The sequence below is a fragment of the Ornithodoros turicata genome, chromosome 1 (genome assembly GCF_037126465.1).
Source record: "Ornithodoros turicata isolate Travis chromosome 1, ASM3712646v1, whole genome shotgun sequence".
Classification (NCBI taxonomy): Eukaryota; Metazoa; Arthropoda; class Arachnida; order Ixodida; family Argasidae; genus Ornithodoros; species Ornithodoros turicata.
Genome location: NC_088201.1, coordinates 128,409,691 through 128,470,638, shown reverse-complemented (window position 1 = coordinate 128,470,638; position 60,948 = coordinate 128,409,691). Strand labels below are relative to the sequence as shown.

At 44.6% G+C, this 60,948-nt stretch overlaps 1 protein-coding gene across 1 annotated transcript; it reads right to left on the bottom strand.

Annotated features, from left to right (window-relative positions):
• Positions 1–476: 476 nt before the first annotated feature.
• LOC135378591 (uncharacterized) lies at positions 477–24,193 on the bottom strand. Its single transcript, XM_064611652.1, has 4 exons — positions 24,082–24,193; positions 7,607–7,689; positions 7,387–7,488; positions 477–773 (listed from the first exon to the last, which is right to left on the bottom strand). The coding sequence occupies exons 1-4, from the start codon at positions 24,113–24,115 to the stop codon at positions 552–554; spliced, it is 441 nt and encodes a 146-aa protein (XP_064467722.1). The 5' UTR covers positions 24,116–24,193; the 3' UTR covers positions 477–551.
• Positions 24,194–60,948: the final 36,755 nt, after the last annotated feature.

Here is a 60,948-nt window from a genome sequence, read left to right as displayed (position 1 = left end):
TCTCTAGCCTGGTCGAAACACATAAGTACCATAATTAGTAATGCCAGCCTTATGTTAGATTTCCGCCGTCGCAACTTCTCAAACGCCTCCCGTTTCTCTAAAACAAACACTGTATAAGACACTAGTAGGCAGTAAGCTCGAGTACGGCGCGTCAATATGGGACCCCTGCTCCATTTTTCTTATTAACTCAATCGGGTTCATCCAATAATAATAATCCTCAAATAATGCAGCGCATTTCATCCACCTCTCTCTTGCGTACTCTCGTCTCTTGCGTACGCTTGCATGCGAAATACTGAAACTCTTTATTGATCACCAGAGTAGACGCTGCAGCCTTATATACAGTACGATCCTCCTTCCGCAGTTGGTCGCTTTCGGTTTGTGAATAAATCGCATAAGTAGCTTACACGTGGACTTTTTTAAATTCAGATTATTTGAATTACAGGAAATCTTTGCAATTCACTAATTATGCAGAAACATTCGAGCATAGCGACAGCTTTATTCTCCAAGCGCGTGTTTAGTTCTCCGCGAGGTATTTATTGAATATTTGCTGGTTACTGCTTTCGCTGTTTTTTCCCCTTTTGGGGTTTCCTCGTCTTCTTCGTCTTGTTCGACTTCTTCGATCCTGGTTGTTTAGTTGACGGTAGTGCTCGTTCTGTTGTAGAAGGTAAGGCTTGAGGCGGTTCTTCAAGATCTTGAGGTTTCACTTGTTTTCCTCCGGGATAGTTGTAACAATGACCACGGTAGCAATAGCCCTGTTTACTGGTCTCCAAGACCTGAAACAAAGCTATATTCAGATGATGTAAACGGTACTGAAACAAATTGACGGGACGCGTAAAAGTTTGGACAGAGCTGCGTAAGAAATCCATAAATATTACGAGAACATGACAGGCGCGAATCGACTAGCGCTGCTTGATATGAGTTTCATTTCCATTTCTCGCGATGCCTCTTTGGTAAAATGCGCTAAGCCTATCACAGTTTCTGTTTTTCTTTTTAATTAGTACCGAGAATCCTGTCGGACCGTAACAATAGAGGGTGAGAGACACACATGCAATACAAGTAATACTTCTCATGTCACGTTTTCTACCACTTTCTTCAAAACAGCAAAATCACAAAGATGTGAAGTTACTTGCAGGCACGTAACTCAGCAAAAAACGAAAACAGGCACCGATGGGCAGATGACAACGTCCGCTCGGAGCGATCAGATCAGTTTCGTTTTTCCTTTACTTTTCTCCACAGAACATCGTCTTGCGCCACGCAATACCCTGCTGGTATCATTGTCGCAGGAGGAAATGAACGTCAACGTTTGTTCTCCTCTGTCTCAGCTTTGCTACGCTTCCTAGCAGTGAAAGAAGAACCACAATATTTTGCTTTGCACAATTTTTAACCCATGCTTGAAATAGTCTAGCTCTTGTTGCGCCTTGCCTCGCTCTTTACATGTAAAATGGATGCCACTATGGCACGGGAGCTCGTCATTCAAGGAAATTCCCGTAACTCTACGCTGGTAGTGGACCGTTCGGTCTTCCGGATGTAGTGCACAATATCAGACGATCATCTTGTATGCATTTTGAGAGTCTTAAACAGAAACGTTGTAATTGAAAGGAATTGCTACTCTCTATAACTTACCATCAAACGGCCGAGCGAAATGGACACTGCGAAATACGAAACGGTTCGATGATAATTATGTTGACTCGTGTTTCTTTCTTCTTTTTTTTTTGCGCAGACGAAACGGTTCGCCAAGGTGTGCTCTGAATGTAATTGCGATGGGACATGGAATTTACTAGAATGGAATTTAATCAGTTGGCACCCTCGATGTACTTGTACATGACGATGTAGATTTTACTCTGACCTTATCGTAAGTCCCGATGATATCAGCGGATGAAGACACAAACGCATGCGTCAGTCAACGCTGCAAGATCCTAAAGAAACGGGAACACTGACGCAAACAAATGACACGGCAGTTCTAGATCCGTCAAAATGCCGATATTCCGAAGATAGAAGTTGTCTGCGATATGACAGGTGGAAAAAAGTGATTTTGTATCGACTGTAAAGCTCAATGGACATTACTGGTCACCGGCTCCAGTGTAGGTATAGCGGGGAAACTGCGTTCCTAGGGAACATCTTTTCAGATAATGAGGCTTGTGCAGTGACGGCACGTGTGGTCACGTGACACTGCAAAACATATTGGCACACCGCAGTCAGAGTAGGGGGGGGGGGGCATGCCGCGAGTTGTTGCGGCTATGCGTTGAATTACGAGAGGGAATTCTAAAAACACACGCTGCCTCATTCGGGCCGCGGCGCAGTAAGTTTACTGTGTCTCGTCCTGATGTTTTCTCATGCCACATGGCTCCAAGGCGCTCAAAGGCTGAGCGTGACGTCATTTGGACAAACCTTATTCTGGTGAGAAGTTTGTTTCAGTCTGGGCATAGGCGCCAGTCTCCTCATCTCCGAATTATGTGGAGTTATCTGTAAGACGCAACCAACTGTCTTGGCTGGGTGGTTAAAACAACCGCCGTGAACACGGAGTCTGGTAGGTAATTCGTCCAGTGAGAATATGTGCGCACAGCTACCCATGAAGTCAGCCCAAGAAACACGATCTCCCGTTCAACACAAGCCAATTGCAGACAGAGTCCTCGGCAAATGAAGGTCACAAACCGTAAGGCGCTTCAGCATAGGCATGACAAAAAGACCAGCAGATACGGGAGAGGGATGCAGTGAGAAGGCGATAAAGAGATTGTCTAATAGCGTATTGGACAGGCCGATCCGAAGCGAGCACACCAGTCCAGTACCAAGCTAAGAAATCCGACACGGAGAGACCCAATTCAAATACAACAGCGAAAAAAAAAAAAAAGACAGAAAGAAAAACACGCTCCGATCTAGACGGAGAGGGTCGTCGCCCACATCCGGCGGACTCTGCGACTCGGCCTAACGCTCGCTCTTGCTCGGCCTTGCAAAGTCCGGAAGTGACTTGTTGAACGTCTGGCTGCATCCGAGCTTTCTCGGCACAGCATGTTAGAACGCACCGTCGCGGAGTCAGTTGATCTCAATCGCTTGCACGCGTTACGAGCTAACGAGGGGCGGGGCAATTGTCGAGAAGGGCACATGATAAAAGACGAGCACGGCGCTCTTCGTGCGATACGTGAAGACCGTGGTATACGTCACGCGCAACTTGTCACGTGCCCATCTTTTTGAATTTCCCGCCACTCGTTAGCTCGCAATGACCGTAACGACGATGAAGCGATTAAGCCCCTGAGCGACCATTAGACCGTCCATATCCACCACAGGGGTGACACATACCGGGTGTTTCACGAAAATCCCCTGGCGGAAGAATTCCTGAACAGGTGGCGCCATCGAAGAAATTTCTTCTTGGTAAAGATCCTTGCGACATCGGCTATGGACTGAGTAGTGAGCGGCTCATTTGCATACGCTCACTAATTAAATAAACATCCGAACTTTTAAATTTTACTTCGCACGATTACGGAACCTCTCTTTTACGCGTCCGGACCTTCAGCGAAAATATTGCAAGAAAAAAACCGCGTCGACCCTTCGTGATTTTGCCGAGTAATTAATCGGTTTCGGTTTACATATTTCTTGCGCGGAGCAGTGCACCAATGCGCTCTTTGGATCAGCTATCCGGCTGTGAATGTCGTGTTCATCCGCATGATTCACACATGGGGGCGGCGGGAGATTACGAACGGCCGCAAGAGATGCTTTAGTATTCGTTATCAAAGCGACTGGTAAACAGCGCTGGCGGTTCTGTCGTTCCGTAGGTGAGATAGCGTGCTCTTATCATGGATGATGACGAATGCACCGCGAGCGCTGTCAACTAGTGGGGTACACTACACCACATAGCACGTTCCTAGCCAACCATCATCCCGAATGGCAACGTTCTCGCTCAATTTGTTGAAAACGGGAGGCGGTGCCTGTAGAGAAGGAGAAGCAACGTACACCAAAGCGTCTCCTGCGGTCTTGCGGCTGTCCTTATCTCCCGTCACCCCGTTATGTCAAACCAGGCGGATGAACACGAAATTGACAGCAGGATAGCTGATCCAAAGAGCGCATTGGTGCACAGCTCCGCGCAAAAAAATATGTCAACCGAAACCAATTAATTACTCGAAAAAATCGCTAACTGTCGACGCGTTTTTTGTTCTTGCAATATTTTTCGCTGAAGGTCCGGACGCGTAAAACAGAGGTTCCGTAAGCGTGCGAAGTAAAATTTAGAAGTTAGGACGTTTATTTAATTAGTGAGCGTATGCAAATGAGCCACTCACTACTCAGTTCATAGCCATGACCCAAGAATCTTTACCAAAAAGAAATTTCTTCGATGGCGCCACCACTTCACGAATTATTCAGCCGGGGGACTTTCGCGAAACACCCTGTATACCCGCAGTTTTTGTAACTACCCTCAAGCGGGTGCTTTTCGCAAAATCGCCATCTTGTCCTCGTCACACGTCATAAAAAAACGATGTCACGTGACTTTGTTTCCTTATCGTTTAAGCGCTTGCCAACATGAGCCAAGAGATGAAGTATTTTGCCAGAGTAAACTATACGGTGCTTCTTCCGCGACATGGTAGTCCATTTCTCCTCAGTTTCAGTACATCGCATTGGCTTAGTGCGTCTGAACGCGGGGTCATCATATTATTGGAAGAGGTCAACACTACAAGTCCTCATGAACAAAACTGCTCAATTACAACGAAATTATCGAATAAAAATAATAACCGTGGTCGAAATGCGTCGAAAACCGCGCACGAAACAGCAGACGCGTCGTTTACAAGCGGTTTGGCATCCTTAAAGTGGGACTCCGCAACAAAATCATGACAAGGTTGTAGTACGAGGGGTGTTCAAGCCAGACCCGGTCTTTCTGTCTTCTAAGTGTACAAATGGCTCGCGCTACTTCTTTTTCGTCATTTTCACACGCGACAGGCCTCCGCGCTCATCACGTGGTGCTCCAAAGTTTGTGCAAAACAGAAGACACGTGCTGGACAAGATGGCCGACAACGAGGTGAGCGCGCACATCGAGCAGCGAATTGTCATGAAGTTTCTCGTGAATGAAGGCGTAAAGTCATCTGAAATTCATAGAAAACTTCAGGCTCAGTATGGCCACAATACACTTAGCCGCAGCAAAGCGTTTGAGTGGTGCAAACGGTTCCTTTTTTTTTTTTTTTGATTGGGTGTTAGCGCCGCGAAGCAACTGTGGCTATGAGCGACGTACAGATGTGGACAGACGGAGAGAGGATAGCAGGAAGGAGTGGGGGACAGTGGGGTTAGTATGCGTCCTGGGCCGACTTCAGGGGGAACTGTGCCGACATTCGTCTGGAAAGTCTTCGGAAAACCCAGGGAAAACCTCAGACAGCACAGCCGGCGGTAGGATTCGAACGCACTACCTCCCAGTCTTCAGCACGACCTTGGTTACCACCAACGAGCGGACGCCTTAGCCCACTCGGCCATGCCGCTGGTGCAAAACGGTTCCGAGACGGCCGTACATCAGTGCAGGACGATCCCGGCCGGGGCGACTCAGAGCCCAGTGTCCGAGTTCCTGAGAACATCCAACTTGCGGAGCGCCTAATCCTCAAGGACAGACGGAGAACATGTCTCGAACTGGCTCGAAAGACGAACCTTTCTGTGGGAACGTTGAACACTATTATTCATGAAACACCTCCAGTTTCGGAAAGTTAGTGCCCGTTGGGTCCTGAGGCAGCTCACCGTGTTTGACCGGCAGAGAAGACTGGAAATCGTCGTAGCCTGCAACGCACGTACGACGGCGTCGTAAGCGCGATTCACAAAACTATCGTAGTTGAGAGGGTACCCCCTTTGCCGAGGAAGAGGAAGTTGCTCGCTTCCTGTCACGTGCACCTCAGAGTGAAACAGCCAAAGGGTGCGAGACTAGGTTTTGGCTATGGTAACGATGACGAAAATTTGTAATCGCACCAATAAGAATCGTCCCGTTAGAAGAAGACGAAGTTGTTCGTCCCTTAATGTTTTGTTACTGCATCACGTGCTCTCGGTTTTTCGGTAGCCATAACGGATGCCATGCAATCGCAGGCGAAACGTGTCCGATGACACAGCAAATATATTCCCAGTATGTTCGTTTCGGGGAGGGGGTGGGTGAGGGTGTTTTGTAAGCGGTGTGTGGCACCCTGTTTTGCAGCTTTTATGGCTTCTTTTGCCTTTCTTGCAGACAGTTTGGAGGGGTGTTGGGGGTGTCTTAGCAGGGTGTAGGGGATGCTTGACCCGATTTTATGGAGTACAAAGTTGAAGCATTTGTTGAAGGTGACCAAGCAAAAAAGTGCCTCAATGTCACTTCGGGGATGGTCTCGAAGGTTCTGTGGCAAAGTGCAATGCGTTGGCGCGTATTACGGAGTCTTTGTTTGCCGTCTCCAAATCCACCGCTGCCAAATAACGCCGCCATCTTTCTTCTTAAAACTGCTCGGGAGCTCTCGCAGGATTCCGCCGTAAGCTGCGAAGATTTTGCGACGCGCACCCTTCGTGAATGTACACTTCGTCGTAACTTTCCCGTACGACGGAGATACGACAGATTCCGTCGCACGAGCTCTTTGTGAATTAGACCCCAGCTCCAGATCAAACGTTACAATTCGCCATAAAGCTCTGCGTACATCTCCTACTTGGCCGCTCTCGGTGGCTGAGTCGGTATCCTGTCCCCCTGCTGATCCCAACACCGGCCGAGGATGGAGGCAACTTTTTGGAATGGTACAAGTTGCTCAGACACGCCGTCTTCCGCGAGCGACGTTAAATGTGGTGTGCCATGTGTCGAGTCCAGATTTCGGCGCACGTTAAAGAACCATCAGGTGGGCCAAATTATTCCAGTGACCCGACTACTGTGGCGTCGCTCATGATCGCAATTGTCTCGTGACGTAAAACCCCGAATTAGTAGCAATAACCTGCTTCGTACGTTATAAGAATCGCATACGATTACTTGTGCTGCTCTATTTTTGTTTCTCGTAAAGCATATCATAACAACAGCTCCCGTGGCATAGTGGTTTGGATGATCGCTTTCCACGCAGGGACTGGGAGGTGACACGGGTTCGAGTCCTGTCACCGGCTGTTCTGTCTTAGGTTTTCCCTGAGGTTTCCGATGACTTTCCGTACGTATGTCGGCATAGTTCCCCCTGAAGCCGGCCCATGACGCAAAGTAACACCCCCCTCTCCCTCACTCCTTCCTGCTGTCTTCTCACCATCTGTCCGCGTCTGAACTGTGGCTGTCTCACAGCCACAGTTGCTTCGCAGGGCTAACACAAATTAAAAAAATGCATGTTGTAACTGTAAATCGTAACTATGTTCTTTCTTAACAGTGGCAGTCCGTTCCCGCGTGTTTACGAAGAACTCCTAAGAAGACACAGCGGTTATGCCTTTGTCAGAACCTTTACATACCGTACATAATGTGTTATCTTTGAAGTAGCCGTAAATCCATACGTCGTCCGGATCTTGCCTGCAGTAAAACCTGCAGGTTGTCATTGAAACGTTTTCATGCTTCTGAAAAGAGAATCCCGGAGAATCTATGGTTAGGAAGATCCTGCGGATAGAATGCGCTTTGCATTTCCCTTTCTTTACGGCATTCTGCACCTTAGTCCGGCGTGAGAGAGTGTCTTACCACGGGGTCCCTGCCCGACTCTTCACATCCATGCATTTGTCGATAGTCGTCTTCCGGGAACTCACAGTATGTGCCACCAAGCACTACGAGCGACAAATGAAACATTAATGCCTAAATAATACATAAATAATAATGCATAATACATAGCTATTACTTAAATTAATACCTTTCAGAGATATCGAAAAACTGGGCGTTTCGGGACTTCATACTCTAAAATGGCTAAAAAGCCCAGTGCCGAGGAACTATATTTTAGATGGAGAAATCTCCAAAATCTAGAGAGCTCTAAAAATACAGATCGTCAACACGTAAATGGTAGCTGATATGACTTGGTGCGTTTAATGTAAGGTTGTGAGAACATCAATATGTTCTCACAATTCTGTGAATAGGGGGTATGGTACGCTGGAAGAGAGTTTGAGAATTTGTCAAGAGTGCTATGCCCCACTTGAGGAAACAAAAATTTCTTGCTAAAGGAAATAAGATTCGTACTCTATTGCACCATGAAGAGATGCCAAATAAAGAAGGCGGGGAAGAAATGCGCGAATATGTGATCAATACAGTTATTTGACCGGATGGAAGAGTTTCTAGAAGTTAAGGGAAAAAGCGGTGCTACTGATAAGAAGGAAAACAACACCACGTAGTGCACGGAAGACGCCTTTCACATCCAACCTCCTCCACAGCTGCGGAACTCTATGCCATCCTTTTCTTCCTACAACACATCGCTGATCTTACATCCCGGGAATGGGCAGTCTTTACAGACTCCAAATCTGCCCTTGAAGCAATTGAAAATTCCAGCATACGAGGCCCATCCGCACCCCTAGTCAAAAATGTGCTAATGTCTTACCACACTATCTACGCCACAGGCTAGTTCTCCAGTGGGTTCCAGCCCATTGTGGTGTCGTGGGGAACGAGCAGGCCGACAGCGCCGCAGAAGCAGCACTCTCGTATCGGAAACGGACCCGTATTGTTCTGCTGAGAGGAGACCGCCGTTCAATTCTGCGACGCCTAGTGCCACCCCTGGCTTCCCGCCAACGGACAACCGACATTCTTCCCCCCTCTATGTTGAGCAGAGTTGATCCAATGCTCGCTTTCCGCATGCCACGAACCAACTCTCGTCAAGATGCTGCATTAATCCACCGAATGCGCCTCGATGTGGCCTTTACAGCCCAGTGGCGTTTCCGCTTGAGACAAGTTGACTCTCCCACCTGCTGCCACTGTGGTGCTCTTGAGGATCTGGAGCATATCCTTCTTCATTGCCCTCACTACCAACCTTCCCGAACCACACTCTCCGAGTCTCTTCGTCAGCTGGACTGTCGCCCTTTCTCCCTATCGAAATTGCTTGGTCTCTGGCCCAATCCAGCCCAGCAACGCTCTGCGCTCAAAGCTCTTCTGACATTTCTGGACACCATCGGACTTCGATCGTTATTGTGAAGGGGCTCGCTATTTTATTCCCCCCATTCCCACCAGCAATGGGGTAGAGTATCGCCTGTGGCGATGAAACTCCCCACTCTCCAAGGTCAAAAATAAAGTTGTTGTTGTTGGAAAACAATAGGGAGGATACAAGGGAAATGGAGAAAGGGAAAGGGCAACTTTGAGAAATCGGCTTCACATGAACGCATTATTTATTTTGCATTATGCGGAACTTCGTGTGTGATAAAGTTTTTGGTTGGTCAGTCAGTGTCGTATGTTGTGTCGTCTTTTTAGCTCCCCGGCACTGGGGTTTTTAGTGATTTTACGCTTTGAGATATGCCTCTCAATATGTTTCGTTTTTAAACAATATGTGGAAGTATCCGAAACAGACTGGGATTGAGAAAACTAACTTAAAAAGAGGAGAGAAAGGGAATCTCTGTGTATGCCACAGTTGCCTCCTAAATACCTAACAACTCCCGGAGGGGAGGGAGAGGGATAAAGGATGGCCTATTTACACTGTTCCCACGTTGCGTTATCGCCATCGTCTCTTTCAAAAGTGGTTCGAAAGTGCAACCGTGGTTGTGTCTAGGGAAAGGGATAAGTGGAAAATACTTTTGGAAAGAGACGATGGCGATAACGCAACCTGGGAACAGTGTAAATAGGCCATCCTTTATCCCTCTCCCTCCCCTCCGGGAGTTGTTAGGTATTTAGGAGGCTTGGTGTTATTAAATCATTACTGTGTCTGAGAACTCTTGTGCTTGTCTTCGTGTCCCGTGTCTCTCGGTTATTCGTTCCTTCATCATCATGCACCAGTTAGTCTGCGCCCTATCTCTTTTATGGAAGAACAACATAGCCTAAAACGAACAAGCTGTGCTGGTGTTGTTCGTGTTGGTATTGACCGCATTTGTCCAAACATCGGAGACACCGTCAACTAAAGCCTCCAGCCCACAGGGGTGGCATCCAATGTATTGTATCCAATGTATGTGGGTGCCAATGTATTGCTCCATAGACGAAAGCCTGCTTGGCGCATGCAATTCATTCTGCACAGGTCCTGGTCGCACGTCTTAACAAACGTTAACGCACACGTGACCTCAAAGATGGCCGCGCCCGTGATGGGCCGCAAAATAGTTTGTAAATAAAGCGTTTACTGTTTCTGTGCACCGTTTCGGGTGTCTTTGGACCCCTGTAATTATTTTCATCCGATAATATCGTATTAAACGCGCAGTTTTGTACATGAGGCCTTATACTGTTGACGACTCCCAAAGATGCGATGAAGACCCGGCATTATGACACACTGAGCCGACGTGATTTATTTAAACCGAGGAGAAGCACCGTATAGTTTTCGCTGGCAAAATACTTTTATCGCTTGGCTTTAAGCCGTCTGGAATATCTCGGCAAGCGCTAGAACGACATGTAAACAAAGTCACATGACCTGAAAATGACGTTTCCTATGACATGTGCCCAGGACAAGATGGCAGTTTTGCAAAAAAAGCACCTGCTTCAGGGTAGTTACAAAGATGGCGGGTTTATGTCACCCTATATTCCAGCCAGCGGCGTTTGGAATTATCCAGTGTAACGGGCTATGGCAACATGTGATTCTCTCTCCTGCCCCTGGCCAAAAACATACGCCTTCTGCTCAGATTTGTCCTGTGTACTGGCGACGGCTGGCCGAGGTGGCGATGGGGGGAGTCAGATGGCAGAGGGGGAGAGAAGAGGACGGCGTGAAGGCGGTGGCTGAGCGGTGAAAGGGGGTTGAAACGCTCAAACTGGGTAGGGTCTTCAAGATTACCTGAATTTTATAAAGAGACTGTGCGTGCATGACTGGGTGAGATGGGTGACTCCCATTAGCTATAGGTTTCCCACACGTGAAATAACTACCATATTAATCCTTTCTTTATATGATCTTTCACAATATTAACAGCAGCAGAACCACGCAAAAGCAACCTTGGTAAATCGCAGTTGAGTGGCCTGCGCGGCAGATTCACGTTGTTTGAGCCTGAGGAGAATTTGTGCAAAAGCAACGTTGTATATTCCGAGCCTGTCCTTCTGTGCATTTCCATCGTAGTAATCGACGAGGTTTTCACGTATACCAATCTGCTAACAGGGGGGATGCCAGGGGGAATGCCACTGGAGGGATGCAGGGGTGTGCGGCGACGGAGGTGGATGTCACGCAGCACCTGTACCTCTCGTTCTCTGCGACGACATCAGGAGCCATCTGCGAACACGTGATTTGTGTTTTTATTTTTTTTGCTGACTGTGGTATGATATTGTTATGTATCGCGTACCGTCCACTATAGAAAAGGGTTCACTATTGGGTGAGGGTGAGACAAAGATATCCAGCACCTGGTGACGCGTACGGCGTAGCAAAGTGACGCCTATGAGTGTCAAATTGTGTGCGACAAATCCAAGTTATATTCACACAAACAATTGGCATGCTGAAAGGACTACGTAAAATCAGTGCGGAACCAATATTCGCATTCTGCATTCTACATTGTGTAGCAATATTCAAAGTTAATTTTGCATTCTACCAATAATGTGTGTTGACTGGGTTCTAGTAAAAATAGAAATAACGAGCAGAGCGTGTTGGTTGAATGTTGCACATTCATGTATGCATGTTGCGAACCAGAATCCCTGCATGGTGTTTTCTGATGCTGCATTGTTCAACATTATGATGTCTGATGCATTCGAACACATGATACGCTTGCGCACCCTCAGCACCCTCGCGAGGCACTAAAAGCTGTTCATACGAGTAGTTGAGGACGCCTAGAGAAAAACAAAAAGGACAGCAGGTGTTCGTGCTGTGGTTGTGCGGTGCCTGTAGTCTCACTTGCGTTTTTTTTTTTTTTCCCTCTTATGTTCTCAACGCTGCTCAGCGTTTAGTGCCTCGTGAGGGTGCCGCAAGCGCAGCACGGGTTCCAAAGTGGTGGAGCATCAGAAAACACCAGGAATCCTGGTGTGCAACACCAGAGCACACACATCACGGATCTTCGTGTGGTACATCAGAAGAAAAAACAAACATTAGAAACATCAGGGAATTGTGATGTTAACATCAGAGAAGAAAGCACCAGAAATGTGCAAAATCACAGCCACTAGAAACACCAGAATCATGCTGGTGTTTTTCGCCTTATGTTATTTCAATAGGGTAGTATAAAACTTGCAGTGTGTGTGTAAGAAATGATTGTTACTTACTTTGATGCTATTCCTCTATGAAATATTCCCCTATTCGTCCGCTTGTTTTGATTCTGTTTCTCTGAACATCTGATTTTGTGATACTACTGGTTTGGGTTCTGTTCCTCGGACATCAACATAGTGTCAAATGTGGTGAATGTCACGAATTCATATGATATGTCACATAGAATAGACAGAATAATGCACAGAATAATTTACCGACGGTAAGCACGCACGTAATGTAACATTGAGCATAACGGCTGCAAAACGCAAACTTCAAGCGTGCGTCATGTGTGCAAGCAGCGATTTTCACCCGCAGCTGAAAATAAAGAAAAAGTGTTAAAATCCTAAAATCAAGACGTGAAAAATTGGTGTTTAATATCTTCCATGCATTCATATGTAGGAGAAGTACGCAGCATTACCGTCGCTGTGCCAATACCTGGCATTGTAGTCCTGAAGGGAATAGTCAGCCTTTCACAACAGCGCAAACAGCCACCCATATTACTCCAGAAGCGACTGGGAAACCAATTTTAAACACACAGCCATCAAAAAGCACCTTGCCTATCGGTACCTGTGAAGCGCTTGACACGAAAGCGAGGTCACTGACATCATTTCCGATGACCGGTGACAAATTACCGGTGACACAGTCTACACCAAAACCGGAATTGTCGTATACCAAATAGACAGGAAGCAACCAGCGGGTATTATGTCGGAAGGGGAGCCATAGCAACAGTGACGTCGCAAAGAGTTTTGCCGACATTGATGACTGATGAAACATCCCCATCCTCCATCAAGGAGCATGGTTTTTGACATATGAAGTACCATTCAGTTACCATTGTATCACATTGATGTCATAATGTTATAAGCGTGTTTTTCGATCGAAAGTGTCGTGCCCCACTTTGCTCTGTTGCGGTGTGTTGTGCAGAGCACCACTGTAAATGCCACATCAGTTCTGTTATTGCCATTTGTGGTCAATGACCTTATGTTCGTTACGTTTTACGGTATTCCCTTCCCCTCTCACTTATTATATGTTTGTTTTCGTTATATTGTTTTCGGAACTTGAAGATGTGCGCCTTCCGCACCAAGGCTACTAGCAGACTGCTATGGGTCCGCACGTGTTCGGTATTCATACCAGTGTTGATCATCGAAATAAACAAGCATTAAAAAAGGTCTGGTTCTATTAAATTCGTGATGTCTCGAGGTGTGCAATTTCTTTGTATTTCATACTCCTTAGAAGCTGTGCTGCGCTGCATTCTAATGATTTGTTCGCTTCTCGTCCGAGACTGTCAGTAACGTCAACTAGTTGATACGGTACGTGTCAGTATCAATCACGTCACTGTGTGAGTCACATCCGTTAATCTGCTGCCGTAAATGGGGTACAATGAAGACCACAGTAAGAGCCTTTCCAATCTACTATAATCCTCCATTGACAAAGTAATTGTTGTGCGAATTGCGAGCCGCAGAGTGCTACGTTTTGAAGAACAGCAATTATTATTGCCTGTTATAATTAAGTTTCCTTTTCCAGTTTATATATTCGGAAATTTAGGAGGCCCCCTTGTGGCAATAAATGTGCAACCGGTGGTTTTCAGCGAATCCTTTTGTGTGAAAATGACTGAGAAACAGAAGTACACATCGATGTAATTGTGAACGGGGGGAGGGTTATGACAATTTGTTAAAGAGAAGGAATTTGTCAATAGGTTTCTCCACCGCAATATACGAGGAAGAATGCTAGCCCAGGTACGATTCGATAAGTCGGAAAACGGATTCGCACATCAGACCGAGGAAATGTGTTAATACCCGAGAAAACAATGAATAATTATGGCATGAGCAACGATTTGGAGAGTACTGTCAAATGTCGGACATTAGTTCGGAGCATGAAATATTGCGTCCGTCGGCTTCCATTGTAGTTGTGATTGAATATGATCCAGCAGCTAAATTACTATATTGTCTTTCTTGTGTATCTCCTCACATACAGCAGTATGAGAGTGACATTTTGTTACGATTGCGTTCGATACAAGCAGTTCGATTACCGGTTTAAAGGCTTTAGAAATGGCAAGAGTAACTAAATCAGTTGAACGTTTAATATGACATAATGCGACCTACAAGCGCTGAAGGTCGCTTCTCGGCAGCTAATATCTCGGTGTAATAGTTCCAGGCGCCCACAGCTCCCCATAGAGCCCATAGTTTGAGATAATTCAGGCAACACTGGACATACGACCAATGAAAATGCGTCGTGATGGCTAGCAGCCAACCTCTCAGTTTGGCTCGGCTTTCGGCCGGCCCTGGCTGCCATTGACTTCTACTGGTTTTCATACCTGGCGCCTGTTATTCCAAAATAACTAAGACAGTTTTGACAGGCGAAATACATATTTATTGATGCAACGTATAAACTCAAATGCTTGACTCATATATTCACCGTGCGTACAGGACGTTTCGTTCCTCGAATAGACAGCAACCAAACGAAGTTCGAACTTGCAAAGCACACATACAGTCTACTTCTGGAGGCGAGCGAACTCCACGAGTGCGTGCGTTTCACAGATGAGCTTCTTCTTCTCATTTTGGCGATGCACCGTAGGTCACACAGTCACGGGAAATAATTTTGTCGTTACGAACACTCTCTTCTTAGTCACTGTATTTGAAAATGCGACAGCGCTCGAAAGTGTTCCTCAGGCGTCAGCTCACCAACCATTCCAGTTCCGACCCGGCAAGAATGTCCGTAGGTTGACACTTTATCGGAGATCAGTACATGGCCAGAGTCACTATAGCTCACGAACAAACCCGCGCGTACACTTCCTCTTTGGTCGTTGTGGTCAACCGACATCGGCGAGACGCGGAGACGCAGCGACCTTGCTTGGAGCTGCCCGCCTGGCCGACTGCCCAGACTGCCCGCGAAAAGTGAGCTGTCAGAGATTTCAAACTTTATCAACCAATCCCGGAGCGCGCATCCTCCTTTGGCCAATGGGCATCCGTCATGATGCCTCACGATGTAATACCACGTGACTGTGACGTGATTTTATTTTTCTCTGACGCAAATGCGGGGAGCTGTGGAGGCCTGATAGTTCTTCGTACGCTTGAGAGATCTGGAATCGTTGTGAGCGCGTTGCTGCGCTCGCCTCCTGTCACGTGGTACACTTTCGGGTTTCGAGCGCCTTCTTTCTTACAAGGGAAAAAAATCTCCACGCAAGGCGTACAATGTAGGAAACTAGGATGTAGGCTACGGGTGTTTCTCGACACGCTCTGCAGCTTTCATTACAATTACATCTTGGCTTTAAGACGAATAATTAAAAAGTTATCTGATTCATTGCGCTTAATTAGTTAATCCGCCACTATGAAAAAAATACAGGAAATTAGAACACGCGAGTCCTCACATTATTCTGCAATTTACACTCGCTTATGACGCACCGTGTTTTTTAAAAGCCCGGTGCACGTTAGCTTGGACACTGTTTACTGTATCTGTACTTTGCATATACAGTGTGTTTAACCTAATGTTACTAAGTGCTGTAAAAAATATACTTGTCCGATAGAGCTGCGATCCAAGGTACTTCTATCCTGAGAACTTTTGCCACGACATGAGTTGGTTTTATTTTTTTCGCGGGAAGTTTAAGTTTAAATTTTGCCAAGTGAAAGCAACGTGCTTTTCTTTTCTTTTTTGCGAGAAATAGGCAGCCCATGTAGAAAGTACCCCAACCCATTTAAAGCTACGTTGCCCGTTGAGTTTCGCCATTATTTGATCTTTCGCCGCAAAGAGATGGGAGTGTTCGCCCTGACGTCAGACTCCACATCTCTCCTCCCACTTGACCGGAATGAAAGGCCAGCCGCGGCGGTGCGGGGAGATTTCAAGGCCGTACCGGCCGTACCACCGCTCCAAAATGGCGGAGTGGAAGGCACGGGAAAATTTCAAGGCGGTTAATGCGCTTCAAAATGGCAGCACTAACATTGGTGCCACCAATCGGGTGACGCCAAGTGACGTGCTCTAAAAGAGGCTCCTCCCAATGTTTAAACCGCTGTGTGATCCATGGTTCCTCGGCTCATGGTTCCTCCAGGTAACCGAAAGCGTCCTATAAAAACGTCGCCGTGGCGTTCTGCGCCAGTTACAGAGCAGAGACTTACAGAGCTGCAGACCTACAGAGCACACACACCTACGTAATGTCCAGGGACATTGCTGAGACTTAAGGCTAGTTTCTACTTCAGGTCCGTCGCCCCCGCGCGTGAACCAGATGGATGAATACGTAATTGGCACCAGCTAGCTGACAGAAAGAGCGCATTGGTACGCTCCTCCTCATAACGAAAATGTAAGCCGTAACCCATCAACTACCGTAAAAATCACTAATGTCGATGCAGGCTTTCGCTTAAACATTTTTCGCTGAAGGTTCCGATTGGTAAAACACCAGTTGCGAAAGCGTCCGAAGCAAGATTTAAAAGTACGCAGGTTTATTTAATTAATATAAGCTCATGTAAATGAGCCTTTCATTGCTGGGTTCTTTGCCATCTTTGGGATACTCACTGAAAAGAAAGCTTTTCGATAGCGCCATCTGTTTACGAATTATTCAGCCGGGGGACGTTCGTGAAAAATCCGGTATACCTGTATATATATAGTACAGCACGAAGTGGGCTGGGTGGTACATCTTGGGCCAATTTACGAAGGTAGTAGCTTGTTTCAAGGTAGTAATACTTGCATATAACATTTTAAAGGAATGCACTTTGAACATATTTTTTATACCGCGTGTCATGAACATACTACATTCGGGAACAGACACGCAAACAGGGTTTATTCTAATGACGTCATCCGCATGAGAGTTCCACTGTTGTTAGCAGATTTGCCGCCATTGTAGGTCCTCAGGTGTTGTTTGTCCAAGCCTTTACCCACATCGCACCCACCGTACGTTTGGCTGTTTCGAAGTTACAGTACCATGCGAATATTTGTACCGCAATCCAAGTAATTTCCATGTTTTCGGCGTTAACAGTCCTCTAAATAGCACATGGCAGCGAACGAAAACCGAAACCATACTTAGGGGCACCTAAGTCGTGGTCGCGATTTCGCCTTTTCGGAGCTAGTGCCCTCTGAAAGTGTCACGTCAGTGAATAAACTCTATATTCGCTTTGGAAATGGCGAATTCCCCTGAGATAATTAGTTTACAAGGATGCGCGCAGCGGCGGCGATCTCGCCCATGCTCCTACTCGCGTGCGGTGACATCAAGTCCGCTAGCACTTTTTATTGGCTGCCGAGAGGCGTCTGCTAGGGGGAAGCGACAAGACCACGCGGTGCTAATGCGTCTGCTCGCCGTGGTCAGCCACGCTCAGGCGGGCAACGTCGCTACGCGCAAGCGGGATAGTGCTGGGGGAATAGTCCCGGGCCAACGTCAGTTTGAACTGCGCCGACATTTGTCTTAAAGCCTCTGAGGAAAACCCAGGGAAACAACCCAGATAGCGCACCCGGCGCCCGGATTCCAACCCGGGTCACATCCCAGGCTCTACGTGGAATGCCGTCATTGTAACCACTAGGCCACGAGCGCTGATGGGAAGACGCGCGCCTCACTATTGGCTTGAGCCACTTGTAGAGAGAGTTTGGCCATTAGGAGAAGCCTAACCTGAAGCTCGTCATGCGACGTCGCGGCTGAACGACCTCCCTCGCCTTGCCAACACCACCTAGATGGAGAAAGCCTGCTCACTCGTCGACAAGACGTAAAACCACAGGCAGTAGCCAATCACGAACGAGATTTCACCGGTCGTAGCAATGGAGGCGAACTACCGTCGTCTACGAGTCAGTGATTGAACGTCCTCGCGTACTAAATGGGAAATCTTCAAAATAAAGCGTAAAACGGTCCCATATCTTTCTCAGGACTGATTTTCTGGAAAGCGTGTCGGACTTTTTGTCTACAGAGCCAGGTCTGCAGATTTCAATTTAGCTGCAATCATTTGTGAATTCTTTCATTCGCACAACGGCGACACGCAGTGGCAGACGAATTCTGATCATATATGTCCACGTAGCCAAGGAGGGAGAGCAGGCAATAAGCTGGCATTCTGCATCTAAGTGGCGTTGGCCGTGCCCTATTGTTGTCCTGTGGCCGACGCTCAGCGCTGTTCATGATGATAGAAGACACGTCCGTGCTTTGTTCTCAGAAAGCCCTTTGTCCTTGAATTCTTTCAGTTTGGTAACAAAGCTCCCCACATCACATGCGACTGTGGGTGTCTCATAAGCCAACCCAAAATTCGCGGTCACCCCCTGTCGGCGCGCTCCGCTACTCTGCTCAGCCGCTGTGCGGGAAGCGGCCTTAGAGGATGTGAATACAATGGGAGACATGGTTTATGCCAATTAACAGCAAAGCAGAATAAAAATTTTAAGATGTCATCATCTGATAGAGAAGAACACCATGTAAAGAAGCCCTGGAGACATGAAAGGCGCTAGCAGAATATAAACCTAGTGCACCCTGGCCAAATGAATTTTAATGCATTGCGCCTGTGGGGATTCCGTCGATTTTTGCACAGCGCCCATGTTTAGACTACGATTTCTCAACAAAGACAGTCAAATTCTGGAAATGCCATCGCCTATTTTTATTCAGTACGTCCTCCAGGCCACGTACCAACCACGGCACGATGTGTGAGTGTTAATCCTGATGCACTAAGGGCCTTCAAAGTTGCGACTCAGGCAAGGTTCTCCTCCAAGGCGCTCGACGGACTAAGTCGCAGTATTAAATTGTAATATGCCTGCGCTGAGACTGTACGGACGGTCTGAAGGAGTTCGCAAGGCGGACGGTCAACTCCAAAGTGCTGACAGAATACACAACTTTGCGTTGAGTGAGTAATGATACCGTTTTGTATTTTATATAGCTTTTATAATAAACTATACAACTTGATGAAATTGTCCATTTCGAGTGCCGTTTTGGAAGTGATTTGTCAAACGCGTCCTTTCTGGGTGCAACAGGGGAACGACATACGGAGTTCAAACCCCGCGTTCTTACTTGCACATATACATATTACAAAACCACCTTAGCACGTCTTTTAATATTATTGTTGCATCAAATGATATCAAGCCCCGGAGTTTCTGAAATTGGCCGTTTGCCCATTTTGAGTGACGTTTTGGTAGCGATTTTTCCAAATGCGACCTTTCAGGGTGCAACACAGGACCAATGTACGGGGTACAAACCCCGTGATCGTACTTTCACATATACATATTAGAAAATCAGCTTGGGACATCTTTAATATTATTTTAATATCAAACGATATTAAGCCCCAAAGTTTATGAAATTGGCCATTTGGCCATTTCGAGTGCCGTCTTGGAGGCGATTTTGTCAAACGCGACCTCGCAGGGTGCAATAGGAGAACAAGGTAGGGGGTTCAAACCCCGTGATCTTAATCTCGCATGTACATACTACAAAATCAGCTAATGGCATCTGTAATATTATTGTTATATCAAATGATATTAAGCCCCGAATTTTATTAAGTTGGCCATTTAGCCATTTTGAGTTCCGTTTTGGAAGCGATTTTGTCAAACGCGACCTTTCAGGGTGCCACAGGGGAACAAGGTACGGGGTTCAAACCCCGTGATCTTAGTTTCACATATACATATTAGAAAATCAGCTTAGGACATCTTTAATATTATTTTTATATTAAATGATATTAAGCCGCAAAATTGATGAAATTGGCTATTTGGCCATTTCGAGTGCCGTCTCGGAGGAGATTTTGTCAAACGCGACGTCGCAAGCAGGTCCAATAGGAGAACAAGGTACGGGGTTCAAACTCCGTGATCTCACTTTCACATATACATATTACAAAATCAGCTTAGGATGTCTTTAATGTTATTGTTATATCAAATGATATTAAGCCTCGAATTTTATGAAGTTGGCGATTTGGTCATTTTGAGTGCCGTTTTGGAAGGGATTTTGTCAAACGCGACCTGTCAGGGTGCGACAGAGGAACAAGTTACGGGGTTCAAACCCCGTGATCTTACTTTCATATATACATATTACAAAATTAGCTTAGGAATTCTTTAATATAATTGTTATATCAAATGATATTAAGCCCCGAAGTTGATGAAATTGACCATTTGGCCATTTCAAGTATCGTTTTGGAAGCGATTTTGTCAAGCCCGACCTCTGAGGGTGCAAAAGGGGAAAATGGTACTGGGCTCAAACTCTGAAATCTGGATTTTATGTATAGATTCTGTAAAGCCAGCTTAAGACATTTTTTAATATTATTTTTATATCTGATCATATTAAGCCCCAAATGTGATAGCATTTTATCTTTTTATTTTTTGTCTTCGCGAGTGTCATTTTGGTAGCAGTTTTCTCAAACGCGACCTCTCCATGTACAAGGTAAACAGGTACGCCCTGGCACTACGATTAAAGGGGCTTCGCACGTTTTAAAAGGCTCGATCTGCTGCCGAACGTTGCGGTATCCTCTGTTACAATCCCAGTACAAGCCGTTCATAGTATATCTTTTTGGCACCATGATACAAGTCATTGGAGTCATTGTAAAGGGCCCTGATGCCACCTTTTCCAAATTTTGCGGTAGTCTCTGATACAATCACAGGAGAGGGGCACAGCATATGTGCTTTGCATGTGTGTAATTTGTCGTTGCCACCATGATTAAAGGAGTTTTTTGCCCGTTTTAAAGGACTCTCCTGCAGCCTTTTATGGAGTTTGCGGTCGTGTCGGTTATAGAATTCCAGTAGAAGGGCAATAACATAAGCCGTTCGGAATACGTATATGTCTTTGGAACTATGATACAAGGGGTATCGAATTTTGTGATATCGATATTTTCGATATCCGCATTTTGCGGTAGCCTCTGTTACAATCTCAGTAGAAGGGCAGAGCACTAGCCATTGATGACATGTCATTGGCAGCATGATACAAGGGGTCTCGCCCGTTTAGAAAGGCTATGCTGCATCCTCATATTTGCGGTCGCCTGTGTTATGATCTTGGTAGAATGGTATACCATAAGTTGTTGATAATAAGTCTTTGGCAGCATGACACAAGGGGTTTTGCTCGTCTAAGAGGGCTCTGCTGCCACGTTTTCCGAATTTGGCGATCGCCCGTGTTATAACCCCAGCATAATAGCATTGAACAAGCCACTGATAACTTTTTTTCGTTCGCTTCATGATACAGGGAATGTCGCCCGTTTTAAAAGCCCTTGCTGCCGCCGTGTCCGAATTTTGCGGTCCCCTCTTGCGCAATCTGAGTGGAAACGCATAGCATAAGCCGTCATGAATATGTCTTTGCTACCATGACACAAGGGGTTTCGTATATTTTAAAGGACTCTGCTGCTGCATTATCCACATTTTTTGGTCGTTTCGGTTGGAATCCCAGTAGAAATATCAGTTTGGAACCGTGCTTACAGAGGTTTCGCCCGTTCTAAAGGGCTCTCTGCAGTCTTTTACGGATTTGGCGTCGCCTCCGTTACAATCCCTTTGAAAGGCAATAGCATAGGCCGTCATGCATATGCCTTTGGCATCCATGATGTCTTTTCCTCAGACTTTAGCACCAGTGCTCGCAGGAGTCTGCTGCCGTGTAAATGTTCGGACTGACGGCGATTTGCCGTGCAAGTTCACTTTTGTACCTCGTATCTTGGCAAGTTTTTTTCCTTGCGATATCGTCGCGGATCTCTCATGCTGAATTCAAACGGCATGTATCAGCTTTTAGTCCGTTGCGCAGCTCGTATCATCACCGAAGAGCAACGACAATTTCTTCTTTGTCATTGTTGTTGCGGCTGGCATTATCATCAATACGCATAGAAGCCAAGATGCGGAACCCGGCGTGATAAGACGTGTGCGTGATTTCGAGTGGAGCGAAGCATAGGGGGGTATATGAACATATCTAGGGGTATATGTATTGGTGTCCAAGCTGTATTAGGCAATCTCAGGAATATCGTGGGGGGGGGGGGGTGTTGAAAAAATTTAGGGGGAGTGTACATCCCCCTAGGGGGGGGAATGAAACCCCTGGAAAGGACCGCAATTATAGCGAAGTACCTTAGCGTAAGAAATATAGAAAAGAAACAGCTGCGCCGTATAGTGATTAGGCATTCGCCATATACAATTCATCAATGAAAACCTTCACTTGTCACACCAACAGAAACGAATGAGCTGCCTTCCCAAATGAGACACTGAAAATTTGAAGGGCGTTTCAAGTTCTTCGTACATAGTTCTTCACTAACGATTATCCCAACGTTCAGGAGCACTGAAATTGATGGTTTACACACTGTATTGTTCATTGTGCTTACATTTTCAAAATGAAAAAGAAAACAATCAGAGAGAGAAACAATTAAAAGTTTTCACACAATGACCCTCGTACAGTGCTGGACAAAAGTTTACGGAACACAGTCCGGCGCATTCCTCTCTCACAGTGACACGCTAGCAGCGACTGGTAACGTACGGACTTCTAAATAGGTGGCTGGGTTACCTAGGCACATGCCTGTAAGTCTGTACGATCCCATTCGCTGCTAGCGTGTCACTTTTAGGAAGGAATGCGACGGAGCGTGGTCCGTAAACACTTGTGCAGTACTGTACATAACTGCACCATCCCTATTTTTTCCATTTTTTTTTTCTGCGCCTCTGTGCTCCGTATAGTTTTTCGCGCATGATATCTGGAGAGGCCGCTGTGCTGCAAGCCCTTGAACTTAGTGTAATGATGCAGTTGTCTTCACTATTACGTCTGAATTAACATATTACCTACAGTGTAGTCTGTCAAAATGCACGTTCAGACCAGGCCGCTGTAACTACTTGTTGAGGTTGATGAGTCGCAAGAATTGCCCGAATGTGTATGTACTTCCTAACATAGACGGGAGCAGCACTACATCGAGCAAACGTAAAAACAATTCTTGAAAACCTGGTTTCATTCCGAATTCTTTATTATTGGGGGGGGGGGGGGAGCAACTTTATTCTACTTAGTGGTCACAGAGCCCTCCGGGCACAGAATAGCTGACTGCGAGCCATGCACATGCGGCCCGAGTGTGTGAGGCCCCTGTACTCTGATCTAAGCATTGCTTCATCTTCATCGAGCAATAGATAATGTACTCAAGGGCGCGTAGCACTTGTTTAGCGTTATCTCCAAATGTACTCAAGAACAACTTTATTTTTGACGTTGGGTGTCTAATCGCCACCGGCGATATTCTGCCCTGTTCGATAGTCTCTACTATACCCTATACTCAATCCGATGCCAGTCTTCTTAGCATGGATCTATACAAATGGTTATTGGAAATCTACAATAAACACTGGAGATCAAGTTGAAAGGCATAGGCTGGGATTGAAGGAAGTGGTCGCACTATCAAACCGCATTGTTGTTGTTTCGTTTCAAGCTTATCTAAACTCGCTGATTGTTATGCAATTTTGTTTTGGAGCACCTTACATTTTCCACGCATAACTATATATTTGTAGTTGTAGTTGTTGGAGAATAATCCTCAGTTGCTCAAGCAGCCGTGATCTACGTCCCCATGAATAATTTGCGGCTCCTGATACCAACCCATCCGACACGTAACTGACGTTTCACGGTTTTAGACCGAGTGTTACGCATATGCAATGTAACTTTACAGCCATAGTTGGAGAACAATGCGAAGTTGGTGGCAGCTTCAGCACAGTGTTGCCCGTAATTTTCAGCTCTAATTTTCTAAAAGGCTGTGAGTGCGATTTGAACAAGACTTGTAATGTAAGAGCACTAACAGGCCAGGCTAGGCTGTCGAATAGATAAATTTCCGGAGGTTGTACGTCTGCTGCTTTACAGCTGCCTTTAAAATTCACATTCACAGTGACGTACCTCAACGTCCGCTACTAATGAGGGCTGTGTATTATGCTACGTCGATGGTACACCACTTGTGCAATGTTTCTGCCCAAGACAGCTCTGATAAATGTGGCAGATACTGCCTAAAATGCGCCTGACGAACGGGAACATAAACACTATCGTATTACTTACGAGTGAGGACAAGAATAGCTGGGAGTAAGATCATCTTCAGTCCGTCCGGAGTTTCGATGAAACGCTTCTGCAACTCAATCGTATACTGCGTGATCGTATTGAGGGTATTATGCCACTTTATAGACAGCGTTGCCACAAAAACAACGGCTAACTGACCTTACATGTCAGTCTCCTGCTAATTGTTACACAACGCATCTCAATTACCTAGCTCCGGAAAAGAGAGACGGAAGCAGTGTGAGAAACATGTGTAAATGCCAGAGACAACAATCAGTAATTACGGCGTGAGTAAGGAATTGGCAGCTACTGCCAAATGTGTTACATTATTTCGGAACATCAAATATTGTGTGGAAGGGGTTCCATTGTATTTTGTGACTCATGCCATCCATCAGCTAAATAACAACTTTGTCTTTCCTCGGTATCTTTTGACTTGCTGCACTATAAGAATGGCAATCAATTCCTGTTACGTTGAATACGGAATACAATTGGATAGCAACTGGCAAATCTCTCGAAATGGTAAGTTAAGCAGGGCAGTTAAATGTCGCTTACGACATCATAAAGTTGTTCTAGCTGTGCGCGAACCGAGCCCCCCACTCGCAAGCTCAACATCATCAAGCCAGAGTGGCGCCACTGGATGGAAGCCACGGGGATAGATACCAGAGAAGAAAAAATATATAGGAATAATATACAAACAAGCAAGAGAGATTCCAGGGCGGGAGAAAAAATCTGAGGCCAGGCGAAGTAAGCGACATTGGGAGCTCACTATAGTGTTGTCAGTCGAGCAAAATAATTTGAAACCATAGTCCGGTACACAGATACCACATAAAAGATTATTAAAAACAAGCCTATCAAGGGAATGCGTAGTGTCAGTGCCGTAGAACATGTTGCTACATGTTATGAAAGGTACTGTGCGCAGTGGAACCACGTTGTTTGAAAGTTGGAGGTCCATCCTCGTTGGAGAAGAAGGCACATAGGGAGGTCGATATAAACTTCTCCAATATGATGGTATGATGGCAAGTAACGTTTCTGTGGCTGAAGCACACAACTGAGGAACGCAACACAAGCCTCAAGGTGCCTAAGAACATGAACAAGTCCAGTGTGTCGAACTTGTTCCCCATTCTCCCTAACATAAATGGCGGAAACAATAGCTCACGTACCAGCGGCATGGCCGAGCGCGTTAAGGCGTCCCTTAACCCGACGCTCGCTGGTGGTACCCAAAGTCGTGCTAAGGACTGGGAGGAGGTGGGTTCGAATCCTACCACCGCGGCTGTGCTGTCTGAAGTATTCCCTGGGTTTTCCGAACGCCTTGCAGACGAACTACGGCACAGTTCACTCTGAAGTCAGCAAAGGACGCATACTAACCCCGTTGTTCCCCACTCTTTCCATCTGGCCCCACATCTGTACGCCGCTCATAGCCACCGTTGCTTTGCGGCGCTAACACGGAACATAAAAAAGCAATAGTTCATAGCCGGGAACAGCAATGACAGCATACATGTGTTCGTAAAGCAGCAGTCAATAGTAAGATAAAGCGCCTGCATATCCTTCTGTCTTTTCGTTATATTTCTCAGCATCTCTTTACAGCAACGCTTCCACGGTGATTTGGTGATTTCCATGTTGTGGATTAAGCTGTTCGGAAAAGGAAGGTGGGAGGAGGATCAAGGGAGCGTGGATTGGGGAACGTTTTGCACGTTTTGTAAGGAAAGAAGTAAAGGTTGCTAGTAGACATGGAGGAAGCAAAGAGAGGGGGAACCCTATTGCTCTCAGAAGTGAAGCTGAGATTAGGGGCCACTCCAGTGACATCACAGCTCGCCTTCCGGTTTCGGTTACATACATATCTATGGGAGCCCCCAACGCATAGTTTCGGAATACTTGGAGAGGTGTGGTGGTAGCGCGCCGAAATGGCCCCCAAAATGGCGTGTGCAAAGCCACCTCATTGGGCTATTCAGGTAACGTGACCCCCGGGTGGCTCCAAAGAAGCTAGAGCTCATCTCCTATCCTCACGTGACTTGCCGCACGCTTCCCTCTTCTGTCGAAGAGCCGTTGCGGCGCCTCCGTGTTAGTAGAACACGGGTTGAGCTGGTGCAGCCTCCTTCCGTTCTTAACACTTCCCATTTTTTTCTTCTATCCATCACCATCACCATCACGATTTGGTGATGAATGGTGGAAAAGCCGCAGTAGCTATGATACTCCATACGTGGGTCAGGAGCAAAACTGTACTCGAAGAAAACAAAGGAGCTACAGTCACACTCGTACAGGGTGTTCCTATTCATTTTTTTCTTTATTATTTTATAACAAGCTATGAGAGCAGCATAGATGCCGTATTTGAAGGTGTGTTATACGGGCAGGCGGACATTCCATCGAAATGAGTAGTTAATTACTGCATGACTAATTACCTAGAGTTCATTAATGCACTCTGTGGAAAACTTTAAGCTGGATTCACACATGCGTTTTTTGAACGCGTTTCGCGTTCGCGGCGCCACGAAACGCGAGCCACGGAGCGTTTCCAGCCGCTTTTCGAGAACCGCTCCGTGCTGCAGCTTCGGAGGGCAGAAACGCGAACGCTTTTCATCCAGCCAATCGGAGCGCTCGGAGGGGTGGAGGTGGCTTCCTTTTGGCGCCGGCGGGCAATGGCGAGCCTCCCGATACCGCGCTGGGATCTTTTGTCATTTGTGCGTGTGTATGTGTTTGGTCCATAAAAGAGATAGGGCGCAGACTAACTGGTGCATGATGATGAAGGAACGAATAAACCGAGGGACACGGGACACGAAGACAAGCACAAGAGTTCTCAGACACAGTAATAATTTAATAACACCAAACCTCCTAAATACCTAACAACTCCCGGAGGGGAGGGAGAGGGATAAAGGATGGCCTATTTACACTGTTCCTACGTTGCGTTATCGCCACCGTCTCTCTCAAAAGTCTTTTCCACTTATCCCTTTCCCTAGACACAACCACGGTTTCGCTGAAAATGGGCTCACAGTTTCCGCATTGCCGAAGATGCTCAACTAGCTCGCTGGAGATATGGCTCTTTTTTAAGTTGAGCTGGTGTTCTCGAAGGCGGTCATTTAAACAACGTCCAGTTCCTTCATCATTATGTGTTTGGTGCTGCCGCGTGAGTAAATTCCTTGTCACCAATAGCTGTTTAGTGTCTGAGCTGTCAACGATGAGCTGGGAATTTGCGCAAACAACGGAATCGTAGAAAATAAATACGACTTGTGTGTGACCGTGTTTTGGTCGTCAGTAGGTAAAGATGTGTCTCGCTTTTTCTGCCGTTCTTTCTCTGCTATTGTGTCGCGTTTGTCGTTCCAACGATTGATGATTCCAGCAGAAATGCTTTACGATAATTTTAAAATGGAGAACATGCTTCACAATGTAAATTTTGAGGAAGAGAGCTGGAAGTGTCGGTACGATCTTGACGTAGCAACAAGAACGAAGCGCGTTTTCAGGATGGCGGCTCGGCTATGTGTGACAGGCCCCTCTCGGCGGCGCCGCGAACGCTGAGGCGGCGCCGCTTTTTGAAACGCATGTGTGAATGAGCCTTTAGTTTTGTTTTGTAACAAGAGATAGCGCTAGATGCGCTAATCTCTCGAAGAGATGTGTATTAGCCGCAGATAAGGACATCTACAAAAGCGCGGCGACTCACGGGGAAAGGGGTGGGTGTACGGTTAGGAACCCGGCTGGCAGGAGCTCTTTTCGCAAGCGAGGTATGGAATAAATCTTTGTTTGTCGTTCACACTTTTCGCTTGCTGTGTCTTCCTCGGCGACGAAGCGGACGGACTGACGCCCGGAGGTTGTGGGAACACGGGTTTCCACAATTCCATTCCATTCCGGGTTTCCATTGGGGGCTTACGGGCAAAAGTGAGATAGCAGAGTGAGGGGCAATCTGTTTGGAAGCATCTCCAATTTTAAATATCCCGAAACGAGCACGTGCGTTGAAATATCGTTTGACAAATTCTGCTGTGCAAATGAGCTGAAACCGGGCATCCGGAAACGCGGGCATCAGAAGCGAAGGACGGACTGCGCTCATTTCACGTCTCAGAGCCGCGTGCTTTGGAGCGATGCAGATGATTGGACCATGCGCTGATCTAAAGGTAAGGTAAGGTAAGGTAAGGTAATTGGAAGCGCCATCTGCTGGCCAGATCAATAACTTCACAGCTAGTTACCTTAATATTACCGCTATGGTGGCCCAGATAAGCAGACGACGATGAAGGTCATGCTCTCCTCAGGCGCGTTGCTTTGGTTTTGGTTTCGGCCCATTTGAATGGCAATGTTCGGCGATGGATATTTTATCGCACGTGCTCGTTTCAGGATTGCTATATAATAGAGTGGTTTCAACGAATACTGTCTCCCATTGTGCTGTCCCGTTTTTGCTCGAAAACCCTTAATTAAAGAGGTAATTAATTAAGCTCAGGTAAATTCTATAGTAGTTAGTTCTATAGTACCTTCAAGAGGATGTCCGCCAGGCCGTATAACCAAGCTGCAGAAAGGGCGTTTATGCTGTTCCCCAAGCTCCTTTATGAAAAATTTGGTCGAAGTCATCATTTCGGTGTCCTTGAGGTACTCGAAGAGTGCCTTGGTAACATCCCGTTGCCCAGGGCGCGGGACAGGCCAACAACAGGCAAACAACAAAGGCAGGAGTGTAGCGAGCGAGAGCGGGTGGTGGCCCAAGGCTTGGAGGCCTCGGGCGAGGGCGGCACGGGGCGCCGAGAGCGTCGGGCACGTTCACAGGAGGTCTACGTCAGCGATGACGCCACAGGCATCGCAGTTTGCGTTGCCGCGTCTGCCCATCTTGTGCAGGAGTGACGGAGTATAGGCGACGTTAAGGCGAAGTCCATGAGGGAGGGTTTCCTCGGCCCTGGTAAGGTGTTGGGTGGGGTAAAGTTGCATCGCGGGGTCGATGCCTCGAAGAAAGGTGTTGCATCGTATAGCGTCTGCAATGAAGTGGCGGCTTTCAGAGGCAGATCATCGACGAATTTGAAGGAGGCAAGCTGATGCCAAATATTCACAGGTTTGCTTTAAAAGCATGCAAAGTGCTCTAAGTGCGGCGCGCGAATTATGCTGTGAATCGGAGACGTCGTTCTGCAGGCTAATCTCTAAGCTTCTGGGCGGAACTCATATGTACATCCCGAGTAGACCCCAAGCACATATATTACTTTGATGATTAACGGAGCACTGAGGTGACTCCTTTTTTTTTTTTTCGTTTTTGACTGGGGCGTCTTCTGCAACGAATACAATGAGCCCCTGCGAGAGAACGATGAGCACACATGACCTAGGGAGCGAGCGCGAGGCCCGTCTTCCGCACATCTTTGAAAAAGCCTCACCTCGTGAAAAGAGCGCGTCGCGCACCGAGCTGACGTCGTGGCGTAATGTGATCACCCATCACATGATCCGTGACGTACAGCGGCACACCTCAATGCATGCATCAGCGGCACGCGAGCTGAGAAGAAACAAACAAACAAATAGAAACAATTCGGGGATTTGACCCTGTCACTCGACGATCGTGCCAACCGTCCGCGGCTGCTTTCTCGGACTATTTTTGTAAATTCGATTGCGCGCCTATGATACTCCGCAGAGCGGAAATATGTTATATGGTGACGCCTGGTGGACAGCTTCACAGACGAGGCAGGGTTTCATGGTCCTTTAAGGGTAAATGTAATTATTACTGAATACCGAAGTGAAGGAAAGCGATGTTCATTTTCGGGTAATACATATCACACCGGGTGTAACATGACTGGTGACTGTCGGGGGAGGAGGACCCGAACAGATGGCGAATTCCACTGGTACAGCTGGGTTAAAATTTTACTCAAACAGGTTGCAAAAATGGTTCGACTGCCAGCGCCCGGTAAGATGGAGATTGTTGCTTTGGGGGAACGGAGACAAAACCTTTACTCCAAGGAGCAGTACTTTTTCACCCGCAAATTCAGAGTCGTGTGACACAGCTGAAGTCCTCGGTTATGTAGGGCATATCTCGGCTCTGCCTCAGCTCTGCCTCAGCGGCTCTGAAGCCTCAGTTTGAGAAGTACTTCCCGCAAGCCAGGACAAGAGGCGTGACTCGATCAGGGACCTATTTGGCACGATTTTTCCTCCCGAGCGCAATAGTACAGCAGAGGAAGAGCAGTTCATGGACCTCAGTTCAGATTCAAATATGAGATTGCAGTTTCCGCAACCATTACGTTCCATTACGTGTAGCATTAAGAGAAACACATAAGTTTAAACGAGACTAATCGTGAATACAAGAGTATTATAGTACCTACCCGGTAGGAAATTTACCAGGTATACTTTGGCTTGCTCCTTTGACATTGACGTTTCAAGATCGAGTAGGTAAATTATTTCGATGAAACGTTCAATCACATTTGACGCCGTTGGTGAAGAGGTTTCACTGCCCTTTTTATGTCAACAAGTAGCAATATTGTGTTGCGGCTACATTCAAAAGAATAAGCAAAAGTGAGAGCTCTCATTGCCATCTCTCACTAATCCCAGACGTACGTTGTTCTCTAGCAAAAAAAGCAAAAAAGATAAAGAAAAACCATGACAAATGTATGTTGTAGAACAAGCACCTGATGGGAGCTGGTCGACAGTAATCGAACTCACATAGAGGCTCGTACCACTAATGTGTAGCAGATAGACGGAACATGCAAACATACCTTTCAAATGCGAAGTAGACTCACAGCGCCGAGAAGAAAACCGACAAAACTGACGCAGGAGTGACGCTACGTATGTGCAGATCAGCGTACGAGGACAGCCCCGGCACAATGTCAGCGTTTGGCGTAACCCCAACGCCTTCGGTTATGTGTCGGAAATGCATCGGAGACGGGTGCGAACTTTGTTGGCTCCAAGGCGGGGACGTAACGGTACCCGACATCCAGTGAGCTCCCGGTCACATGTAAGTGCTAAACGATAGACTGTGTTTTCACAAGAAGGGGGGGGGGGCGTGGCCGGAGGGCTGCGCGTGCGATTACCCTCACACATTTTTCAGCCTGGGCCGACTTATTTCGTCAATTTCCGACTGGGCCGACTTCACTCGCGAATTTCTTCCCGCTACAACAGATTGCCGTAGGCGGTTTACATGCAAGCATAGACATGTCAAATATATACAAGTCAAGTGTACAGGTCAAAATATATTTATTAAAGCCAATACTGTAATGCCACTCCGTGAGTGGGGAAAATCTAGCCGAAAAACAGGAAGCAGAAGAAACACAATACAATACATGTAATAAAGAATATACTGAGCAATAGAACTGAAGGGGTATCACGCAGAAAGGATCAAACACAATATTTTTCATTAATGATAATCATAGACACAAGTTTTCAATGAATCAAAATTAAAATGTAATAGCACATTTAATCAAAGAAGATATTCTTAATCAATACGATTACAATCAAAATTACAAGTTTTAAAAAGTCTAACATTCCTATACGTGAGCACCATCATTGCAATAGTTGACTTTTAATTTCAATTACAAGTTCTGATAGATGTAAGTAACTTCAAGCACAACAGGGAAGCTAAGTTAAATATTCCAACATGACACAAATTTAATTAATCAGATTCTTAGGAGTGATTGGTGGTCGGCACGTTTGCGGAGGGCTGTGCGTTCGTTTGCCGTCGCGCATTTTTCAACTGGGCCGACTTTTCTCTCGAATACCTTTCCAGCGCGCGAGTGAGGGGATGTCCGCGTGCTTACCAGCGGGCCGGAGGGCTGTGCGTGCCCTTATCGTTGTGCATTTTTCACTCTGGGCCGACATCTTTGGCTATTTTTCCACCTGGGCCGACTGCGTTCGCAATTTTTTTTTCAGGTGGCGCGTGGACAGTTTACATGCAAGTAGGGACATGCACACCGGCAACCCGGCTTGGTGCCGTGACACCTGGGCCGACTTCATTCGCGATTTTTCAGACTGGGCCGACTTCGTTCATAGTTGTTTCGTCGCTACAACAGCCGTGCCGTAGGCGGTTTACAAGCAAGTAGGGACATGCACACTGGCAACCCTACCAATCGAGGATGCCGTCAAACCTCGTCCGACTTCATTCACATTTTTTGGGCCTGGTCCGACTTCTTTCATAATTTTTTTCGCTACAACAGCCGTGTAATAGGCGGTTGACATGCAAGTAGGGATATGCGCACTGGCAACCCTACCAAGCGATGATGCCGTCACACCTGGGCCGACTTCATTTACATTTTTTCCAACTGGGCCCACTTTATTTGTATTTTTTCATGCCGTCACACCTGGGCCGACGTCATTCACATCTTTTTCCGACTGGGCCGACTTCATTCGTATTTCTTCCCGCTACAACAACTGCGCGGTGAGCGGTTTACATGCAAGTATAAACATGCACGCTGCCAACACAGCCAAGCAGTGCTACCATAACATCTGGGCCAACTTCGCAGGTATTTTCTTCCCTACAACAGCCGCGCAGTGGGCAGTTTACATGCAAGTATAGACATGCAATGGACAATCATACACAAAAGTAGATGATGAAGTATATTTATTAAAGCCAATAGTGGCAGGAATTATGTTCTCACTCTGTGTGAAGGAGAAAAACTCAGACAAAAAACATGAAACAGAAGAAACACAATACACATAATAAAGAATATACTTACTTATTACAGGTATGAAGCAACATCATTGAACAGATATCACACAGAAAGAATCAAACACAATATTTTGTATTAACGGTAATCATACACGCAAACTTTCAATGAATCAGAATTAAAACGAAGTAGCACATTTAATCAAAGAAGATATTCTTAATCAATACGATTACAATCAAATTACAAGTTTTATTATAAAATGTCTGAGACACGTGAGCACCATGATTGCAATAGCTGAGCTTTAATTATAGGTTCTGTTAGATGTAAGTAACTTCAAGCACAATAGGGAAGCTAAGTTGAATATTCCAACATCACAGAAATGTAATTAATCAGATTCTTATGATGTGAATAACACACACGCAAGAAAATAATGAGAAACACGATCAACAGCTACCACTAATAGAGAGCCAGACCCATGCATCATCCAACACGTAAACAAGAGATACATACAGGAAAATAATTGAAACAATCTATCAAAATGAGAAAGATTGCAAATTTCATACTGTGACTACCACAGACTTAACACTGCCCTAGTGAAAAGACCCCTCAGGTCTAATGTGTTATGGGACAGAGAGGTCCTCTCAGCATGAGAGGGCCTCTCAGGCTGGTGGACCCCTCAGGTTGACCTCTCAGGCTGAGAGGACCTCTCAGTTTGACAGGACCTCTCAAGACCTCTCAGAAGCTAATGCACAGATTTGATATCGGCACATCAATGTTCGAGTTCGCCGTCTACGCTGCACCTGTCGTCGGAGCGGTACAATCATACGGTGCTATGATACACCAGAGATAGATACGGACAAGTGCATGTCACAAAACTCAACATACATTGAGTTCCTTCGATTGTACAGATACACTCAAGGCATGTACACTGCTATCAGGTTATCTAACAGTTATTTCAAATGTCTTGCAGAATTGTGAATATCTAATATTTGTTGAAGGATCGCTCGCAACAAACTACACGAAACGGTAAATAGCAGCAACAGAAACTAGATTTAGCACTTACATGTCTACGAAAGTATACAGTCATAATCAACACATAGTGTCGTAGTCCACAAAGGGTGAGCTCATGGACACATATTCACAATGTCCGTACAGTGACGATGAAAAATATTTTTGAGGAACTCTGCTTCTCGGTTATCAAGTTCGTCTGTTTTACGTATACTTGGGGACTCGCGATGCACCGTCTAGTTTCCCTCGCTTGCGTAAGACGCCAACTAACTGGCGAGATTGCGTTCTCACCACCTGTCGCTTCGTACGAGATTCATCTGTAAGAAATACAATTTCAAAATGTCAGTGGAAGTCAGTGTGTAGGCATCGAAATATATAACATACCGTTTGGCACAAAGCACCGTTGGTAAACTAACGTGGCTGGTTATCTTCCTATCGGCGTTCATAATGCGTGTCTGCGAACAGTGGTAAAAGCGCAAAGTGAAGGGGAATGCCTGTCACTCACAAAAGCATATTTGGCACATCGTCTACATACCTCAAAAACAGTTAGAATCCCGAAGACAACACTCAAATTACTTGAGATCCGCGGCCGACGTCCTCAAACTTCAACGTTTCAAAACAGACTGATTGAACCGCTGGCGACTGGCCGAAACGCTTCCACTTGCGTGCCGTGCAATAATGCACGGATTCCAAGAACAATAGCTTGAAGGAGGAACGGCAATACAAGGTTATCACGGCACCTGTTCCTTGGAGGAATAATCCACAAACACCTGAAATCCTGCGAACTATTTTCCAAAGCGGACGAGGTAGCATGTCCCGCGGCACGGAAAACATGTAGCAACTTGCTCTGGGAGGTGTTGCACGACGCACCAAAGCTGTCCGAAAGGTTCCCCAAAAGCCCTTCAAGGCTACCTGAATTATTCTGCAACGTCTTCCAGATTTTCTCTAAAATGTCCTCTCAGACCCCTCTGCTGCCTGAAAGCTCCTAAAATACCTTTCAGATTTTCTCTGAAGTTCCTCGCAGACCCTTCAAAAGTGCTAAAGGGTCCTACCAGACATTTCAAGATTTCTTGAAAGGTCCTCTCAGACCTCTCACGAAATTTTGAGACACATTTTCGATAGGGTGAATAACAGAGAAACACTCTAAACGCCGCATCATCCAACGCATAAACAGATACATGCAGGGAAATAATAGCAACAAAATCTATCAAAACGAGAAACATTACAAATTTAATATTGTGACTAGCACAGAGTTAACGCTGAAGAACAGAGAAACTCTCTAAACGGTGCATCGTCCAACGCATAAACAACAGATACATGCAGGAAAATAATAGCGAAACAATCTATCAAAACAAGAAACATTATAAATTTAATGACTTGAAACAGAAATAATCTATCATTTGAACTATCATAAAATCATCCTTGCGTTCTAATGTAGTCGAAGACCATACAATTTTCATTCTAGCAGACGCTGTAAACATTACCTTGACGGAGGTGTCGAACACGCAAAAAGCAGACACTCTACTTGAGCCTGCCAGGGGTCATGCTATCTCTCTCTATATATACAGCCCGAAGCGAAGAAACGGCGCGTGCTTTGTCAATCTATGGGTTGGGGGACTCTCTCTCTCTTTCACATTCTTTCCTCCAAAGGGGAATATTATTATAACCGGTCAAGTTTGTATAGAGGCAAAATTTTTTATTGATCAACTATTGCAAATAGATGTTAGCATTATTCGATTCTCAAGAACACAATAACAATTCAATCAAAACAAACAGTAGCAAGCAAAAAAATCTAAGAATAGACATCAGTATCAGTGCAAACTGGTTTTAGACAAACATTATCTAAGCAAGCGAGAAATATTATGCTATCATCAGCGGAAACAATACTGAAACAAAACGAGAAACGTTACAATACTCATTCAAAAAACGAGAAACAAATTTAATTATATCATTTTTTATGATAACTTTGCAACAGTAATTTCTACACACAGAGCCACAAATAAACAACACATCTGAAATGCACATTAATATAAAAGTTTTTTACATAGGAAATCAACAGACACAGTTAAACAACAGAAATACTTTCCCAACTCGTAGAATATTTTTATTAATATCAGTCGAGTGATCATCTGAAACAAAGTCAAAACAGTAATTGATTCATGCAAACATTTTCTAAACAAGCAGTGAGAATACACCAAAGAAACCTGTCTCTTTTCATCCATGGTCTTCGAACAATGGCGGTCTTGGTACACAATGTACTTGAAGGCCATAAACTCACCCCCCCCCCACACACACACACACACCCACGTCAAGATAGGGAGGGACGGACTCTAGTGTGGCCTTTGTACACAGCAGAGACAATGGAAGCGCACTTTTTTCCTTACACATCGGATCTTTTTGTAAATCCTTTTCCGTAATTATCACAGCGGGATATTACTAACATTCTAAACCTCATAACATAATAAATTTTTAATCAATAAAATGAGCACAGATATGTTTTAATTAAGTGTAGAAGCAGAAAACAGAACAAACACGGAAATATCAGCGAAGCGATGGATAGATTTTGTGCTCGCTACCATAAGTCATGGGAGGACATGATAAAAAACTGCTTCGAAAAAGAAGAGCTGCGAAATGATTCTATTATCACAACATTTCAATACGACCTAGTCGTGGTCGTATTCGGAGATATGTTTCAAATTACAGAATAAAAGGTGCAAGAACTTGTATGCTGAATCTACAATAGTTATAAAAATATTTGCACGTCAACATCGGAAGGGCCACTGAGATTCATAGTGGAGTTTTTGAGGTTTGCTAACTAAGAATTGACATACACTAGACCAGATGTAATTGTAATCATTGCAATGGGCATTGCATTAATCAAGAAAGCAATGAGATCAAATTATCATTTACAAGCAGTCTATATCGCACGATTCATTACGGAATTTTTGAAATTACACCTAACCATTGAAATGGGAAGTACATAAAAAAAACTTATCACGTGATATGTTCCACTCCAGCGTCTACACACTTATTTTTCTTCTGCCAGTTCTTGCAATGATGTCGAATGCGCAGAAGTTCAATATTTCAATATTGTCGTACAAGGTCTGATGTATCATCACTTATTGAAACTCAACGAACATATCGATTGCTGTGGAAAACCGGATGATTTTCATATAATACACTCTTGTACGCCATTCAAGAATCTTCATACAAAGAAAGGAAACGTCAATAAGAGATTGTGCAATTTCGTAGCAACAAAGTGCAAGTTGCTGAAGCAATACAAATACGGAGACAACCTATCGCTTGCATTAAGCAAGGCTGGATTCAAACGGCCAATAATAAGACTAAACAATATGATGCATTCTCAATTCATCAATCAAGACAGCAAACGAAAACTTCAGCGTTTGCAATAGGACAACTGTAATTTATCGAAATAAACAATTAAGTTTATAACTGAAATAATAAATGTAATCTTTGTCATCAATGTAATTAATTCTGCGCATCGCAACGAAAACAGTTTGTATTTAGTATGGTTAGATTGAATACAATGATTGCTAGGGAAACGAATATTCCACACTATGTACAAGGATCCTCACATGGCATCAGCGCTGACAATCAGAGGGGTTTTACACGACTACACTCTGTACAATATCAACATTCGAAGGATAGAATTATAGGAGAAGAATCGCTAATTGAAATTTAAAGGCATGTTACATCAACCTTTGCTTACAAAACAGGATCACTAACCTTCTGGAACCTTCTGGCTTGTCATATTTTGTTAATTAAATTGCACAGTGTATATATTTCTCGAACAGTTGGACAGCTGGCAAAAAGGAATCTATTATCAAATGACGCGATGCAAAGGAAGGATTTTGCAAGCATGACGCGCAGGCGGAGTCTACAATTCTAATAATCGTAACATGCGGCACACATACGCAATCAGATTTTGGGAAAATCGAATCACACAACTGTCATCAGGAATGTTTAACCAATATACAATGAAGATGATAACAATGAAGGTGGTTATGCATAAACACAATGGAAGATATGTAATCTTAATTATAATAAGCAAATATTCCTGTTGTAAAAGTAATCATTATAAGCAGCACAGGTCACACGTCAACGTAGATCCAATTCACAAAATGCACCAGAGGTTTCCCGTAGCCATACTGAAAAGCGATCACCCTATTCTTAGTGTCATAGCACACAGGCACTACAAACGGATAGGGTATACTTTAGTTTTTAGCCCATAATGAGGTAAAACGCAAACTCCACACTAAAGCTCATTTTTGGTTTAAATTTTTCAAAGTAAAAACTGTATATTTTTTAACATATAGATTAAAAAGTTGTGAATATAGTCACACTCCTGTACAATATATTTAATTGCGGATTAAATGCTAAAATTTGTCGATTGACATGGAGTTTACCACACATCACTAAGTGTTTAATTAAAATTTTAACGGGTGGTGCAATTTACGATCTGAGTTGTAGAATGCGTAATTTCACAATTCGCAAGCTTTAGCTCGTTCACTTTGACAAGCACTCTTCGCGATGACAGACAATTTCAATCGCAGGGATTGATATTTTGTATGTACACTACATCACGACATGGATTCTCTCTGCCACGGAGATTAATAATTACGAATATTTTCCGAATTAAATTTACTTAACAATCGAAGAAAGGGTCATCCGGGTCCTCGAAGACGTTTCGGCAACACGCCGGGCCACGTTTCCTCAACGCCGTACATGAAACCGAACGCGATTCGGCGCCCAATGCGTTAATGCGGTACCGCACGCGAGCGTGTTGCTTTTTCCGGAAATGGGTTCGTCGACGGGGATGACCCTTTCTTCGAGTCTTAAGTAAATTTCATTCGGATATTCGTAATTATGAATCTCCATGGCATAGAGAATCCATATCGCGATGTAGTGTATATAGAAAATATCAATCTGCAATTGAAATTCTTTGTCATCGCGAAGAGTGATTGTCAAAGTGAACGGGTTAAAGCTTACGAATTGTCATATTACGCATTCTACAACTCAGATCGTAAATTGCAACAACCGTTAAAATTTTAATTAAACACTTACTGATGTGTGGTAAACTCCACGTCAGTCGCCAAATTTTAGCATTTAATCCGCAATTAAATATCTTGTATAAGGCGTGTGACTATATCACGGAGTAAGAAGACTAGGAGATGAAACTTCACTCTCTCCCGCGACCAGAAATTGTACGAGGAGCGCGCGCTCCGCTGCCCGGCCCGCAGTGCCATCTGCTGCGCGAGGACGCAGAATGTCCGAAGCATGCGGTCATGTGATACTGTCACTTGTCCGGCGGCGTGACCAAAACACGTGGAAGCACGTGAATTAAACGCTAGAAAAGAAGAAGATGAAACGCTTACTCGATCATCGTGCTCCTGTCGTCTGCTCAACAGAACCGAGAGACAAGAGAATGAAATTGTTTTCCGTTGGTTTCGCGAAACAGGAAGCGCTATGTAGTTGACAAGCGCGTCCTTTATTGCCAAGACAAACATCGTTCACGTTCATCAGTTTGTCTTCGTCCGTAGAGGCTACCGTACAATTCGCGAAAAGCACTGCTTTCCGCATAACCTTCCATGTAAAAGCGCAAAATGGAAGACAGTGCCGCCGTGCCATCTGTCGCCTAAAGTCAGCAACTGCCTTTTTTCTCTCCCCCAACGTGACAGTCTCTGGTCGCGCGCCGGCGCTTGCTTCTATGGGCTGTTTCACCTCCTAGTCTTCTTACTCCGTGGACTATATGACTTTTTTATCTATAAAAAAATTATTAAGATAATGTAAGAAAGAGTGTACAGTTTTTACTTTGAAAATTTTAACAAGAAAATGATCTTTAGTGCGGAGTTTGCGTTTTATCTCATTATGGGCTAAAAACTTAAAATTAAAGCATACCCTTTCCATTTGTAGTGCCTGTGTGCTATGACAGTAAGAATAGGGTGATAGCTTTTCAGTATGGCTACGGGAAACCTCTCGTACATTTTGTGAATTAGATCTACGTTGATGTGTGACCTGTGCTGCTTATATTGATTACTTTTACAAAAGGAACATTTGCTTATTATAGTTAAGATTACATATTGATTACTTTTACAAAAGGAACATTTGCTTATTATAGTTAAGATTACATATCTTCCATTGTGTTTGTGCATAGTGCTCATCTTCATTGTATATTGTTTAAACATTCCTGGTGACAGTTGTGTGATTCGATTCTCCCAAAATCGGATTGCGTTTGTGAACGGCGTGTTACGATTATTGGAATTGTAGACTCCGCCTGCGCGTCATGCTTGCAAAATCCTTAATTTGCATCGCGTTATTTGATAACAGAATCATTTCAACATATATTATCAGCTGTCCAACTATTTGAGAAATATATACACTGTGCAATTTAATTCACCAAATAGGATAAGCTTTTCCAGAAGATTAGTGATCCTCTCTTGTAAACAAAGATTGATGTAACGTGCCTTTAAATTTCAATTAGCGATTCTCTCCTACAATTCAACCCTTCGGATGTTGATATTGTACAGAGTGTAGTCGTGGAAAACCCCTCTGATTGTCAGCGCTGATTCCATGTGAGCATCCTTGTACATAGTGTGGAATATTCGTTTCCTTAGCAATGATTTTGTTGAATCTAACCATACTAAATATAAGCTGCTTTCGTTGCGATGCGTAGAATTCATTACATTGATGACAAAGATCACATTTATTATTTCAGTTATAACTTAGTTGTTTATTTCGATAAATTACAGTTGTCCTATTCCAAGCTCTGAAGTTTTCGTTTGTTGTAATGATTGATGAATTGAGAATGCATCATATTGTTTAGTCTTATTATTGGCCGTTTGAATCCAGCGTTGATTAATGCAAGCAATACGTTGTCGCCGTATTTATATTTGCTTCAGCGACTTGCACTTTGTTGCGACAAACTTGCACAATCTCTTATTGATGTTTCCTTTCTTTGTATGAAGATTCTTGAATGGCGTACAAGACAGTATTAGATGAAAATCATCCAGTGGTCCACAGCAATCGATGTGTTCGTAGAGTTTCAATAAGTGATGATACATCAGAGCTTGTACGGCAATATTGAACTTCTGCTCATTCGACATCATTGCAAAAACTGGTAGAAGAAAATAATTGTGTAGACGCCGTAGTGGAACATGATTTTATGTACTTTCCATTTCGATGGTTAAGTGTAATTTCCAAGGTATATCTAAACAGGTAGCGCAACTCCCATAGGCCCCTGTGTCTTCAGAATGACGCCATGATAGAGACGGTCAGCGCCATCCATCCGTTGTGCGGACTACTACGATTGTAAATAAATAGCGTCAGAGGTGACGTCAGCAGTATGAATAATAAGTAGTGCATAACTGGCGATGGCACGTTTTCGTTCGCGCACTTCGTTTGCGTTGTATTCCCTTTTCCTCACCCTTGCAACAGTACCAGACGAGAACTCGAAAAAAAAAAACCGTATCAGGTTTAATGAAACATGTCAATATGAAATACATATAGTTATCACATATTTTGACAACCTCAAACAGAAGGGCACCGTGATGTCACACAGAAACGAGGAAGGTTCACTTAAGCTCCATTTCTCCCCTAGAGCAATACGCACACGCAGTGATTAGATATTTTCATTAATTCAATGAGTGGCCATTGCAACAAAACATGACATCATTGGTGCACAGCTGATTCCTGCTAACACTCACGCTATTATGGCCGCTCGTCCCATATATTTTTTTTTTTTGCGGGGCCAGCAACAGGGGATGCATTGTATTCATCAATCCACACGTGTTAATCTTTGCCTACAGCTCCGAGATGTCAACGTCGCTACCTGTTTAACGCGGAAAGTATGCGAACTCCACATAACAATGCACAGACACACGGCACGGATACACAGATGCACGGATAAACACGCCCACTGTGACACATGCACAAAGGAGCAGGATACGGAAACGTACTCGGGTTGTAGATGATTTCGTATATGTGCACGTGTGAGGCAACAGAAAGCTTTTCTACATTGAAATTATGAATAACCTATTAGTACGCACAAAACCCACGCCCACGTTCTAAAGTTTTTTGTGTTTACGATCGTACCTCTACTGTCAACACCCAGGATCGCTCGGGCCTCATGATGGTAGCCTTGCAGATGGGTCTGATTTAGTATTTTCGCTTGTTTTCGCTACCAGTTTAGATATACCTTGTAATTCCAACAAATCCGTAATGAATCGTGCGATATCGACTGCTTGTACATGATAATTTCGTCTCATTGCTTTCTTGAATAATGCAATGTCCATTGCAATGATTACAATTACATCTGGTCTAGGTTATTTCAATTCTTCGTTAGCAAACTTCAAAAACTCCACCATGAATCCCAGTGGCCCTTGCGATGTTGACCTGCAAATAATTTTATAACTATTGTAGATTCGGCATACAAGTTCTTGCACCTTCAATTCTGTAATTTGTACCATATCTCCGAATACGACCATGTCTAGGACGTATTCAAATGCTGTGATAATAGAATCATTTCTCAGCTCTTCTTTTTCGAAGCAGTTTTTTATCATGTCCTCCCATGACTTATGGTAGAGAGTACAAAATCCATCCATCTCTTCGCTGATACTTCCTTGTTTGTTCTGTTTTCTGCTTCTACACTTAATTAAATCATATCTCTGTTCATTTTATTGATTAAAAATATATTATGTTATCAGGTTTAGAATGTTATCCCGCTGTGATAATTATGGAAAATGATTTACAAAAAGATGCGATGTGTGATGAAAAAAGTGTGCTTCCATTGTCTCTGCTGTGTACAAAGGCCGCACTAGAATCCGTCCATCCCTGTCTTTACGTGGGTGTGGTGGTGGTGGGGGGGTGAGTTTATGGCCTTCAACTACATCGTGTACAAAGACCACGGGAGAATTCCCCTACTCCTTGCGGGTGTAACTTTGACGAGAGTGTATAGGGAGAACTTTATGGTTGGCTGCTTGGCTCTATCACTTTATTGTTCGAATCCAGTAGTGGGTCTTGGATGAAAAGAGACAGGTTTCTTTGGTGTATTCTCGCTGCTTGTTTAGAAAATGTTTGCCTGAATTAATTACTGTTTTGACTTTGTTTCAGATGATCACTCGACTGATATTAATAAAAATATTCTACGAGTTAAGAAAGTATTTCTGAGCTGTGTCTGTTGATTTCTTATGTAGAAAACTTGTACATTAATTTACAATTCACATGTGTTGTTTGTTTGTGGCTTCTGCATGTAGAAATTACTGTTGCAAAGTTATCATAAAATGATGTAATTAAATTTGTTTCTCGTTTTTTCAGTGAGTATTGTTTCTATCATGGAATAAACTTGACTTTCTCTCTTTGCTTCAGGTGTTCACTCGATTGATATTTTGTGAGTTGGGAATAATGTATGCATGATTTATTAGTTGTGTCTGTTGATTTCTCGATTGATTAACAATAATCTGAAATACATTGAATTTGCAACGTTTCTCGTTTTGATTGAGGGTATTTTCCGCTGATGATAGCATAATATTTCTCGCTTGCTTAGATAATGTTTGTCTAAAGCCAGTTTACACTGATATTGATGTCTATTCTTAGATTTTTTGCTTGCTACTGTTTGTTCTGATAGAATTCTTATTGTGTTCTTGAGAATCGAATAAGGCTAACATCTATTTGCAATAGTTGATCAATAAAAAATTTCGCCTCTATGCAAACGTGACCGGTCCTAAGAATATTCCCCTTTGGAGGGAAGAATGTGAAAGAGAGAGAGAGAGTCTCCCACCCCATAGATTGACGCATGCCGTTTCTTCACTTTGGGCTGTATAGAGAGAGAGATAGCATGACCCCCACCAGGGTCAAGTAGCATGTGTCTGCTTTTTGTGTGTCAGATACCTCCGTCAAGGTAACGTTTATAGTGTCTGTTCGAATGAAAATTGTACGGTCTTCGACTAGATTAGAACACAAGGATGATTTTACGGTAGTTCAAATGATAGATCATTTCCGCTTCAAGTTATTAAATTTGTAATGTTTCTTGTTTTGATAGATTGTTTCGCTATTATTTTCCTGCATGTATCTGTTGTTTACGCGTTGGACGATGCACCGTTTAGAGCGTTTCTCTGTTCTTCAGCGTTAACTCTGTGATAGTCACAGTATTAAATTTGTAATGTTTCTCGTTTTGATAGATTTTGTCACTATTATTTTGCTGCATGTATCTGTTGTTTACGCATTGGATGATGCGGTGTTTAGAGTGTTTCTCTGTTATTCAGCGTTAGGTCCGTGCTAGTCACAGTATTAAATTTGTTTATTATGTAGTATGTTTCTCATTTTGATATTTTGTTTTTCAACTATTTTCCTTTATGTATCTCTTGTTTACGTGTTGGATAATGCATGGGTTTGGCTCTCTATTAGTGCTAGCTGTTGATCGTGTTTCTCATTATTTCCTTGCATGTGTGTTATTCACATCATAAGAATCTGATTAATTAAATTTCTGTCATGTTGGAATATTCAACTTAGCTTCCCTATTGTGCTTGAAATTACTTACATCTAACAGAACTTATAATTAAAACTCCGCTATTGCAATCATGGTGCTCACGTGTCTCAGATATTTTATAATATAACTTTGATTAAATGTGCTACTCCATTTTAATTCTGATTCATTGAAAGCTTGCATGTATGATTACAGTTAATACAAAATATTGTGTTTGATTCTTTCTGTGTGATACCTCTTCAATGCTATTGCTTCATACCCGTAATAAGTAAGTATATTCTTGATTATGTGTATTGTTTCTTCTGTTTCATGTTTTTGGCTGAGTTTTTCTCCTTCACACAGCGTCAGAACATAATTCCTGCCACGATTGGCTTTAATAAATATATTTTCACTTGTACTGTTGTGTACGGCTATCCTTTGCATGTCTATGCTTGCATGTGAACTGCCTACTGGACACCTGTTGTTGCGGAAAAAAATTGCGAGTGAAGTGAGCCCAGGCGGAAAAATGTGCGAGGGTAAGCGCACGCGCAGTCCTCCGGCCACGCGATGCCCGCCGATAAGCGCGCGAGGAGCCCTCTACCCGAGTGCCACCCAATGCGCGCGGGAAAAAATTCGCGAGTGAAGTCGGCACTGCCGCTGTGGGGGTTCGAACCAGGCACCTAGGGTCCGTAGTGGATCGCACCTTATACTACTAATGGTAACCCAAGAAAGAACAAAGGTCAGAATACCCAAATATATATTTCGTTCGGCTCGTGCCAGCTCAGCGACCCATATGAATGCTTTCAAAGATGAGTAACCAGCGCGCCTCTCTCCACCACGCATACGTCACATGCCTACATAGCCTTTTGCTGCCCAGTCGGGGGGCCGAGCTCCGAACATGAAGTTTCAAATTACCAGCCAATAAACAGGCTTCATTATCAGCTCTGAGGCGGAGTGCTCCATTGGTTTCTGTGGAACTACATTTTGCGCTCCTTGGTTTCGAAATATAGCGTCATGACATCTCCAACATCTCCTGCTAGCGCAAATGTCAACAATTGGGATGCTATCATATGACACGATGCGAACCCGGGTACCCCCCAGTCACAACATGACATGGTCAGCACCCTAACCACTGCGCCACGTGAGCTGGTGACGCGATACCGTGTGACTCAAACCAAAATAGGGGAGCCTAGTCGTCGGAACCATTGGAAGATGACCCATCGCGCACCCACCTAAAATTCCGGAACAGTAGCGCCGGATATTCATTCGTGCTTGCGGTGTGCTGCGTGCTACTGCGCGGAAAACGTAGTGCGCGCTTTATATCTAAATTGAACGCGTCTCCTTTCCAGTTTGAGGTTGTAACTGTTTAGATTGTGAATAGAATAAGACTCATATCCATCTAGTCAATTTCCGCACGTGAAATAAAATCATACGTGTAACCCTTGATCGTAACTGGCGAGGAAAGCGCCTCGTCAAAATGACGTAAAGTTAGAGCGCAGGGCGGAGCTAAAACGCGAAAGAGTGCAGTGAATATATCATTCGCATGCTAGAGCCTTTTGGTTTTGAGCACTAGACATTCCAGGTAGCTTTCACGGCCTAAGTTGCAATAATATAACGCAGAGAAATGTGCACCTTGTATACCTGTTTACGTCCCCTTTAAGCAGGGTTCGTACTAAGCTGTGTTTCATTGCGTGTGGATGCGGGCGAACGTTAGTTAGAATGGCAACACACTCTTGCGAGACATTCGCAGCAGAACGCAAAGAGTTCGGCCGAGCTAAACTATCTTCGATGCACGCATCGAGCCGCAAGCAGGAACCAATCGCAGCCATCTATACGCTTGTGTGCTCAAGCGCTTGTTCCCTTCTGTGTAAGATGACTTGAACATTGCCGTAGTAAACAGGGAGTGTACGGAAGTTGTTAGAAAGAAAAATGCAGGATTAATTACACTTTCACACTTTAATTACACCCAAACTAACTGCAGTCTCCGTAACGCCGAACTCAAACGTGGACTTCAAACTTTCCGCAATGACACGTCGTGAAAGGCGCGCATTGGCTGACACTTGCGGTGGCCGCATGTATGTGAACAGTCCAGCGGATTGCTGATGTCGTAAGTATACGCGCGCATGTATCTGGACACAATGAAACGCAGAAGTCCAAAATTCAAACTGGGTGTAGATGAACCAAGTAGTGTGAACCAAGCTTTATAGTGTGCTCAGCATGGACTAATCTCCTAATACAGTATTCACAAGCGCATTCTCTCCCAGAGTTGAAGACCACCGAATCGAAGAGGAATCGTCCGAGTGACCGTGTACGGTGAAACACACACGTTCAGGTTCAGGGCCGTAGGAATAAATAGTGACTCCTAGCAGATCGGAAGGTCTTAACGATAACGCTACCAAAAATATGATACGGCAATCGCCTGATTCCTTTCAAATGACTCACATCACGTTGATGATCTTCGACTTGACAGCTTCCTCTATCGTATCGTTTCTGTAGAGTGCTGGCAATCTATTAAAACTCCCGAAAGTGTGGTCCTTTTGCGTCCGAAATGGAGTCGTTCCTTGACCTGTTGTAATGCCAGTAGTGATATCGCATTTCAGAAACGTTTGGCAGCGAGCCAAAGAGCACAGTCATTTTTTTTGGTAAGCGGTTTCGCCATTCCGTGAATCCAACCCTATGATTCTCAGACCTTCATACCGCGTCATTTTTGTCGGCCGTGGCGTGACAAATGATTTACGACCAACAATGTTGCAAACAGGGAACTTTTTTAATTCCAGTCTTTCTTCAACACACAGGCAAAAATATCATATCGTCCGTTCCAAGCAGCACGGCAATATTGATCCAATATTATACTCATATGGGTTGCCAGGATTACCAATATTTGTCGAATATGCGCTGCCTATATTTGAAAGCTCATGTTGCCCATATTGCGCCAATTTCATGAGCATTTCGTCATTCTTGTCGAAGTCACGAAGACTGTCATGTGTAGAAACGTGGACGGCTTCACGCAAGGGAAACTCTGCTAATAGCTGGGATAATTTTTTTCGCCTTCTGATTGACATTACGCAAGACGTGTATGACAACTTGGTGTCTTCGAGAAAGTAAGTTTTGGCGGGGTACTGTATACTGTTCATCGGGAAGTCGTGAAGGAAGAACCCATGGGACTCCTTAAATATACAGACCTGTTATTAAAGCGCACTTTATTGACATAGATTCATGACGTCATTGACATGATACTTCATAGCGTTTCATTATCACCGTCTATGTTGCCTGTGTGAACTGTAAATTGCATAGCGCTCAAACCAGAGTGCGATAACCCATAAACTGCGTCGGCATTCAAATTGAAAGCGATGAGAGCCCTCCTTCGTTTGAATGCGAATTCCTCAGTAACAGTTTGTGTCGTACATCAATATTTCAAGGCTCATTGAAACATAGATTTCCCTCGGTCTCAGAACTCCCAAGCAGCACGGGCCATGCCATTTTTAATATATTCCGCAGTGGCCGGCAGCGTCCCAAGCAGTGAATAAACGAACTAAACCCATACAAAACTACCCATCCCAGTAAACCATCTAAATCCCAGCGACATCCATGTAACATCCTGAGCGTGACATTTGGATATCCCAAGGAGGTTTGCACAAAGCCTATAGACGTCTTTTGTACGTCTAATGGATGGCCATTTGTCCCACTTTTTCCACATCCACTGGACTTCCCACTAAATCAACTAATGGACATTCAGAGGAATTGGCGCCACCTTCCGATCCGTGCGCAGGAACACATATTTTGAAACATTTTGCGCGAGTTGTGTGGGGGGGGGGGGCGGGGAGGGGCTGGTGTTCAGCACCATTAACGGATCCGTAACTATAGAGAGTGGCCACCACATAACTATTTCGTTCCCTGTTTCCCCTCTGTGCCCGTTTCTGCACTCCACGAAAAAAAGGTTGAAAAGGGGTAGAAGCGCGTCACTTCTTCCCGACCTACTTTTTCTCCTCCCGTGAAAGGTCAAAACGCCTCAGTTCTACTCCGTCGCTAGCCGTCCTCCCCCTTATCTGGAGGATAATCGTAAGAGGATTACCACGCATGGGGTGGAAGTGAAGCGAAGCTTCCCGGCGCCCTATGCTTGCCATTTTATCTCTTTTTTTCTCTACAAGCTTTCGGCCATTTCGACTGTTTTTCGTAATTCTGAACAAATATGAAACGACGCCGTTTATTTCACACCGGCAAGTGTGGGTCGTGATGCAACTGTGGCAGGATTGTATTGGTTAAAGTCACGCAATGAAAACATGAGACCGTAACCGCCTCGCCAGCTCCCGTGGCTCAGTGGTTAGCGTGCTGGCCATGTCACGTCGAGACTGGGAGGTATCCGGGTTCGAATCCAGGTGCCGACTGTGCTGTCTGGGGTTTTTCCTGGGTTTTCCTCAGACGCTCTCAGACATATGTCGGCACAGTTCCCTTAGAAGTCGGCCCAGGACGCACATTCCCCCAGGGCGTCAGTCGTGACGTTGCCCACATACGTGAGGCCGACAACGGCAAGCCCTTTCACCATCCCCCCCCCCGGTACCGCCTCTGCCAAATTGTTACGTGCGGCTGCCAAACAGCAACCTGAACGAGCAACTACTGTAAGGAACTGTACACAACTGCAGCCTTTCGTAAGCATTATTGCGACCGTCGCTGAAGTTTAATTTAGCCGCATATAACCGAGTAGCACTCCACGTGGTAAAAATTGCGATAATGTACACGATCACGGCTCGAGCTTAATAGCTCGATTGCATCTTTCAGAGATTCGGTTTATCAATTTCTTGTATTTTTAGTGCTGAAATACGATCAGCGGAGTATGTGTAGATTCTGATTATATAAATTCTGAGTGAACCATATTTTATCTGAGTAAAAATTGCGAAATAAAAATAACGTTGCTTTCTCGGCTCGACTTGTAAAATTCTAGGAGCTAATTCTTGGGTCAAATTCACATAATGTGAAAACAAAATATCCTGTTCATGAAGCAAGACAGTGTGCACTGTGGATATTTTTTTTTTCAGAAAAGAAGGTAATGACCCTGAGTAAGAATTGATCTACAATACTTCACTTTAAGGGCAAGGCCTGGAATCCCAAACTTACACTGAAATTAAAATGAAAATCAGACTATCCACAAATTCAGTTGCATTTTCCTTCAAAAACGTTTTATTACAAAGTAGGTTGTTCATGGAGGACACAAGACACAAGGGCGCATAAAATGGTCATGGAGATGTATGTACAAAGTGAGTGCGTATGCATACCCTAAAAGTGTTTTGACAAATAAAGATGTCAATAATGACTGGTTTTTACGTGACAAAACATAGATTGAGGTGTTATACGGGCGCCTCCAAAGCTTTGAAGCAATTAGGTTCATGACATCATGACAACAACACTGGAGCAAAAGTCATCGCATAATGGAGCAGTTTTTGAACACTCAATACATTACAGGCAAAAGAAATTTTTGAGATTTCACTTAACCAGAAGCATGAAACGGTTTGAAATAACGAGTGTCGACTGTTCAAGGTATATACAAATGTTTAAAACTATTTGCTGTTCATTGAAATTACACATCTGTTTCTTTTCACTTAAGACAGTTCTCCATGTGGAACAAAAAGGAAGTAGGAAAACGTGCCATGAAAACAAGCAAAAATCTGTTTGTCTCCCTTCGTTTCGTACAAGAAAGCACTGCACCTACAACAAAACTTTTTTTCTGCTCTGCATTATCATTAAAAGTCTGTGCTCATATTTCGCAGAAGTAATTCCTGTGAACGGTTGAGCTAACGCATACAGGGAACAGGCAGCACTAAAATATTTCCCCCTTCGTAACAATAGCACTTTTACACAGATCAAGTGAACGGTTCACTGTTTCACCAGTTGGACAAACCACCCTCTGGAGACTTGTTGCTGCCACCGAATAGCAAAAGTTACGCCTGTCAAACCCGTCGCAGTGAAATACATTCATGGCAAGATACAATCTCCCCGATGAAAGATAAATAGTGTCAATTTGCCCCAATACTGGGATGTCGGCTTTCTCCAAAATCAGTATGTCACCTACATGGCACACACACATATTCACTGTACCAGTCTTGACACTGAAAACTGTGGAATCAAAATATTGTTTGGCACACTCATGAACGTCTTCTTCTCTGACTATTCTCGCAGCTGACCAACCCATCCCCAAAGGAGAAAGACTCTAGCTCATAACACTGCTGCAGCTGGTGTCTTGATGCCCAGTGTACTGCAGATATTTCTAAAGTTCTTGATCTTAGATGCCACTGCCTTGAGACTCTGGTGTTTTGACTCAAATCTCATTGACCAGTACTGGCTGAGTGGCCCAAGTTGCTCGATGAAGCGAGGGTAATGCACAAGAAAGTGCAGTTTTGGCTTGATTGATACGTCAGGGTATCTGGTTACAAAGTGACACAAAAGTTCTTGAATTTTAACTTGAAGATATGCTACAAAGTCACGTGATATCTCAGGAGCAAAGCTGAGGCTAGCCACTTCACGATAGAGTAGGAGTATTTCCCAGTCCGGGTTTCCCACTGGAATACTCTGGCCGAAAATGAGAGGCACGAGCCGCAGGAGCCATCATTTCTGTCCGTTTCAGGTTAGCGTTGCCATTGATGAAAGATTTTCGAACAGGCTCGGGCTTATTCTTCCTGTCATGGAAGCCGTATGGGAATGTATTTATCTTGCTTAAGTCATCAAACTTGAGAACACCTTCAATAATAAGTGCAGCAAGAACCTGTCGCAAAACATGCTCAAACGAGCCCTCAAGGATGTCATGCATGATATCCGGTGGTAACTGCACTATGACATCAAACCGTGGCAATTGTAGAAATGGAGAAGGCCCTGTCACGCCATATATTCTCTTACTGGCCTTGCTGTTCACTGGTACGCAAGACAGATGCCTCTTGTGGGCATCTAGGCTCCTGATAACACAGTCTTGTTCTGTAGAAATTCTTGGAATGGCTTTGGATGATGCAAGACAGAACCGGCAAAACTGGCCTGCGTTACAACAGCAAGTGAAACCTCCAAGACGGTTGAGAGAGAGGTTGTTTCCACAAAAGCAAAAAATTGTAGCTTTTATATTTCGTTGGGTGTTTCCAAGGAAAACCGATATTCCGTGCAGCTCGAGCTCTCTGATGTCTTCGAGCAAAGGCTTCAGAAACTCGTCCATGCTAAACATATTAACGTGCACATTGCGTGCTAACAAAAGAAGATGAATGGATTGCTGTTGTGATCGGTATTTCGGGTGAAGGTTTAGCAGCGAAAAGTAAACACATACAAGTTTGTGTTTACCACCTGCTGTACCCAAAGGATCAGAAATCTCCAGTTCATCAGTGTACATGAGCAGGAAGAGAGGTTCTGACATCCAGTCTCCAAAACTTCTTTGGTAGAGTGCACCATCCATGAAGTTCTTGGGCAGCGTTTCACTGTCATGTCCATTTGTGTCCAGTCGCTCAACAAAGTTAGAGGAGAACTGTGGCATTTCACATAGACATTAGCAGCGGTCCTAGGGGTACATACTGAAAGCTTGCTTTCTGATCAGAAAACTTGCATTCTTGAGGACCAACATACGGGAAAGTATTGGTCGCAAATTGCACTCGTTGATGATAGTAGTAAGTACTGACCACGTTTATCCGGAAACGCTACAAGGCTTCTGGACGCCATTAATTAGCAATTAGAGCTAATTGGGACCCCCCACATTAATCAGCATCATCCAATGAGTCATCACACTAATTGGGGAGCGTCTAACTAGTGTCCAGACCACCCTGTGCGTTTCCGGATAAACGTGGTCATAAAAAATAAAAAAATAGATAGAGAGAGAGTGGAGAGAAGGAGTTTAGTTGAAGATCAACGACGCCATCTTGAAGAAAGCGGCCCGGAAAGGCCGCTGACCGTCTCTGGGCGACGGAGCACAAAGGCAGGTTGCAAAGCATCGCAGCTATGACCACCAGTTCCGGACATCCTGTGACGTCAGCTGTGACGCCATCATGACATATCTGGGCAGGTTAGGACAGCTCTGAACATGCAAGGAGAAAAACACTCGTAATACAGAGGCTGGGAAATCAAGAGTATGCAAACCATTAATAGCTAACAAGAACAAACAATTAGTTACACAACAAATGAGCCCACCAAAACAGGAGCGCAGAACGATGCGACTGCTCCATCCGAGAGGCAGGCAAAGAACTGACTCGTAATGGTTTTTTTTTCTCCTGTATAAAGCCCCGCAGCTGCATCCCCTAGCGGTTACTTTCTCAACTAATCTCACAACAAAATTATTAAGAATCACGCCAGCGCTACTCCCGTTCCCAAGGCAGAAGATGATAGAAAATGCCGGGGATGCCCGGACAACAGCAACCAGCACCCGACGTGCACGGGTACGAAAATCGCAAACAAAGCGGGAACAAAGTTGACGAAAGCATTAGTTACCCAACAAATCACCTCACCACAGCAGGAGCGCCGACCGATGCGACTGCTCTCCGTGACAACCAGCCAGAAACTGAGCGAGCGCGGGGAGCGCACGTCTGCTTTCTGCGACAGCCGGAGAGAAACTGACTAAGGCGCCGCTCCGCGGCCGCTACGCATACGCGCTCGTAGCGCCCTCTGGGGTGACCACCTCCGAGAGGCTAAGAGTGAAGAGCATTCCTGCGCCCCCTGCTGGCCGTTCTCATTGGTCGTGAGGGTAAGAGAGAAGAGCATTCCTGCGCCCCCTGCTGGCCGTTCTCATTGGTCGTGACGTCATCCTATTGTCTCAGGGCTACCCTGTTTTTTTCCACTAATGCTCCTTTGGTCAACCTACAATGAAGCCACAGTATGACGTCATCATGCACCTGCGTGGCTCAACGACGCGTACGCTCTAGACAGGGGACCTATTATTTATTGAATCACTATCCCATGATTATTTCCTTTATTCTTCTTTAACGATTGAATAGGAAACTATTGCAGAAGAGCACCATGCATGAAAGCTGATCGTAGGAATTCCAAAGTCTTACTAAATGAGACTTGCAAAAGAACAAAATATCCTAACACGTAACTCCATCAACGGCAAATAAGAGGACTAGGCACTCAACAAATCAACACAGAGTACGGGTAACCAGGAGCGCAGAACTCAGGGCAGCACTATCGTCAAGACAACAATGTTCCTTGTCAAAAGAGAAAAAAATACTAAGCGTCAACAAAGGAAAGCATGCATATCGGGGCATGTCAGGACACGTCAGGACAAATCGTACGACTGCTGGGCAACAGAGGAAAACAAACACATGAACAGAGTGAAAAAGGCACTAACCATCATTTTTCCCGTTCACAGCATTCCTTCATTGTAAATCCGCTCGTCACAAAATCCACCTGCATCGTCGAACACCATTCACCAATGACGAACCACACATCCGCACCCCATCAGAGGCAGACAGAACCCCACCGAAGCTACACTCTTCCACTGACAGTCAACGCCAGGAGCAGAATTTGCGCGTCGAGACCCGTCAGTGTCCAAGAGAGAAGTGAATCCTTGCGCCTCCTGCAGGCCATTCTCATTGGTCGTGACGTCATCCTATTGTCTCAGGGCTACACAGTTTTTTTCCACTAATGCTCCTCTAGACAAGGTCAACCTGAAACAATAGTCTCTCGGTATGACGTCATCATGCAGGTGCGTGGCTCAAGGACGCGTACGCTCTAGACAGGGCACCTGTTATTTATTGAATCACTATTCCTAGATTATTTCCTTTATTCTACTATAATGATTGCATAGGGAACTATTGCAGAAAAACACCATAGACAAGAGGAGATTGTAACATTTCATTCCCAAAGTCTTACTGTACAGGAAAAAAAATGGTTCAGCAAGACATAAAGCCACACACCTGTCCCCCTCGCGGTTACTCTCTGAACTAAATGAATCGCAAAATTATTAAGAATAGCTCTACTCCCATTCAAGGCAGCACTATCGTCAAGAATATTCCTTGTACAAAAAGAAAAAAACTACATGTAGAAGGAAACCATGTCAGAACAAGCCCAGGCATGTCAGCACATGTTTGTCAGACAAGGGGGGGAAAGCGAAAAGAAACAAAGAAGGAAACCAGCATCAAACTATTTCTAAGCACACGCACTCCTCTTATTCAAAAACAGTGCTCATCATAAATCTGCCCAGGACAATACACACTATTTTTCTATTGCCACACTTTTTTCCAGTAACGGTCAATGCATTGCTACAGACTGCGCGACGTCATCACATCCTGTCTGAAGAAGACACCGGCAAAGACTCCTATTATTTATTGAATCGCAAGATTATTCCCTTTGTCCTACTCTTAATGACATTAATTCTCTCATTAAAGTTCAACAAAAAAGCACCCCGCATATTAACGATTTTCACCCCAAAGGCTCATCATGGTCATTAGAATTACAGTAAACTGCCACTGCTCTTTTAAAATAATAAGTGAGACCACTCAACATCACCTCCAGGCTTATGTAATACATGACCCTTTCTATGCTCATACATTCGTTGTCTGAGGCTACACCTGCGAGCAAAAAGGCGCGAAAGCACAAGACAGAACGCCTTTGCGGGAACACGATAGCATTCCTATACTATATTAATGATTATTGCATTGCAGTTTAGAAAAACTACAACTAAACTATAATTTTAGGAGTCCATTAAAATTCTACTTTCTATGGAAACTATAATTGCCCTATTACTTGGATCGCTATTAATGAAGCGCTCCAATGTTTTCTCTCTTCCCATTTCAGCCTTGCCATGCAGGGAAGCAGACTCACATCCAAAATAATTAATTTACACTGAGGGTGCCGTGCTTCAGGAATTCCTATCCTGCGCTCAGATGCAAGCATTTCTTCACGGATACCTTTAACAGCTGACTTCCTCAACATATCGAACACCCAACAAAATCAAACAAACAAACAATCAGAGAAACCCTCTTCTCAGCTGTACCATGCGACTGTCTTCTTCTTCGTAAAATCGGTGATCTGAGGAAGAGAGCAGCGAAAAATTGCGCGCACTTGTGCTTGACTTAAAAAACCTGAAGCATATGCCAATAAACCAAGAAAAAGACACTCATGTCTGGTATCTGATAGTGCCACATACACAGACGCATTGCCCTTGCGTAAAGAAAGCACAGGACAGGGATACACAAATTTCCATGAGTGAGCAGGGAAAAGGCTTTAGTCGAACCGCTCAGAAATAACCGGAGAATCAACGCTTATCGCAACGAAACTCGACGGCTAGCACAACATGACGCCAACAACATACTAGCAGCGGGTAAAATTGCAACACTGCTAAACACGTCCAGAAAGAAGACAGTCGCATGGTACAGCTGAGAAGAGGGTTTCTCTGATTGTTTGTTTGTTTGATTTTGTTGGGTGTTCGATATGTTGAGGAAGTCAGCTGTTAAAGGTATCTGTGAAGAAATGCTTGCATCTGAGCGCAGGATAGGAATTCCTGAAGCACGGCACCCTCAGTGTAAATTAATTATTTTGGATGTGAGTCTGCTTCCCTGCATGACAAGGCTGAAATGGGAAGAGAGAAAACATTGGAGCGCTTCATTAATAGCGATCCAAGTAATAGGGCAATTATAGTTTCCATAGAAAGTAGAATTTTAATGGACTCCTAAAATTATAGTTTAGTTGTAGTTTTTCTAAACTGCAATGCAATAATCATTAATATAGTATAGGAATGCCATCGTGTTCCCGTAAAGGCGTTCTGTCTTGTGCTTTCGCGCCTTTTTGCTCACAGGTGTAGCCTCAGACAACGAATGTATGAGCATAGAAAGGGTCATGTATTACATAAGCCTGGAGGTGATGTTGAGTGGTCTCACTTATTATTTTAAAAGAGCAGTGGCAGTTTACTGTAATTCTAATGACCATGATGAGCCTTTGGGGTGAAAATCGTTAATATGCGGGGTGCTTTTTTGTTGAATTTTAATGAGAGAATCAATGTCATTAAGAGTAGGACAAAGGGAATAATCTTGCGATTCAATAAATAATAGGAGTCTTTGCCGGTGTCTTCTTCAGACAGGATGTGATGACGTCGCGCAGTCTGTAGCAATGCATTGACCGTTACTGGAAAAAAGTGTGGCAATAGAAAAATAGTGTGTATTGTCCTGGGCAGATTTATGATGAGCACTGTTTTTGAATAAGAGGAGTGCGTGTGCTAAGAAACAGTTTGATGCTGGTTTCCTTCTTTGTTTCTTTTCGCTTTTTCCCCCCTTGTCTGACAAACATGTGCTGACATGCCTGGGCTTGTTATGACATGGTTTCCTTCTACATGTAGTTTTTTTCTTTTTGTACAAGGAATATTCTTGACGATAGTGCTGCCTTCAATGGGAGTAGAGCTATTCTTAATAATTTTGCGATTCATTTAGTTCAGAGAGTAACCGCGAGGGGGACAGGTGTGTGGCTTTATGTCTTGCTGAACCATTTTTTTTCCTGTACAGTAAGACTTTGGGAATGAAATGCTACAATCTCCTCTTGTCTATGGTGTTTTTCTGCAATAGTTCCCTATGCAATCATTATAGTAGAATAAAGGAAATAATCTAGGGATAGTGATTCAATAAATAACAGATGCCCTGTCTAGAGCGTACGCGTCCTTGAGCCACGCACCTGCATGATGACGTCATACCGAGAGACTATTGTTTCAGGTTGACCTTGTCTAGAGGAGCATTAGTGGAAAAAAACTGTGTAGCCCTGAGACAATAGGATGACGTCACGACCAATGAGAATGGCCTGCAGGGGGCGCAAGGATTCCATTCTCTCTTGGACACTGACGGGTCTCGACACGCAAATTCTGCTCCTGGCGTTGACCGTCAGTGGAAGAGCGTAGCTTCGGTGGGGTTCTGTCTGCCTCTGATGGGGTGCGGATGTGTGGTTCGTCATTGGTGAATGGTGTTCGACGATGCAGGTGGATTTTGTGACGAACGGATTTACAATGAGGGAATGCTGTGAACGGGAAAAATGATGGTGAGTGCCTTTTTCACTCTGTTCAAGTGTTTGTTTTCCTCTGTTGCCCAGCAGTCGTACGATTTGTCCTGACGTGTCCTGACATGCCCCGATATGCATGCTTTCCTTTGTTGACGCTTAGTATTTTTTTCTCTTTTGACAAGGAACATTGTTGTCTTGACGATAGTGCTGCCCTGAGTTCTGCGCTCCTGGCTACCCGTACTCTGTGTTGATTTGTTGAGTGCCTAGCCCTCTTATTTGCCGTTGATGGAGTTACGTGTTGGGATATTTTGTTGTTTTGCAAGTCTCATTTAGTAAGACTTTGGAATTCCTACGATCAGCTTTCATGCATGGTGCTCTTCTGCAATAGTTTCCTATTCAATCGTTATAGAAGAATAAAGGAAATAATCATGGGATAGTGATTCAATAAATAATAGGTCCCCTGTCTAGAGCGTACGCGTCGTTGAGCCACGCAGGTGCATGATGACGTCATACTGTGGCTTCATTGTAGATTGACCAAAGGAGCATTAGTGGAAAAAAACAGGGTAGCCCTGAGACAATAGGATGATGTCACGACCAATGAGAACGGCCAGCAGGGGGCGCAGGAATGCTCTTCGGAGTTTCTGGCTGGTTGTCACAGAGAGCAGTCGCATCGGTCTGCACTCCTGCTGTGGTGAGGTGATTTGTTGTGTAACTAATGCTTTCGTCAACTTTGTTCCCGCTTTGTTTGCGATTTTCGTGCCCGTGCACGTCGGGTGCTGGTTGCTGTTGTCCGGGCATCCCCGGCATTTTCTATCATCTTCTTCCTTGGGAACGGGAGTAGCGGTGGCGTGATTCTTAATAATTTTGTTGTGAGATTAGTTGAGAAAGTAACCGCTAGGGGATGCAGCTGCGGGGCTTTATACAGGAGAAAAAAAAACCATTACGAGTCAGTTCTCTGCCTGCCTCTCGGATGGAGCAGTCACATCGTTCTGCGCTCCTGTTCTGGTGGGCTCATTTGTTGTGTAACTAATTGTTTTTTCTTGTTAGCTATTGATGGTTTGCATACTCTTGATTTCTCAGCCTCTGTATTACGAGTGTTTTTCTCCTTGCATGTCCAGAGCTGTCCTAACCTGCCCAGACATGTCATGATGGCATCACAGCTGACGTCACAGGATGTCCGGAACTGGTGGTCATAGCTGCGATGCTTTGCAACCTGCCTTTGTGCTCCGTCGCCCAGAGACGGTCAGCGGCCTTTCCGGGCCGCTTTCTTCAAGATGGCGTCGTTGATCTTCAACTAAACTCCTTCTCTCCACTCTCTCTCTATTTTTTTTTTTTTTTATGACCACGTTTATCCGGAAACGCACAGGGTGGTCTGGACACTAGTTAGACGCTCCCCAATTAGTGTGATGACTCATTGGATGATGCAGATTAATGTGGGGGGTCGCAATTAGCTCTAATTGCTAATTAATGGCGTCCAGAAGCCTTGTAGCGTTTCCGGATAAACGTGGTCAGTACTTACTACTGATGATGTGTCTCTAACCCACTGAAGATGTCAGTCAGAAAGGAACAGCTCAGAAGTATCTTCACGTCCTCATTCTCTTCAGAACAGGTTAAGGCTTGCGAAACCTGCTTTGCAAACGTTTTTACAATACTTTGCAGTAGTGACTGACAGTCACTGAACGTGGCAGAAGCAACTGCATGTGGCACCCTGTGCTTTTCTGCTGTCTTCAAGTAAAACTTGCAAAGTGCCCTCCTCGTTTCGGAAATGAACTCTTTAAATGATGTATGCTGCTCTTTCGGACCACAGTCGTGTTCTGTACCATGTGGGTCAAACACAGCGTCGGTAGAGCTATTGGTTAATTGCTCTTCTACGCAGTTGGAATGCTCATCTACTTGCTGCTGTTGAACTTTGCGGTCAGTGTCGTTCAGTGTGTCTGCGTGACACCGATACAGGTGCTTCCGATATGATTCAAATCTGCTGTAGTTCTTCTGGCAGCCATTTATTCCACAAACAACGTGGAACCTGGAGTCGAACAAGTAGTTTTGTGCGATGTGATTCACCACACTTCTCTGTCTGTCGGCGTAGAAGCAGCATTTCGGACAATACGTGACCGGCATTGTCCAGAGGGAGCAACGACAGCAGAAGAGGAGCTTACACACTCAACAGCTAGTTCACTTCTATAGGGAGTAACATCTCGGTTATCTGCGACCGATGCCAAAAGTGGCCGGATGCAACCGCAGGCGACACTTTCTCCTCATACAGTACTTCCGTCTGCGAGAAGTCCCCTGAAAGGCACTGCTTTGCTCCATTATGTATCACACAGCGACACAAATCCGTACGGCGTTTCGGCTGGCTAGCAGGCTCATACGCAGTATCGCACTCTCTGTCTACGCCGACGCGGACGTTTGGCCATGTGAGTTCGGCAGGTTCGGCACGAAACATCAACGCACAAAAGGAAGAGCCATTTGGAAATATGGAAGCGCTCTCTCTCCTTGCATGGGTCTTGTTGCCAGACTACGCTGTGCACATCGGCCAAGTCAGGCGGGCTCAAACCAGTTCATGTTTTGATTTGCTTTTGTGCTTTTATCACTCGCAGTGTGTGTGTTTGTCTCGTTATTGCCGTGGTCGTCTCTATGGTTGACGTAACCACCGAATTTTATTTTAATGTTTAATTTGCAACAGTAAAGAGGAGGTATATGTTTACGAAGAAGAACAAACAACAGCCTTTTCCTACGCTCTCAGCAACGGTGACCTGCAGTGTTTGCCAATAAACTACGTATTTTTCCCTTGGAAAGAATGATTCTCTAACAATGCACACACAATCTGAAAATGTGCAATATCGGTAAACTGAGCTCCAGAGAGTGGAATTCTTGTTCGCTTCGAACTTAATGGGCACCCTGTGATGCTTGGTTCAAACTGTGTCGTGCGAAGGCTCCTTTGCCATTGAGCATGAAATTTTCCGCATCTCCTGCGGACCATATTGGTTTACCGAAAACCCTTTCGTTTATGCAGCTGATAAATTGCGAGCATCTGCAATGCTTGCTCGGTTTTTCGTAAGAACATCGCAACTGTAATGTTCAGAAAATAGCTACCAGGAATCTAGAGAAAATAAAAATGGCATTCGATCCAGATGAAAATTTTCATGCATCGGTATTTTTTTACACGACGCTGAGAAACAAGGAACATGTTTCACTCTTTTATCAAAAAGATGAGGTCATTACGTTATCATCAGTCAAGAATTACATCCCCTTTAATTCACCGCCACCTGCAGTTTTTGACTTTTTACTTGCTCTTTTTTTTGTTTCCTTTTTGTAATCGTGCTCAAGAGATTCAGCCGTTACGCACAATAATGTTTGCCTCCGAGTTGTTGAAACTGTACTTTGATATACGTATTATTAGCTTGGCAAACAAGGAAAGGTCAGTCGGTGGATGACGGCTTGCTGGTCCTGCCTAACCCACCTTGCGGTAAGGATGAACTTACCGAGAGGCTGTTCAATAAGAAACAGCATCGATGCCATAGCTTCTTGTATTTTTTCTTTTTTCATAAACAGCAACCCTACCTTCTTTAGCCGTTCCCGTTCATGTATGCATACTTCACTTAAAATTCATGTAAGCGGACAGGATTTCCCAGGAAACACATGGTAGTCAACTAGACGTCCAGACCTGTTCTAGCCCTAGACTTTAGGGATAGTGCCCAAACTAGACGTTGACTAGACGTCTAAAAGTCTTACCATTATTTAGACGTCTAAAATTAGTGATTTACTAGACATCTTGTAGACATTTAGTAATTGACGTCTAATTGTAGACGTCTTGTAGCTGGCCTTGTATGTACCACATATTAGAAATCATCAAGATTTTTGTTTTATTAGCTTTTTAAGAGGTGTGAACACATTCACACATCAAATACAGTCACTATATTA

What these genes read in the sequence shown, in the direction of transcription:
- LOC135378591 (XM_064611652.1), bottom strand. Translation starts at nt 24,115, where the DNA reads ATGATCTTACTCCCAGCTATTCTTGTCCTCACTC. An exon ending in AGCTATTCTTGTCCTCACTC is followed by an intron (nt 7,690 to 24,081) that starts GTAAGTAATACG and finishes TGTCGCTCGTAG; the next exon opens with TGCTTGGTGGCACATACTGT. An exon ending in AGTCGGGCAGGGACCCCGTG is followed by an intron (nt 7,489 to 7,606) that starts GTAAGACACTCT and finishes TTCTCTTTTCAG; the next exon opens with AAGCATGAAAACGTTTCAAT.